General features: G+C 44.9%; 4 protein-coding genes and 2 pseudogenes across 6 annotated transcripts; 1 reads left to right on the top strand and 5 right to left on the bottom strand.

The window, feature by feature from the left end:
• Positions 1-19,356: 19,356 nt before the first annotated feature.
• On the bottom strand, positions 19,357-25,737 carry LOC147987567 (uncharacterized; annotated as a pseudogene).
• Positions 25,738-32,759: 7,022 nt separating this feature from the next.
• Positions 32,760-33,818, bottom strand: LOC125540285 (uncharacterized). Of its 2 annotated transcripts, none has more exons than XM_087545386.1 (3): positions 33,678-33,818; positions 33,392-33,577; positions 32,760-33,282 (listed from the first exon to the last, which is right to left on the bottom strand). In XM_087545386.1, the coding sequence occupies exons 2-3, from the start codon at positions 33,520-33,522 to the stop codon at positions 33,021-33,023; spliced, it is 393 nt and encodes a 130-aa protein (XP_087401512.1). In that variant the 5' UTR covers positions 33,523-33,577; positions 33,678-33,818; the 3' UTR covers positions 32,760-33,020. The 2 variants fall into 2 exon arrangements, with proteins under 2 accessions (XP_087401512.1, XP_087401511.1); XM_087545385.1 differs by having other exon boundaries at positions 33,392-33,587; positions 33,678-33,810.
• Positions 33,819-34,272: 454 nt separating this feature from the next.
• Positions 34,273-38,771, bottom strand: LOC147987566 (uncharacterized; annotated as a pseudogene). Its single transcript, XR_015617686.1, has 3 exons — positions 37,516-38,771; positions 35,074-35,186; positions 34,273-34,907 (listed from the first exon to the last, which is right to left on the bottom strand). The product of XR_015617686.1 is annotated as an uncharacterized LOC147987566 (transcript).
• A 3,637-nt stretch (positions 38,772-42,408) lies between these two features.
• LOC147987565 (uncharacterized) lies at positions 42,409-45,986 on the bottom strand. The gene is made up of 2 exons (XM_087542432.1): positions 45,253-45,986; positions 42,409-42,683 (listed from the first exon to the last, which is right to left on the bottom strand). The coding sequence occupies exons 1-2, from the start codon at positions 45,779-45,781 to the stop codon at positions 42,409-42,411; spliced, it is 804 nt and encodes a 267-aa protein (XP_087398558.1). The 5' UTR covers positions 45,782-45,986.
• Positions 45,987-48,321: 2,335 nt separating this feature from the next.
• On the top strand, positions 48,322-52,840 carry LOC125540284 (eukaryotic initiation factor 4A-III homolog B). The gene is made up of 8 exons (XM_048703884.2): positions 48,322-48,708; positions 50,523-50,763; positions 50,848-50,928; positions 51,380-51,487; positions 51,574-51,693; positions 51,861-52,028; positions 52,108-52,194; positions 52,402-52,840. The coding sequence occupies exons 1-8, from the start codon at positions 48,413-48,415 to the stop codon at positions 52,513-52,515; spliced, it is 1,215 nt and encodes a 404-aa protein (XP_048559841.2). The 5' UTR covers positions 48,322-48,412; the 3' UTR covers positions 52,516-52,840.
• Positions 52,841-55,141: 2,301 nt separating this feature from the next.
• On the bottom strand, positions 55,142-59,642 carry LOC125540282 (putative L-type lectin-domain containing receptor kinase S.5). The gene is made up of 2 exons (XM_048703883.2): positions 58,126-59,642; positions 55,142-56,158 (listed from the first exon to the last, which is right to left on the bottom strand). The coding sequence occupies exons 1-2, from the start codon at positions 59,522-59,524 to the stop codon at positions 55,263-55,265; spliced, it is 2,295 nt and encodes a 764-aa protein (XP_048559840.1). The 5' UTR covers positions 59,525-59,642; the 3' UTR covers positions 55,142-55,262.
• Between the last annotated feature and the right edge of the window lie 11,597 nt (positions 59,643-71,239).

The following is a 71,239-nucleotide window of genomic DNA, read 5'->3' as shown; positions in this document are numbered from 1 at the left end:
CTGTTTGGCTTAGATCTGACCAAATGAGGTTGAATTGCTACACCACCATGATTGTAATCCTCAAGGTTAAGCAATAAAAATCTCATTCTCTCGCAAAAAAAACCCATCATAGATTTAGTTGGCAATATATATATATATATATATATATATATATATATATATATATATATATATCCTTATGTTTATCTCTTGTGTCTGCACTCCTAAACGGGAGTCATCGTTCTTTCGTTTGTTTACTTAGCTCCCATGGATCGATAGCATCCATTAGCACCAGTTTTCTTCCAGCCCCTCCCGCATAAAAAAGAAAGAACCTCGATAAGGACCGAACGTTCGGTCTGGGCAGGTGCCAGGCTGAACCAAACGTTCGATCTGGGAGGGCGATCTACCGAACAAAATCGTTCGATGCGGAAACGCTCCAGCCCGAACCCCTCCTTCAGGAGAAACCTTTTTTCTTTTTTTGAGAATCCCTTCACGAGCAACCTTGTCGATAGGTCCAGGTTAAAGAAAGTGGGCCAGAAAAAAGGCCCAGCGCAAGCACACCGAGACCCCAGGGATTAAAAAGCTAGCAATTACACATAGACTAGCAAATCAAAAATAGACAAATGCCATGGCAAAATTTACACTACTCTTTCATGACAAAGATGCTATTATTCACATGGAAAAAATTAGTTTAATTTGCCATGGAAAAATTTACTCTATTTTTTTCATGGCAAAAAATACTTTTATTCTCATGGCAATTTTTAGTTTAATTTGCCATGGCAAAAATTACTCTATTTTTGCCATGGCAAAAATACTTTTTACTCACATGGAAAATTTTAGTTTAATTTGCCATGGCAAAAAATACTTTTATTGAAATGACAACTTTTAGTTTAATTTGCCATGGCAAAAACACTTTTATTCGCATGGCAAATTTTAGTTTAATTTGCCATGGCAAAATTTGCTCTATTTTTGCCATGGCGAAAACTACAGGACAAAAATACTTTTATTCACATGGGAAATTTTAGATTAATTTGCCATGGCAAAAATTACTCTATTTTGCCATGGCAAAAATACTTTTATTCACATGGCAAGTTTTAGTTTAATTTGCAATGGAAAAAATTTACTCTATTTTTGCCATTGTAAATTTTAGTTTAATTTGTCATGGCAAATTTTAGTTTGATTTGCCATGGAAAAATTTACTCTATTTTTGCCATGGCAAAAACATACTTTTATTCACATGGTAAAAAAAAATCTTTGGCAAAAACATACTTTTATTCACATGGTAAAAAAAATCTTTGCCATGGCAAAAAATACTTTTATTAACATGGCAAGTTTTAGTTTAATTTGCCATGGCAAAACAATACTTTTATTTCACATGGCAAATTTTAACTTGATTTGCCATGGCAAAGTTAACTCTATTTTTTGCCATGGCAAGAATAGTTTTATGCACATGGCAAATTTTAGTTTGATTTGCCATGACAAAATGTGCTCTATCTTTGCCAGGGTGAAACTATTTAATAAACACATATGGTCTCTATAAAAGAAGGGAGAAGTATATTTTTTGTCCCTCAACTTTTTCGGAAGTATAGCAATTGTCCATCGACTTTAAAACCGGCAAACCTTAGTCCCTTAACTTGTTAAACTGGATAAGTTTGGTCCCTTGTACCACTTTAAGTGGTTTTCATTCGACGTGGACACGGTTTTGACTAAAAACATGACACGTCGTCCGGGCTAGACTGCCACACCACGAACAGCGACTGCACTGTATGTCGTGTACATGCTCGGCCATGGTGGCCTGGCTCACGGGGTGCTGGCCTTCCCCATGCTCGCCATCCAGGTCATGCGGCCAGCACGGGCAGGGGAGCAGGCGCTATGGCGGTCGAGCTTTACGTACCAGCAAAGCTGGCTTTGGATGCTCACGTGAAATCTAATTAGATGATCGCCGGCAAGACACGCACGTATGTACATGATGTTGACCCCTTTCCGGCGAGAACATGCGACTAACACACGCACGAGGAGTTGCGGTTGAGCCGTGCTGGTGGTGCTCGACACGCGACGCCACAGTCTACAGACGGCAGCGAACGCGGCTTGGTCACGGTCATTGTCGCCGACGCGCCGCATCCACGAGTCCTGGTCGAAGGCGGCATCTGCGGGCGCGCTTGGAAAAGGAGCAGAAGGTCCCATGGTTCGCACTGACCAGCGGCGAGAAGGCAACGAGCATCGGCGAGAGCACGCACAGACTATCGCGTAGCACTTGACGCCGCCGATATCTGCGCGGGCGTGCTTTCGCGCAGTGTCGTACAGGTGCAGGACGTGCACGGCCGTGCTTGCTTGCTGGCAGCTCCACAAGGCTGAGCATCACCAGCACCATGTCACATGCAACTCCGACGCCTGGTCGTCGGGGACAAGGTGCCCCAGCGTCCTGTGGCCGCTGCACAGGGACGCCTCCCTCTTCCTACAGTACAAGACGATGAACACCGACCCAGCAATGGCAGGGCTGATCATGCTCCCCACTAAGCATGGCGCTGAACAAACCCGAACAACGTGTCAAGTTTTTAGTCAAAATCGTGTCCATATTAGACGTAAACCACCCTAAACGGTATGAGGGACCGAAGTTATCTGGTTTAAAAAGTTGAGGGACTAAAATTATCTGGTTTGAGAAATTGAGAAACTAAGTTTGACTGGTTTTGAAGTTGAAGGACAATTTCTATACTTTCGAAAGAGTTAAGGGATGGAAAAATATACTTCTCCCATAAAAGAATGCGAATGCCAAATTGTTTGGTTCAAGGAGCTGTTGTCATGCATACAAGCAGAAGAAAGATGAGCTGATTGAAAAGCTACTGACATACACTCTTTCCATGTTGTAGAACAAAGTTGTTTTCCAAATTGTGATTGCCGGAACAATACAAAAAGCACAAAAATCAAACAAGCTGCCAAGTTCTAGCTAACATTAATTTCAGAAAATTGCCACGTCGAATATACAAAAATTGTCATGGCATTTTTACAAAAGAATTTCCACAGTTTATTGAGAACATCTATAAATTGCCATGGAAATAGTACAAGCAGCTTTAGAAATATGGCAAAACATATTATGTTTTCTTGGCATGGAAATGGAAACATGATTTCGACATGGCAACATATTATGATGTTTTGCCATGGTAAGAAATAATTTAGATTTTGGATAGCAGCAAAAGTTGAGGCGACATGGCAACATATTTTGTGTTTACATGGCAAAAACATATTTGACTTGCCATCAACTATAATTTCTAAAAATTGCCATGGAAAATTGGTCAATTAGCATCACATCAAAGTAAAAAAGTTCCTGCAATCCATGAATGACTGGGAAAATGAATCATACAAAAAAATGCATCATATGGATTGAGCTAAACAAGGTGAATCATCATCAGTGCTGAGCTAGTGACATAAAAACTGAACCTGTCCTTCAACTGATAGGTCATGTGCAGCGGACGAGTTCCTGGGCGCCCGACCGGTCGAAGAAGACGAGGAGGATGGTCGCGTCACCCATGGGCAGCACCTGGTCGCCGTGCTAGGAGAAGACGTGGTCGTGGAGGGCGCCGCGACGCAGGATGGCGCCGTCGCCTCCGGGCGAACGCGCAGCGTACGAGTTCCCCGGTGTACGATAAGCCGGGGAAGACGAGGAGCAGGGTCCCGTCGCCCATGGACGCCGTGCTCAGAGAAGATATCGTGTCCCCAACAACACATCGGGTTCTTGCGCCGCCACTGCTGCACTCTACATCCGCCTCCAAGGTCTCGAAGATCTGCCCCTTCAATCGCTGCCCAGCCCATGGAGAGAGGACAGTCTCTCGATTCCAGGGCTCTGGGCTCTAGGGGTACCCATTACCACACGATTTCGCGCCTCCCTATACTGGTCGCCGTCGTCGTCGCTTGAGCGTCGACTAGTATGTCCACTATCCATTGTTTCCATTCTCATCCTCCTGTTGTCCGCTTTTGATGTGTTAGACCGATGATCTTTGATGTTTTACAGAAGCTACCGGAATGACAAGCTATGCCAACAGCCTCAGGCCGTCAGTATAGGCGAGAAACCGTCGGCAGCCGTCAGCATAGCCTCGTCGCCGTAGAATATGTCGGCGTATTCCAGAGGGGCCGTCGGCATAGTCATATATGCTGACGGTTTTTGTACGGCCGTCGGCAAAGAAGCATCTGCGAGCCCCACGTGGCCAGGGGTGGATCCATATGGGGTCAAGGGTGTACATCTGTACACCCAAATATTTTGGCAAGAGATTTTTATATATGATTTATACTAGATGCATGTATAAAAAGTGGTGTGGTTTGTGCAATAAACATCATCTCAGATTCATATAAACTGCTCTCAAACCTTCGGTCCAACAATCACGAATATCTTGATTTCCTTAATACCAATTACCATCGATGCTTTTTCACCGTCTCGTAAGTTGCATTAACACCCTATTACTGTCACCAACCCTACATGAACTATGGTTTTAATGACGCCTTGTTTTTGGCCATGACATATTTTATGATTGTGTAGAAAATAATCTTCATTTTTTTACTTTTTTCTATAGGGTACTGTCATTATTCTTTGGAAAAAAGTTCTTACTAGCTACATGAACCTTTTAGATATTGCACTGCAAAAAAAAACATTTTTTGAACAGCCAATTTTCAAATCCTGGATCCGCCACTGAACGTGGCAACCATATGCCGACGGTATAGCTCGGAACTATGCCAACGGCAAAGCCGTGCTACGTGAATGAATTTCTTGATTTCTTAAGGCCTTACAGAAGCACATGGATTTTGATATACAAACATAGTCAGCTAGGGTAACCCAATGTGTAGGAGGCTTTGGGCCAAACGCTACATGAGACAACTGATTTGAAGCAACATGATCTCTTGCTCGATTCTCTCTGCTCCGGCACAAAACACACACGTACAGAACAGTAGCCAGCTGATTTGATTCTCACCGTTGGCCGGAACATGTGTTGTACGTGTCGTCAGAAGAGGACACTACCAAGGAGGTGTTGGGGAGCACTCTCTCACCGGACTGGAGGTAGACTGGAGGTAGAAGAAGAAGAGAGACACACAGGTGTTGGTTTTGCGGCCACGAACGCCCCGGCCGCACGTACAGCCGCTTTCTTTCCAGAGCACAAACTATCCGTACAAACACACACTCGTGCCGCGGCTTTGTAGTCCACAGCAGCGCAGCGCCAACGTTCCCATGCGCACGTACGCACGAACGCATAGCTATCTCCGATGCATGCAATTGATCCGCCCGGCACGCGCACGACGCGGCCAGCTCCACCGGTTGCTGCTAACAGCCTGCTAACCACCTAGCTAGCTAACTCACACCACCACGCCACACACGCACGCCATGAGCACACACACGCACGCCCGCCTACGGCCGTGACCCAGTGTTAGGGCATCTCAAGGATTCATCTCCAATTTCATGGCGAATTCGAATTCAGGAGGGATGTTTGGGGGAAGAAGGAGAGGAGACCCTCCTTACAAGCTCGCACGCACACGCTACCTAGCCGTTTGCCAGCCGCCACTCGAATCTTATCATTTACAGATATAAGTACAACTCTTAACGGGCCCATTCTGGGCCGGCGAGCCGAGCCGGTGGGCGAGGCTGTCTTCTGGGCCGGCTTGAGGTTTGAACATGGTCTTGGCGCTCGTTCGGTTCGTTGACACCCAGCCCGCGGACTCGACCTGGCGCACCGACGCCGGTCGCACCGCCACGGATCCAACCTAGCGCAACCGACGCCGGTCGCCACTGTGCTCCGTCGCGGCTTATTCCCAACAGGAGGAACCCCTCACGGGCAGCGCTGAGCAGGCGGTCCTGGTGATGATGTCCCGTCCGGTTCATCTCGATCGAAGCTGACGTGAGGACCCTGCCCTCATGGACCATGCATGCTGACAGGAAGTCAGGAACAGACCAAGGGAAAGAGTTGTCGGCGGTGGTGGTCGTTGTCATGGGGAGAGAGATGTAGGATATTGTCTCCGGCTGGACAAGTGTCAGCGTGTTGTAGAAGAGCTCCTCCAATCTGTGGTGGTGGCAGTAGTCGATCTTGTTCAGGCGTGAGTGGAGATGTATCACAAGATGTTCGGCACGGCTAACTGCCTGGACACTATCCCAATGATGCAGCTGCTACTCATGTCCTGCTTCTGGTCGGTGAGATCGACCCGATCCCGACAAAAACGGATGGCCAAGTATGAGGGGTACCGACGCTGACACTTCCTCGCATCTTTTCGCGCGCTGCAGGTAGTGTAGGCGCGTCTGCAGCCACTCCGCATTCTTCTCATCCCAGCCGCTGACGGCTTAGAGAACTCCAGGTCGAGCATTGCATGTGTAAGTAAGAGCATTGCATTCATGTAAATCTTGCTTTCATGTATGTTTGTATTGCATTCATGTATGTTACTTCCTCACATTATGGGACCGAGGGAGTACAATTTTGTATGTGTAAGTAAGAGCATTGCATTCATGTAAATGTTGCTTTATTTGCTTCGGCTTTTTGCTCTGAAAACATGATTGTGCAGGTTTGAGATTTTTGTTGGTACAGGTTCTTGATCATGCTCTTTACCTGCAGGTTTGAAATTTTGTTGGTATAGGTTTGGGATGGTCAATGTAGTTTAGCAAGGAAATGGTGCAAGTGCTCTTCTGGTGGAAGATGAAGCTTTGTTGGGTTGGGGCAATTCTTATGTACTCTCTCCGTCCCAAAATAAGTGACTCAACTTTACACTAATTTTGGGACGGAGGGAGTAGATATTAAGGGAAAATAAATTCTAGAACAATATACCTTCGTAGACCATACAGTATAAGGATGGCAGTCACATAGTACATGGAGTATTTTATGGCTTACCATGTCCTGAGTACAGCCACGGTTTTCAGTTTCCGCAACTTGCAACAATGAGCCTTGGCGGTTTTGTGATGACTTGAGTTGGTGCGTGAATCCATAATGTATCTATACTTCATGCTTATGGTGAATCATTTCTATGGCATTGGATACGCCAGTGGAAGAGGTCACTAGGCACTAGCATGTTTCACTATTTTGATTACAAACTAAAGCTTGTTCATGTATGAAGAATGGGTGCATTGATCTCACTTTTATTATGGTGCGTACATCATGTAGATGCACACAAGTTCATATTGTAGTTCTATAACATAAGAGGTATTAGCCTTGTTTTTTTTCTAGCAGTTGCAGATATGTTATTGGAAATTCATGCCTTTACACAAGTATATTTGTACACTGCAACATTTAGCAAGACTGCATGCTATTTATATGACACCTTTTATATCCTTTTTTTATTGAAAATGAAGTGATTGATGGCAGAAAGAGAGAGAGAGAGCGGTTTGGTCACAAGTTAGGGAGCTGGATCTGTCACTAATTGAGATGGCAAACATGGATTGTAGTTGGTGGAGAAAGAAGATCTTGAGTGATTTATTGATAAAAAAATAGACTGTAAATATGCATGAGAAATCTATAGATATATGATAACTTAATTAAATCTTCATACTAATTATATATATTGCTTGTGCAGGATGATTATGGGTTGAGAAATATTGTTTTTATTATACTTGCTGAAGTACCGTGCAAACGAAGCTAAAGACAACATTCCTGACCTTGTACAGGAATATCTTAAGCGCATCAAGTAGACCTTAGCTTGTAACACACAATCATCTGGATCATTGCTCTCTATGTATACTTCATCGAGTTACATTGTAGGTGAAGTGGATTTCAATTATTTTTCAATTCTTGCGGGCTGTCTTTTCAATACATCCGAAATATGATATACATTATATGTCTAATCAGAAAAATCTATACATGTGAAATTTGATATGCATTGTACTCATAGATGTAGTCGGAAAAAATAAATTAAAAGCCCGTGACAACGCACAGGCGTTCTGCTAGTATTAATTAGTATCACTCTTCCAATATGCCTTTCGAGATCCAAGTACTTACATACCTTCCGGTGCGCTTCATGCAAGTTATATGCGCTCCGGGATAAGACTTCTACTCTATGGTTTTGAATAATTGTAGGTTGCTTCGTTGTTACTGATGGAAATGGCCTTAAGGAGTGTTGTGTTTAAAACCTTTGACCCATCCGCTTATTAAAATGGTCAATACATTTTGTAGCCTTTCTGGTTCAACAAGTGTCACTAAATAATTTATATGTCGGCCATGCAGAATGTTCACATATACTGTATTTGTTTGATTCTAAAAAAAATGTTTCAGAGCTGAAGAAGATGCACCAGTGGATAAATGATAAATTTCTCGTTTACAAATAATATGTATTGTTCCTACATTCTTGGCATGTGATTTGCTATGTCTTAGTTTATATCTTACAACGCAATAATTTTACAGTGCTAAGGCACTTATTTCCGAACAATAATTCCTGCAAGACACCTGATTGAAATGATGATGTCTTTTTCTTAGGTTTTCTTTTGAAACATTGCGGGAGTGTGAAGCAGGCACTCAGCGTGTGGAAGGTAATGGTACTATAAGGTGCTTTTGTCGACTTTAAGAGTACTAAAAGGTGCTTTTGTCGACTTTAACAATACTAAAAGGTGCTTTTGTTGACTTTACCTTCTTATTCTATGATTGTTCTTATTGTACAAACTATGTTTCATAAACAACCATTGGTGTCAGAAAAATTCAATACAATCTATCTATGTTAAGATAATTGGTTGCCTTATATTTAATTTTGCATTTCAGGCAGACCTCTGTTACTTCATCTTTTTAGGTGATGCATAAGGTTGTAAACTTGCTATTTAAGATCGGTCTTCAACCATTGTATATGCTGATGTTCTCTAAAACTCAGCATATAAAACCTACCAATGTCAACTATTATATCTGATAGAATATATAATTCATTAGTTGGCCACATCCTAGATCCTAAAAATTTGGCCTACAAGGTTGTTTTACTACTCTAAAAATCACCCACTATACTCACCTGTTTTAGTGAGCATATTATCTTAAGTTCTATTGAAGGCTCGTGTCATGAGAAAATAAGCAAGGTCTTCTTTTAGATTTGCCTCATTATCTTAACAAAGTTATTTCTAATATTTTAGATGAGGAAAGAAGTTCTTGATGGGTGTATCTTTGCATTATTTTTTATGTTCAAGTTAGAATTTTATTCTTCTCGGTTGAATCTTAGGTAATTTGCTCTCCTTGCATTCATGCAACAAATTTATAGTGATATGCTACGATCTACCAGTCAAAACGACATGCAACTATATCTATATTGTTTTCTTGACCACAAATTTTGAATGTATGATTAAGAGATTGTTGTTTTGTGTACCTACATGATAGGAATGTTTCTTGATTCAATATTTTATAAAATAAAATACAAAAAATGAAATGATAAGTTATCGTGGTATGTAAGAGTATCTTTGAAGGATATGGTGTTTGTACTAAAGTATAGTGCTTTAAGTTATAAAACTTCTTCTTGCATGATGAGGTTGTTAGCGATATCATGGCCATATCCACTTTATCAACATGTTTTACATGTGTCGCTTTTAGAGCGTTTCATGGAATAGTTATTTTAGTTGTTGTATAGGAATCGATTTCCTATCATCATCCTCATTGGCAACTTTTGATAGGATTTGTGGAACTACATGTCACTTATGAGACGTGTTGGGTCAATATCTACGCATGATTAGTACTTTCTTATTTGACTTTGGCAACCCTTCATAAACCTGTAGTAGGTATATCCTTGCTTTGCTATGTTATGCACCAATATTTTTTCGTTTATGCAATATCATTTCTAATTATGTATTAAGTTTTTTTACTAAGAATATAGAAGTACAAGCCACGATGTATTTTCACTAGAAAATAATTGTGATGTTGTGCTTTTGGCAGCATTACTAAAATGATCAATCGTCAAGGTAGGCTTAGTTATTTATGGATACAAATAGTATCCAAAAGGGTAAAGTATACATTGGTTTTGCAGATAATATAAAAAATACATTTATGTTAGTCCAGAAACATAAAATATATTAATATGTTTCACTTACTATACTAAACACCATCCCATTAGAATTTTATTAAGCATAGTGATACGTCCATTTTGCATCATGCTTTTATATTGATATTTATCGTATTATGAGCTGTTATTACACATTATGTCACAATACTTATGCATTTTCTCTCTTATTTTACAAGGTTTACACAAAAAGGGAGAATGCTGGTAGCTGGAATTCTGGGCTGGAAAAGGAGCAAATATTAGAGACCTATTCTGCACAACTCCAAAAGTCCTGAAACTCCACGGAAGTTATTTTTGGGAATTATAAAAAATACCAAGCGAAGAAAATACCAGAGGGGGCCCACACCCTGGCCACGAGGGTGGGGGCGTGCCCCTGCCTCATGGGGCCCATGGCAGGCCTCCGATGTCCATCTTCTGCTATATGAAGTTTTTTACCCTGGAAAAAATTATAAGCAAGCTTGCAGGATGAAACTCCGCCGCCACAAGGCGAAACCTTGGCGGAACCAATCTAGGGCTCTGGTGGAGCTGTTCTGCCGGGGAAACGTCCCTCCGGGAGGGGGAAATCATCACCATCGTTGTCGGTGTCAAAACCGGCGGATCTCGGGTAGTGGGTCCCGAACTGTGCATCTAGGCCGGATGGTAACAGGAGGCAGGGAACATGATGTTTTACCCAGGTTAGGGCCCTCTTGATGGAGGTAAAACCCTACGTCCTGCTTGATTAATATTGATGATATGGGTAGTACAAGAGTAGATCTACCACGAGATCAAGGAGGCTAAACCCTAGAAGCTAGCCTATGGTATGATTGTTGTATATGGAGTTGATTGCCTACGGACTACAACCCTCCGGTTTATATAGACACCGGATAGGGTTAGGGTTACATAGAGTCGGTTACAATGGTAGGAGATCTTGAATATCCGCATCGCCAAGCTTTCCTTCCACGCCAAGGAAAGTCCCATCCGGACACGGGACGAAGTCTTCAATCTTGTATCTTCATAGTCCAGGAGTCCGGCTGAAGGTATAGTCCGGCTACCCGAACAAAACTCCAGCTTATTGTCGCTGCCTATGCTCGTAATCAAAATGATATGATGGTTATTACGGTTACTGGCTATGGATGCAGGAATGGTTGTATTATTGTGCTTGGTACATAGTGCATGATCAGTTCCTGCTGATCCCTGTGCCATTCTTCGATCCTCTATTGGTCCTCTGTTCTCCTCTGCTTGGATTGAAGTCGAATTGGACGAACTGCTCCTCTGCTCTGTCAAAGACGGTGAAAACCTACTTGAGAACCTACTGTCATTGTGAACAACCAAACAAGAATGCAATCAAGAAAGTTCATTCACAAAGACAGAAAAGAGTAGTCATTTTGCTTAACTTCACCGTGCATAGTGCAGCAAGACTATTCAGTCCAGTTTCAAACCTGGTTAATGCTAGAGAAGCCAGAAAAGCATCCATGATTCAATACTCTGCCATCTGCCATGGCCAATGTATAATAGAAACAATATGTTATCAAAAACACAAGAAATTTCTTTCCCTTTTTCTTATGATATGATGGTGAGGTAAATCACTAGTAGAAAACTGCCAAAAATCCAAGAAAGTGTTTACCGGACAAACTAGTTTTACTAGACCGGTGTGTGCCCCAGCAATGCAGCTTGTTTGGGGCCTCCGGGTTTAGATGTTAGATTTTGGTGTGATGTCTGTTTGGTATTAGGCACGGACTATCGGAATCCCTTAATCAAGTGAATATGAGTAGCGCAGATGTTGCTAATGTTGGAAATATGCCCTAGAGGCAATAATAAAAGTATTATTATTATATTTCTTTGATCATGATAATTGTCTTTATTCATGCTATAACTGTATTATCCGGAAATCGTAATACACGTGTGAATACATAGACCATAATATGTCCCTAGTAAGCCTCTAGTTGACTAGCTCGTTGATCAACAGATAGTCATGGTTTCCTGGCTATGGACATTGGATGTCATTGATAACGGGATCACATCATTAGGAGAATGATGTGATGGACAAGACCTAATCCTAAGCATAGCCCAAGATCGTGTAGTTCGTTTGCTAGAGCTTTTCCAATGTCAAGTATCTTTTCCTTTGACCATGAGATCGTGTAACTCCCGGATACCGTAAGAGTGCTTTGGGTGTATCAAACGTCACAACGTAACTGGGTGACTATAAAGGTGCACTACAGGTATTTCCGAAAGTGTCTGTTGGGTTGACACGGATCGAGACTGGGATTTGTCACTCCGTATGACGGAGAGGTATCACTGGGCCCACTCGGTAATGCATCATCATAATGAGCTCAAAGTGACCAAGTGTCTGGTCACGGGATCATGCATTACGGTACGAGTAAAGTGACTTGCCGGTAACGAGACTGAACAAGGTATTGGGATACCAACGATCGAGTCTCGGGCAAGTAACATACCGATTGACAAAGGGAATTGTATACGGGGTTGATTAAATCCTCGACATCGTGGTTCATCCGATGAGATCATCGTGGAGCATGTGGGAGCCAACATGGGTATCCAGATCCCGCTGTTGGTTATTGACCGGAGAGTCGTCCCGGTCATGTCTGCATGTCTCCCGAACCCGTAGGGTCTACACACTTAAGGTTCGGTGACGCTAGGGTTATGAAGATATGTATATGCAGTAACCCGAATTTTGTTCGGAGTCCCGGATGAGATCCCGGACGTCACGAGGAGTTCCGGAATGGTCCGGAGGTAAAGAATTATATATAGGAAGTGCAGTATCGGCCATCGGGACAAGTTTCGGGGTTATCGGTATTGTACCGGGACCACCGGAAGGGTCCCGGGGGTCCACCGGGTGGGGCCACCTGTCCCGGGGGGCCACATGGGCTGTAGGGGGTGCGCCTTGGCCTGCATGGGCCAAGGGCACCAGCCCCAAAAGCCCATGCGCCTAGGTTTCCACAAAAGGGAAGAGTCCCAATGGTGGAAGGCACCTCTAGGTGCCTTGGGGGGGAGGGAAACCTCCCCTTGGCCGCCGCCCCTAGGAGATTGGATCTCCTAGGCTGGCGCACCCCCCCCTTTGGCCCTCCTATATATAGTTGAGGAGAGGGAGGACTTCAAACCTCAGCCTTTGGTGCTTCCCTCTCCCCTGTTACATCTCTCCCTCGTAGTACACGGCGAAGCCCTGCTACTGTGACGCCCTGCATCCACCACTACGCCGTCGTGCTGCTGGATCTTCATCAACCTCTCCCCCCCCCCTTGCTGGATCAAGAAAGGAGGAGACGTCATCCGTTCCGTACGTGTGTTGAACGTGGAGGCACCGTCCGTTCGGTGCTAGGATCTCCGGTGATTTGAATCACGTCGTGTTCGACTACATCATCCCCGTTCTTTGAACGCTTCCGCTCGCGATCTACAAAGGTATGTAGATGCATCCGATCACTCGTTGCTAGATGAACTCCTAGATGGATCTTGGTGAAACGAGTAGGAAAATTTTTGTTTTCTGCAACGTTCCCCAACAGCTAAGATGGTTGCTTCAGACTGCCTGATGTATTACTTTGCAAGGTCTTGCGAATAATTAATAAAATGGTTGCATGCATCGCCTAGATGCAGAGGCCGGGGATCATCCTCCTTTTCTAAAAGAAAATGAACGATTTGGTAATAGATGCGAACATTTTTTTAAAATACACTATTAACAAATTTCAATACACGATGATTTTTCTAAATACATGATGTTTTTAAACATGACTTTTTGATACACGAATAATCTTTTTAATACATTATGAATACTTTTTATACAAGATGAACCTTTTTTATTGCACTTCGAGAATTTGTTAAATAGATGCTGACCATTTTTCTATACACGATGAACATTTTTAATATACACAATGAAGATTTATTAATACTATAAATTGTTTTGAAACACGTGATGATTCTTTTAATACACGATGAACATTTAAAAAATACATGATGCACATTTTAGAACTCAAATGGATGTAGTCTATGATCTACTCTTGAGTACTACTACTGCGAAGTCTGGATTCCAATGTTGAGTGTCTTTTTTTGGGGAAAAAGGAGGTTAAAACCCCCGGCCTCTGCATCAATCGATGAATACGGCCATCTTTATTTATTATTCAACATAGGTCTAACAAGAACATACATCAAGCCAACCAAAACCATCACTCACACCTACAAAACTCGATAATGTGGATATCTCTCATCCAATGTTGAGTGCTGCTAGCTGCAGCCAATAATTTGCTCGAGTACAAGTGCTAAGTGTGAATTTCAATCTCGAGCAGCGTTAGTTGTAGTCATGTGCTCTCGGTATTATTTTTTCTCAAATTTAAGTGCCGAATGAACAAAGAAAGAGAGTGCTAAGTGATTTTAATTTGTGCAGTTTCAGAATAATATATAGGACTGTTGATTTTTAACCTTGGTTGCCATTGTTTCTATTTGTAATGGACTGAAGAATGACTCATGCTGTTTGTGCTGTCGGCTACCTAAAAAACTCAAGTCTCAATCGTTGTTTTACTTGGGCCAATGTCAAGCGTTGGATCTTAAATAGATGGTTAATATATGGGGGAATGTTACAACATGACTTGCAGTAGGCAAGTCACTGGATCTCAGTCCACTGTGCGGGTTCTGTCCATACAAAGTGGAGGTTTTTTTTTTCTTTTTGCAAAAATGTGCCCGCAACAAGTATTCTAGGCCCCGCTTCGATGGCCATTTTGGCTTTCTGCCTGTATTAAGATACAGTCTTACCGGGCCACCAACGAAATACCGTCGGAAAAAATAAGGATCTCTGGAGACGCTAATTTCTTAGAGCATCTCCAACAGACCATGTATATCAGCTGCCCTTATATCGCGGATAAGGGCCGATAAATTAGAGATTTGAGGGGCGAAATCTTCTACAGCCGAACAGAGCCCATATCTAAAACCATAAATTTTAAAAACAAGCATTCCTGGATGAAAATGAAGAACGCATACTACATTCATAGTTTGATCATAGGTACATTTCGATAGTTATATTGTGATTTCTACATTCATACTACATTGTGGTGCGGCCAAACCCTAAACTAGGCCAAAGTGAAGGTCACCGGAGCTCTTCGGGTGCGGCAGCGGCGACGACGACGCTCACTCATCGTCGTCGGAGGAGACAAGGTCGATGTACTTCTTGTCTTGCTCCTCCTGCTTGCGGCACCATGTTGCCTGCTTCGCGTCGAATTCACAATAAGTAGAGAGGCCAAAGAGGCTGCTCACTGGTGTGCTAGAGAGAGCCTTGTGAGTGCCTCGAATGTAACTTCTTTTGATGTTTTCCCTGTTTCATTGATTGTCTTGGTGCAATCGGATGTAAACCGTCAAATTAATGAATAAAGGCCTTTGAGGGTGGTTCTCAAAAACAAATTATTAGTATCCGGCCTGACCTCTACGATATCTAGTAGTTTCAAATAGCCCAAGCCCAAAATTTACAGCCCACAGGGCCACGTGATCTGCTGGTCTGCATATTACTTATCGATCGGTTGGACCAATACAGACACAATACACCGCTTTGTCATCGGTTTGCTCGACTCCATCCTCAATCGTCCCCGCCGCCGCCACGCAGCTAGGGCTTAATCGATCGGCAGACCTGTCGCACGAGCATCATTGACGACCTGACTGACGAAGGTGCAGATTCCGCACGTCTGATACGAGTTTACCAGAACTCCACAAGCTGATCTACTAATTGGCAAACATCTCCTCCTCTCGGCTCCTACATCAAAACTTGTGGATCTGTCTAATCTCAACCTAAGGTATGCTACATAGTATGATATATTAATTTTACATTTAGATTATACTCCCTCCGTTTTAAAATAGATGATTCAACTTTATACTAACTTTAATACAAAATCAATATAAAATTGGGTCATCTATTTTGAAACTGAGGAAGTACAAACTAATTGCTCGGTCGTTTTGCAAACTAAAACAGCTTGCAAAATGATCGTATATTATGGTCGGAGGGAGTACTAGTTAGAATCAATTACAAATAGTAAATTTGTTTTTGTAGTAACTAGAAAGTGTTAAGAAGAAGAGACCACCAATAATAAACAATTGAGTCCATTTGTCTAAGAGGCGTAACCCGCTATTTAAAACTATGAAATTTAGGAGTGAAATCATTACAGAGTTTACGTCTGATGGTTTGATGGGCCTGTTGTGCGTAGATATACATCTAAGCCAATAAAAAAACTGTAGCTATTTTAATGTAATTATAAAACAAATATTGTAATTGTTTATATGATATCGATGCTATATTTAAGAATTGATATACGGTGGTGCTGCATTTGGTGCACGTCCATTTTCCTCTTCGCCCTCTCTATGTTCAAATTCTGGCTCCGCCTCTGCGGGCCACCGTAAAATCTTTTACGCACGAGCGACTATACGGGCTCTGATCTAGCCCAAAAAACAAACCAGACCCGTATGGTCGCCGGATTTGTATAGTTCGCACGAGTATAAGGGGTCTGTTATGGTTGGATATCTCCGCCGGTCGTTTTGGTTTCCGGCTCAAAATAACTATTGGCCGGAAGTTACAGCCAAAAGTTAAATACGCGTATATTGAATTACAACCATACCAAACGCGGCCTAAACGACCAACCAACTATGTCTTTCTAGCTGGAGGGGAGAAACAATCCAGAGCCGTATTTTTCGCTGGTTTTGGCCTAAAGAACGGCCATCCAAGCTGCCTTAGTCCTTGGCATTGATTGATTAGTAGTTTCCCTTATTCCTCCATGTATCCCAACCTTTAACTACTTAAGAGGATCTGCAACCGAACTTACAAATCTGATATATCAAACGCCTGCGGATACAACCGGACATGCCCTCGGACAGTGATCGATCACATTTCAAATTAGCCACTCTACATCCGAGTCTCTCATATTTCAGCCCCTAGATCTATACAAAGCATGCAAAAAAAACGTACATACTACATATTAAGAACTACTCTAGCTAATCTTCATCGTCGGAGATGTCCACGACGTCGGTGGCGGGCGCGAGGTGAGTAAGGATGACAATGGGTAAGGTATGGGCAGGGTAGAGCAATACCATACCCATACCCGTATAGTCAGTGGGTACAAAATTCTACCCATACCCGTACCCATGAGTATGAAACTTTACCCGTACCCATACCCGATGGGTACCCGGCGGGTAGAACAAATAGTACACGAGTTGTTCACATTTTTACACTCATTGATAGCACATTTGATTAAAAAAAACAATTATCTCAGCTCAATAACAGGTACTCCCTCCGTTCCAAAATAGATGATCCAACTTTGTACTAACTTTAGTACAAAGTTGGGTCATCTATTTTGGAACGGAGGGAGTACATGAGTACAACATACTCAAAAGTCAATAGGAGTAGACAAGTCACATGACAAGTTAATGATTAATTAACAACAACTTAACATTAGTTCACAAGAGGGCAGGGTATGGGTATACCCCCGAGTACAAGGCTATACCCGTACCCTACCCATGCACTTAACGGGTAGGGTATGGATCCTACCCATGGGTATAAAAGTGTGTCCGTACCCTGCCCATGCGGGTACGGTACCCGCGGGTACCCGTACCCGTGGGTAAAATTGCCATCCTTAGAGGTGAGCGGATGCATCAAAGTCCAAACTAAATTGTGGCAAAAAAATCAATTACAATGTAAGTAGCGGCAAATTGTCAAAGTCCAAAGTAAGTTGTGGCAAAAAGAAAATCAAATTCCCCATATATAACATAGTAAAAATCAAAGGCGCATAAAATTCAACATAGACTAGATTAAAACAACCGAAATTTGACATAATCTACATATACTCAACCGAAGTTCAACATGGATTCTACATAATTTAAACTTCTGCTTAAACTCAACAAAAATTCTACTCCCTCCATCTTTGAACGAGTGTACTTCCAACTTTGTTGGAGGGTCAAACTATCTCAAAATTTAATCAAGTTTGTGTAAAAATATATAAATATTAGTGAAACCAAATAGATATATAATAAAAATATATTTTATTATGAATTTAATGCTACTAATTTGATGACATAAATGCTGGTGTATTATTGTATAAATATGTACAAACATAAATAAAAAAATTGATTTTCCAACAAAGTTGAAAGTGCACTCGTTTAAGAACGGAGGGAGTACATAAGCTAGACATAGATTCTACTTAGATTAAAGTTCAACATAGATTCTACATAAACTAATTCTTCTTATACAGTGCTATTCATTGTGCCTGCCTCATACCACCGATCTTGCGGTCCAGCCCTCTGCCGTCGTCAATAATGTTGGGGAAGATGCGGTGCCATTCTTGGACGTCAATCTCCTCCTCGTCGTCGGAGATGTTAACAACTGCCCCGTCCACCGCCTCGTCGGCCAACCGCTGCCGCTCTGCGTCCACCAACTTCGGGTACTGGGGGCGGAGTTCCACCATGTACTCCTTGTCGGCGGCCTCCACCATGAGGAACTCCTTGGCCGCCGGCCCTCCCTGGCTATCGCCGCACTTACCATTCCAGACGGCGGTGGCTCGAGATGGACACGTGCGGGGCAGTGGTCAAGACTCCCGCAGAGCCCCCTATTTGCGCCCGGTTTGCGGGAAAATGGACAACCGGACCGATCCACGAACCGATGGGGTACCGCGTTGGATGGCAAATAGATGGTTGCAGCAGTTCGAGGGTACGCGTTGGAGATGTCCTTAGTATAATTGTAAATCATCTCATATCACTTACACAAGCAAATTAAATGACAACACACAACCTAATATACTACTCCTTCCGTCTCAAAGTAAGTGTCGCTGATTTAGTATGAAATTGTATTAAATCAGGGACGCTTATTTTGGGATGGAAGGCGCATAAAGTGTAACAAAATCACATTAATATTGGAAATGGAACAGAGGAGCAGGCGTGGCTACGGTGAGCATGCCCGAGCATGAGTTCAGATGAGGATGAAGTCTATGAAGATGAATTTCATGTTACTGTCGTCGGTTACTTCTAAAGATCAAGTTCAGCCTAGCTCTCTTGTCTGTACGTTCAGTTTATTGCTCAGTTTATGAATAGAGCAGATAATAATTCAGAAAGAAAGAAGCACATCCACGATAGCCTGTTAGTAACTCGGCTCAACACCTAAAATTATGAGTGAACATCCATCATTTCGAAACAAACGGCTGACTGAGTTGATATCACAACAAAAACGACAATGCGCAAGCGACAGTTGCACAGGAAAGAGCAAGCAGAGACCAGCACGGCACAAGATCAAACAAGTAAGCTTTACAAAAAGGATGCATGGAGTCACTCTTGCTCGCTCCATCTAGCTACAATTCTACCACCACATACTCTGGCCCCTCGCCTCCCGACACGCCGCAGTCTCCACCTCGCCTACACGGCTCTGCAACCTCCGCAGGTCCAGCCCCAGCCCGAACCTCAGCGCCTCCTCCTTGCACCGCCGTGACCCGCCTCAGCATCGTCATCGTTCTCGACGACCAACAAGTGGTCTGGAGCTTGGGCGGCCGCTGCGACAAGAGGTCCTTGCACGCCTTCAGGGTCAGCTTCCCATAGTTCAGGCACCAGCACATCGATCTCCGCTCCATGTACAACATCAGCATGGGGTGTGCCTGCATTCCACAAAGACACCCTATTAATTCTATTTATTTATTTTTGAGAAAAAGACACGCCATTAAAATGGAGCTATTGCTAGATTTCATTTGTCTCACACCACTTAACGGTTGGCCCAAAAGGTGCATCAGGATTTGTAATGGGGGTATGGAAATCGTGTGCCGTATATTGCTTTCATGTGATTATTGCTAATAATCGTGTGCCTCCATGCATAAGGATATACCATTAAATGGAGCTATTGCTAATTTTCGGGTCTGACAAATTCACTTGATATTGTACACCACTAAGGCTCAGCTTATTCTCTTTTATGGTGTGCGACTATTAGTCTGTAGCTAGGTTATATATGAAGTGACCTTCACATGAGAATGGTTGTATGACCTTCGATAACGAACAAGGGGTCAGGACCTTGGGTGGACGCTGCCACAACGGGTCCTTCCATGCCTCCAGGGTCAGCTTCTCGTAGTTCAAGCGCCAGCACATCATCCTCCGCTCCCTGGGCGTCAGCATGGTGTGTGCCTGCATGCACAAGGATACACCATTAAATGGAGCTATTGCTAATTTTCGGTGGTCTTAACAATTTCACTTGATGTTGCACACCACTAAGGCTGAGCTTGCTCTCTTTATGGTGTGCAACTATTAGTCTGTAGCTAGGTTATATATGAAGTGACCTTCACATGAGAATGGTCGTCTGACCTTCCACAACGAATAAGGAGTTTGGAGCTTGCACAACGGGTCCTTGCACACCTCCAGGGTCAGCTTCTCGTACTTCAGGCACCAGCACATCACCTGCCACCCCATGGACGCCAGCATGGCATGTGCCTGCATGCACAAGGATGCACCATTGAATGAAGCTATTGTTATTTTCAGTTGTCTGAAGACAATCTCACTTGTTAATCTGTAGCTAGGTTATATGTGAAGTGAACTTCAGATGAGAATGGTTGTCTTGCCTTCGATGACAAACAAGGGGTTCAGAGCCCGGGCAGCTGCTGCGACCACAGGTCCTTGCAAGCCTCCAGGGTCAGCCTCTCGTACTTCAGGCTCCCCTGCTCCCTGGACATCAGCATGGCGTGTCCCTACATGCAGAAGGATACGCCATTAAATGGAGCTATTGCTAATTTTTGGTTGTCTGACACTTTCACTTACAGTTGCACACTACTAAAGCAGCAAAGCTGAGCCTACCCCCTTTACGATGCACAACTATTAGTCTGTAGCTAAGGTTATATATGGAGTGGACTTCAGATGAGAATGGTTGTCTGACCTTCGACGACGAACAAGCGGTTCAGAGCTTGGGCTGCTGCTGCGACAACAGGTCCTTGGACGCCTCCAGGGTCAGCTTCCTGTAGTTCAGGCGCCAGCACATCATCCCCCGCTCCCTGGGCGTCAGCATGGCGTGTGCCTGCATGCACGGATACACCATTAAATGGAGCTATTGCTAATTTTCGGTTATCTGACATTTTTACTAAATAAATGTTGCACACTACTAAGGCTGAAGTTATTCTCTTTTATGGTGCACAACTATTAGTCCGTAGCTAGGTTATATATGAAGTGACATTCAGATGAGAATGGTTGTCTGACCTTCAACGACGAACAAGGGGATCAAAGCTTGGGTGGCTGCTGCGACAACAGGTCCTTGCACGCCTCCAGGGTCAGCTTCTCGTACTTCAGGCTCCCCTGCTCCCTGGATATCAGCATGGTGTGTCCCTACATGCAGAAGGATACACCATTAAATGGAGTTGTTGCTAACTTTTGGTTGTCTGACACTTTCACTTACAGTTACACACTACTAAAGCAGTAAGGCTGAGCCTACCCCCTTTACGATGCACAACTATTAGTCTGTAGCTAAGGTTATATATGGAGTGGACTTCAGATGAGAATGGCTGTCTGACCTTCGACGACGAACAAGCGGTTCAGAGCTTGGGCTGCTGCTGCGACAACAGGTCCTTGGACGCCTCTAGGGTCAGCTTCCTGTAGTTCAGGCGCCAGCACATCATCCCCCGCTCCCTGGGCGTCAGCATGGCGTGCGCCTGCATGCATAAGGATACACCATTAAATGGAGCTATTGCTAATTTTCGGTTGTCTGACATTTTCACTTAATGTTGCACATTACTAAGGCTGAACTTACTCTCTTTGATGGTGCACCATTAATAGTCTGTAGGTAGGTAATATATGAGATGACCTTCAGATGAGAATGGTGAATTTTAACTGAAAAGCTTAGTAATGTGACTGAGATTTAGTGGTCGTTTGGATACTGAGGATTAGTGATGATATTGTAGAGAACGAGTTTTTAGCTGAGTTCTAGGAAAACCGGTTTCGCTATCCATTTTGTGAAAAACATGTTTACAGAGAACTTTGTTTGGGTTAGAAAATTAATAAACTAGGTCCGTAGAATTTTGTGTTTAGATAGCTTACTCTCTTTGACGGTGCACCATTAATAGTCTGTAGGTAGGTTATAGTGAAGTGACCTTCAGATGAGATGGTGAATTTTAAATTTTTAATTGAAAAGCTTTAGTGATGTCACTGAGATTTAAGAAAGTTGCAGCAGGCAACTTATGTAGAGAGAACCCCATGTCAAATCCAGCAATCGAGCACTCACAAAACTCAACCAAGTTCAGTAAAAAAAAATGTTGATGATACTAGTACAGTCAAGCTCAATCATGCTACAACCAGGGAAATTTCAATTTGTGCGTTTCCATGCTTCAAAGGAAGAAAATTAAAGGGAGCATATGCATAAAGGTGAGGACGATGATCAAAGGAGAAAAGAAAAAAAATAACATTTGCACATAAAAAGCAGCCATGGCAATCGGGCAGAAGAGTCATAGGTTCCATTGCAACAGTATGCATCAAAGACGGTATCTTGATTGTACAATGATTCAATACCAAAGAGGTGTCAATTTGACAGACTAATGACAGCAAGAACCACAAAAGTGCACCGACAACAGGGGAAAATGTAAAAGGTTACATCTGCATGCAGGCAAACAAAGTTGGGTTTTGACAGGCAGTGGTGAACTAAGCAATGAAATGGAGGGTGTGCACTACAATTATTATTTTAAACCTAATCCAAGTGCCATACAATATTTGGTAAAAGATAACATAAATGTCTGGATTATGCTCTGTTCGCAATACTCTCAGCAGCTCTCCAAAAGTCCAAAGGCCTAAGGAGATAAAAAGATGTGCAGAAAATTTATACCAAAATTTAGAATTGTAGCAAGTAGTTCTCTGAGACAAGTGCACTAATTCAGACAGCAAATTGCAGCAGGTTGTATGGATTGACTTGATGACTTTGGAAGAGCTTCATTTATGCAGGATAGGATGAAAAGAAATTGCCCAGTGACAAGGTTTTTAGATGTAATGGACCTATTCCCGGTGCTTTTCTACGGTTTTATGATGCATCTAAAAAGTTACTCCTAGTGTACAAGATGGCAAATAGAACAGACAAACATAACAATTAGCTTGATCAGCTTTGCCACAAGCACAAAAAGCCAATAACCACTTAACCTTGCAAATAATGATTACTGAGCACAATAAGAAACTACTTCCTTTGTCCCACAATACAAGATCGTTTCTCAAGCTAACATAGCTTGAAAAACGATCTTATATTATGGGACGAGGGAGTAGAAAGATCAGACAATCTATGTGATAGTAATAACTATGAAAGGAAGAAGGTAACTAGCATACAACAGAAAGTTTACCACTTGACACTGCCGGCGACGATAATAACGACGGTGGGAAGTTGCAATATGCTTCTGACGGGTCGGGATATGCACCACACACCCTCTCAAGCTGGAATGTGTCGACGTCCCGCGTGTAACAACCTCGCTCAACTGACGAGCTTCCAACATAATATAGGAGCAAGTGCCTACCCACCGCACCCTTGATCACGGACCCAGAATCCAGCAAGAATGGCTCATTCTCCATTTGCCACTGAGTGGAACTCCCACCATTGTTTCGCCAAACGGTATAAATTAGGCGAGATGTGTCCGGTTTAGGCACAAACATCAGAGTTATGCCTTGGCCTGCCTCGACGATGGCCACATCATCGCCCGAAAATCTGGCACAGGGTGGGTGGTCAACCCAGGCCCGGCCCATAGGCCGGGCAAACGGGGCGCCCGCCCTGGGCCCCCAGAAGGAAGGGGCCCCAGCCCAGGTTCTATTTCGTCTAATGTATATGAAGCCTAAAGAGGCCCGTTCAGCGTCTTTCGCTCCCGTGCTCCTCGACTCCTCTTCCCCAAATCCCAGACTCGCACAAACAGCGCAGCCATTCCCTTCACCGATTCCATGGTCGCCGCAGGCCATTAATGAAACTAAAGGCGCAAATCCGCTCCCCAAAGGGCTCTCCTTCTTCTCAAAGTTCTGCTCGTTCCCCGTCAACTAGACTTTGGAGACATGGAAACGGTATGCGTTCTTCTTTTCTTCTTCCCATAATCTCGTTCCTCCTCTATTAAATAGCTCTGCCCATCCGACGACTCCACATCTGCCTGCATAGGTCTTCTTCTGCGCTTTAAACTTCAGTGGATCTAAGTGGGAGAGAGTCCTCATGATCAGGAGATAAGGAGAACCGGAGAAAAGGGGATTATTCAGTTCATGACTGCAACCTGCGCCTCCGCTGATCTGGCCACTTACATACACATCAATCCATATCCAGGTGCTTTTGCTCCCTGTATTTATCATTTTATGCTGCTTTTTTTTGTTTAATGACATGTCCTCTAGAAAGTATTTATCCAGTAGTGACAAAAGGAAGAGAAAAAAGCAGATCCCTAAAAGGATCAATCGACAAGTTTTCAGAATTAGTAGTTCTTCTAGAGGTCCCCTGGAATTGGTCATAGTAAGTTCTTTTTCTCGAAACAGAGGCAAAAGTTTTGCCTCATCGATTAATTAAGAAGAAGAGAATTGGTCATAGTAAGTTTTGAAGAGCAACCAGCTGAGAATACAAATGCTGCTGGCCAGGATATGAACGAGGGTGATAATAATTCCAGTGAGCATGAAAACGTAGCTCATTCACCAAATTCCAAATCACCGAGTGTTGATGAACAACAATCATTCACTGTTGATATTTTTGGTACATGACACTGGAACAATCTGGATGATAAGGCTAGGGATATTTAGTTGAGAAGAGTCCTGTTATAAATATTGTAGTTCACTTGATTGATAAATAAATTGTGCTGTCAGTTTTAGAGTCCAGATTGAGATCATCAGGCTATGCTATATACTGAATATTTACTTTGCATTTTGGAATAGAAAATACGTGAGCTTTTGAGTAATAAACAAGGGCCCCTTCTTGTTGTTTTGCCCCTGGGCCCCGTATATTTGTGGGCCGGCCCTGGGTCAACCATGGAGAACTCCATTGTCCGGATGTCAAGCATGAGCAATTTTTCACTGGTACCTGAAACCCAGTAGAAGCAACCATGCGCGTAATGGCGCGACACGAACCAAAACTTCCACGTCGATAACAAAAAGGCAGGTAACGGCTCGCTCCGACTCAGGGTTTGCCATTGCCCTGTGCCGGAGGAGAAGACAGCGGCCATTGGCTTAGTTTGGAGCAGCGTCATCCAGATCACTCTGAATGACGTCCCCTCAGTAGTAGCAGCTGCCTCCTCGTCGTCGCCGGGAGGGGCGAGGAAGGATTCGCCGAAGCACGGCCCTTCAATCGCGAGTGCGACAACAATCGAAATGGCTAGGTCACCGGGGAGCGGGGGGAGCAGGAGATACTGCCGGTGCAGGGGGTCGCACACCACCATCTCCTTGAAGACGGATCCAAGCCCGTCACCGGCGTGCCGGCAGGGTCTGTCGAGGAGGACGCGGCCGTCGCGGACTTCCCGCATGGACCAGTCCAAGGCAGGTGCGGGGAGGAAGGCGAAGTCGAAGTCGGCGGCGCGGGCGACGGCGCTGGCTGCCGGCGCGGAGGGGTGAGGTGGTAAGGCGGGGCGGAAGCCTTTGTAGTTGACGAAGCCGAGGAGGGGCGGAGGGTGGAGCTTGCGGAAGCGCCGGAGGAAGGCGCGGTTGACGACGAGGCGGCGGATGGAGACGCAGGCGGCGGATGGAGACGCAGGCGGCGGAGGCGCGGATGAGGTCCTCTGGGGTGGGAAGGCGGAGGAGGATTTCCGCCAGGAGCTCGTCGGGGATAGCCGGCAGGGCCATCTCCCGGCCGCTCTCCGTCATCGGTGCTGGCGGCGGCGGCGGCGGCTGTGTGTGTGTGTGGCTGTGTGCTGCTTTGTAGGAGTCCGCACGACGCAGTGTGTACTGGAGTCTGGAGTACTGCGTAAGTGGGCCGACGGCCTAAATGGGCTGCAGAATACAACTTCGGCCTATATAAAAGTGGGATAAATTGTGCTGTGGGCTGAAAGTGTTTAGTGTTGCGGTCCAAAAACTCAAGCTGTCGTCTTCACGGATCCTAAAAAAAAAAGCTTTTTTTTAGAGTAAAGCAAAGCTTTATAGATTAACGGTGCCCCAGCCTGTCAGCAGAGACACAAACAGCCACTCGGGGCGGTACATCAGTGGTCCAGCTAGAGTTGGTATTTGGAGAACATAAATGGCCTATCAAACTGTGGTTCTCTAGTCAAAGAATGCATCATTGTAGACTGAATTGGCCTCACGTCTACAATGATGCATTCTTTGACTAGAGAACCACAGTTTGAGCTGTAGCTTAAGGTCTTCAATAACGACGGCGTACGGAGATGAGTTCACCTTCCGAGGATCCAGCGCCTCTACCAGCAACTGACAATCTGTTTCAAAAACGGCTCTGATGGCTCCAAGGCCTATTGCTACGTCGATCGCTGCTGCCATGGCGTTGACCTCCGCACCAAAGGCATCTGAAATATTTTCCCCTCTCCCTGCATGCACGGCTATAAGATCTCCAGCAGCATCTCGGACCACTACACCCCATCCTCCGTAGGATTCCCCCGGAAAGAAGGATCCATCTACGTTGATCTTCAGAACATCTTCCTCCGGCGGCTGCCATTTTGTTCTAGTTGGTTGCTTTCCTTTATTAGAGAAGTACTGAAGATACTCCATAACCCGGCTTTGTGCACGCCGCACAATTTCCGGGGCAGCCACAACCATCTCTCTCTCCCTCAGCTTATTCCTATTATTCCACCATAGCCACCAGACTGTAACAATCAGCAGCCGCTTCTGTTCGTCCAATAGCCAGAGGTAGTCCATCATTGCATGTACGCTGGTTATCTTCTCTAGTTCTTCCCTTTCAGCTTCGAGGTTCAAAGATCGCCAGATTTCCTTCACTTCTTTGCACTTGATGAACAGATGTCCCCCGTCCTTTACTGCTCGGCTGCAAAAGAAACACTTGTTGTTCTCCAACCTCATTCCTCTCTTCTACAGATTCGTGCATAGTGGCAGGGATTCATGCTTAAGGCGCCACCTGAACATCTGCAACTTCTTCGGGCATGGTAATTTCCATACTCTTTTCCACGTATCATCCCCGCCTCCCTCAAGCTGGCCAGCTCTGTCCGAGCTGCTGTTTGGAGCCCCGTCTCGTGCCTGCTTCTTGAGATGCGTTTGCACTCTATAAGCGCTCCTAACCGAATGGATCCCCTTGCTATCATAGTGCCATGCGATAAAATCCTCCACTCCATCCCGCAGCGGGATTTGTAAAATGCGTCGAGCATCCTCAGAGCAGAATGTGTCTGTAACCAGTTGCTCATCCCATCGTCCGGTGATTGGGCAGATGAGTTCATTAACATGTGTCAATAAGTTTGCTCCTTTCGGAGTGATAACTGTCCGAGACCATGCTCGGGGAATCCATGGGTCTGTCCAAATCTTGACTCCCGTGCCATCTCCAATCCTCCAGATATAGCCATGTTTGATCAGCTCCAGGCCCTGAAGTATACTTCTCCATGAGTATGAAATCCCCTCCTTTGGTTCTGCCTCAAGCACATGACCGTGGGGGTAATATCGAGTTTTTAGTACTCTCGCACACAGACTCCCTGGGTCCTGGAGCAGTCTCCATCCCTGTCTCGATAGCATGGCAATATTAAACGCGGGCATGTCTCTGAACCCTAGCCCACCTCGTGCCTTTGGCTGTGTCAGCTTGTCCCAACTTATCCAGTGCATCGAGTTAGTCTTATCTTGCTGGTTCCACCAGAACTTGCCAAGTAGGCTATCGATCTCTGAGCACAGCGATTTGGTGAGATCGAAGCAAGACATGGCATAGGTGGGAATGGCCTGTGCAACTCCTTTCACCAGCCCCTCCTTGCTTTCCTTGGCCAGCAGCTTCTCCTTCCAGCCATAAAGTTTCCCGCATATACTGCCCTTAATGTATGCAAAAGACTTCCTCCTGGATCTACCAACATGAACTGGGAGGCCTAGATATCTCTCATTCCAGTCCTCGCTATGAATCTCAAGGGCCTCCTTAACTGCATCTTTTTCTTCCTCCGGCGTATTGGGGCTGAACATGATAGCGGATTTCTCTAAGTTTATGCACTTCCCGGAGCAGCTTTCATATAGGGCCAGCACCTCATGTAGGGCTGTGGCTTCCTCCTGCCTTGCCTTAAGCAAAAGCATGGAATCATCCGCAAAGAGCAAATGTGACACCCGTGGGGCTGCTGGGCAGACCTTAACTCCATGGATGGTGCCATTTTCCTCCGCCTCATGCAACAGAGCGGAAAGCCCTTCCACACAAATAACAAAGAGATACGGCGAGAGAGGATCACCTTGCCGGAGTCCTCTCGAAGGAGTGAACTGTTCTGTGAGGGTTCCATTAACTTTAATCTGATATCAGACTGTTGAGACACACTTCATGATTATGTTCACCCATGCCCTGGTAAAGCCAAGTTTGATCATCATTGCTTTGAGAAAGTCCCACTCAACTCTGTCATACGCTTTGCTCATATCTGCTTTGACCGCCGCATACCCATCTTTTCCCTTCCTCTTGTTCATTAGGTAGTGTGAGATCTCATAAGCTATCAGAACATTGTCAGTTATAAGTCTCCCGGGCACAAACGCACTCTGGTTGTCGGATATGATCTCAGGGAGCACTATTTTTAACCGATTAGTAAGAACTTTGGAGATTAGCTTATAGAGAACATTGCACAAGCTGATTGGTCGGAGGTCCTTGATCCGTTGTGGGTTGCGCACCTTCAGAATAAGCACCACCGAAGTGTCGTTCCACCCTTCTGGGATGTCTCCGCCATTCAAGACCGCAAGAACCTCTTGCACCACTTGGTCACCCATGAAATCCCAATGGCGCTTGAAAACAATCGAGGGCATACCATCCGGCCCCGGGGCTTTAAGGTCCCCGATGTGGTCGAGCGCAGCCTTGATTTCTTCCGGGGTGAATTCGGCCTCCAGAACTGCATTCATGGCCTCCGTAACCCGGGGTTTCACTTTTGCAATGAGCTCGGGTATGCGATCGCCAAATTGGGAAGTGAAAAGTTCCTGAAAAAAAGAGCGCACATAAATGGTTAGTTCTCCTTCTTCCTTCACTACTTCCCCAGTCTCCTTCCTAAGCTCTTTGATCCTATTTGACTTCCTCCTTGTGGTTGCCACGGCTTTCAAGTACCCAGTGTTTCTGTTTCCATCACGCAGCCACCACATATGAGCCCGTTGTTTGAAGTGTATATGACGCTGCTCCTCCAGATAATGAACAACTTGGCGCAATTTAGCTTCCTCAGAAACCTTCTGTGCCGATACGGGTTCACGTCGGCATCTCTCCAAATCTCGCCGTGCTTTCTTTAAACGACCTTCTAGCTCACCTACAACCTCCCTATTCCACTTTGTAAGGCTTCCAGCAACTTTCTGTAATGTTTGTGCTACTCCACCTCCCTCCAGTTCCCTACTTTCCTCCCATGCCTCCTTAATAACATCTCTGCACCCTTCTTCCTTCAGCCATTTTGCCTCAAAGCGAAACCCCGCCTCCCCCTTGCGCCATCCTGGATCAGGCCCCTCCGTGTGCACGATGACTGGCCGGTGATCTGAGTGTTTCGGGTCACCGTTAAGAACTGCGTGCCCTGGGAATCTATCACACCACTGTTTGTTCGCCGTCGCTCGATCTAACCGTTCACAAATATAAGTTTGCACTTCCTTACTATGGTTTCTCCAAGTGAATATGTCTCCCTCAAAGCCTAGATCGCGCATTTGACACCGGTCCAGCACCTCCTTGAAAGCATCCATACAATTTTGTGGCCGTTCAGCTCCTCCTAATTTCTCTGTGCTTTTTAAGATCTCATTAAAGTCGCCCAGACAAAGCCATGGACGTCCCTCTTGATGTTGCTGGTTTAGCAAGCCCAAAGTGCGCCATGTCTCCTTCCTCCCTGCCTCGGACTCTCCATAGACTCCCGTTAGCCTCCACTTCACTCCTCCCTCCTGCACCACATCCACATCCACATGCCATATGACCGCAACTCTACTTCCACCCCCCGTCGCCAAAACAGCGCCACCCCCTACTCCTTCCTTCCGCCTTCCATGCCACCATATTAGTCAATCCCAGCAGCCATTTGAATCTATCAAGTTCTTTCTCCGTCAGCCTAGTTTCACACAGAAATAAAATGTCGGGATCCTCCATTCTTCCCAATTCGAGAAGAGAGCGAACTGTCGGGCCGTTCCCGAGCCCCCGGCAGTTCCAACTGATAATTTTCATTGTTCCCGGCGGGGCTGCTCCTGCAGCCCTGCCGATATGATTGTGTTGTGTTCAGCCCTTCCGTTAGCCTCCTCCGTCTTCGATATTGTTTCTTCCTCCACAGCACTCCCTTCCTTCCTGCCCAGCTCCACTCCTTCCTCAAAGCGTCCCTTTTTCCCCGGCTCAGACACTTCAATATCCATACGCTCGCACGACCTCTTGCCTGTCGTCTGCAAAGTTGTAGGAACCACACTGGCCGTGCTTGTCTCTGCCCTAGGCTTCCGCTTGAACTTTTTCCTAAAAGTCCCCTCCTTGGCTTTCTCCTGCTGCTTGTTGCTGGCCTCCTTCTCTTTGCCGTTCTCGTTCTGCACCCTTAAGCCTCCTTTCTCCCCCTTCCCATCACCTGCTTTGTGGATCAGCACATCTACCAGCTTATTCCCATCCTCCCTCCTGATCGCCAGGCTCTCTCTTTGGGCCGCATCAAGGTCTAGTTTCCTCTGTGCTGTACCGCCTGGGGCTGTGCCCTTTGTGCCCCCATCTGTAATCTCCTTCAGCGGACGGGTAACCTCCTTGCCGTCGTCCAACTCCTTTGAGCCCAGGCTTTTTGATGCCTGTGCTTCTTTCCGCCAAGAAGGCGCATCACTTCCTCCAGCTCCACCACCCCTACTCAGCCTGTATTTCCTTCTATCATCGCCGTCCGAGTATGCACTACCCCCTCTCCCTCCACTCCAGCTTCTGCTACCGCTCCCAGTACCGTCCCTCCCCGCCGGCCAGCGACCTCTTCCTCCCTCCTCAGCCCTCCTGCCAGTATCTTCAACTCTTAGCCATGGCCCAAACTGTGGTGCTTCCCCACTTGAGGGTTTAACCATGCAGTCATTTTCCACATGTCCAATGATTCCGCAAGTATAACAGAAGTCTGGCAGATGTTCATAAGCAAACTTGCACCACAATAGCTTTTTCTTCCGCTTGCTGTTGACATTGTCCTCCATTACCTCATCATCATCTCCTTGGCCTTTCTCTCTATCTAGCAAGAAACCACGCATCAGGGGCTCTTGTATATTCAGCTTGACTTTGATTCGTAAGTACTTTCCCACTGCCTTTCCATCCTGCCCAACATCCACCCCCAGCAGTTCATCAAAATCCTTCCCAATCAGCTCCCCCATTGTCCTGTTCATGGATCCAAGTGGCAGCCCAGAAACCCTGACCCAGATAGGTATCTGGTTGAAATCATACTCGTCCACTGGTTTATCCGGGTTGAAATCCTCCATGACCAATAGTTCCTTGTCAAACCACCATGGCCCATCCTCTAGCGCCCTCCTCCACCCTGCATATTGCCGGAAAGTGAACAGGAACACATTCTCCTCAATCTCCTTGCAGCCCACTCCCTTAATGGGACACCAGATCTTCCCCAATGTGTTACCGACAACGTGCGCATGCGCAAGCTTCTCCGAGAACAGTTTCCCTATCGCCTGTGGTTCCTCCTCCGCCCAGTCGCACCCCTTCTCCGGTTCCATCTTCGCCATCCTCGGCCCCTTCTTCTCCACCCCGGACAACTTGAGACCTCTCATCAAGCCCTCCACGTCCTCCATCTACCCTACTACTCCCCTCACTCCGCCTAACCTTCTAGGTACTAGTGTGTGTACGATCGTGAGTCCTAGAAACCCCACGAAAGGTTCAGTGGTGGAGCAGGATGATCCCGTGCGTCTTACTCCGGGGGGAAGGAAGATCGCACAAGACCTTGGTGGTGACAATGGTGGCGGCGTCCAGACGAGCGCTGGAAACCCTAGGCCGATCGGATCGCCTCCCGAGCGCCACAGCATAAATTACGGAACCGTCACCCAGGACGGACTCCTACAGGCGTGGCCTTGAAGCTGTTGTCTTCACAGAATGCAAATTCTGAACCCAAAAATATTTTGCAACTGTGCCCAAATGGAAGCACATCCGACGACGCACGAGCTTGATCTAGCTCGTCTCGTGGCGGAATCATGTGATGTATGCACATTTAGCGACACCAAAAATGTTGAATCAAACTAATTTTGCAACTAATTAGCCCCCCCCCCCCCCCCCCGGGAATTTCACCGGGTGGCCCTGGGTCTTTTTTTTTTCTTCAAATCAAATCAGGTAGAGAAAAGATCAACTTTTTGTGTGCCATTGCGACCTTTCTAGAATGTCCATATAAACAACCTCACATGTCTTTTGATTGGCGTTTATATGCGTCTAAGGAAATGGTGTCATTGAGAACTAGTCCCTGTCATGGTCCTTACTCTTAACTTCATTCGCCGTGTAACAATATAAGCTCATATGGATTTTTGTTTAAACTAGTCCCGTCATTCTCCTTACTCTTCTTTTCCCGCTATACTCTTAACTTCATTCGCCGTGTAACTATATGAGCTTATAAAGGTCATGTAGATTTTTCTTTAAGCTGGCCGCCGTCATCATCCTTACTCTTAGCCATAGTATCAAAAAACCATAGTGTTACAACATATAGGCATGAAATATCATCACAATATACAAGTACTAGACTATTCTGCAGTTGAGTATTTTTCTTGTGCGTTGAACTAACCAACCATTTGGAAGAGTACTTCAGTTTGGACAAATATGCGTGATGGTGTACACAATTCGGCTTAGCTAATCTATATCTTGTACATATAAAGATTTTAACAGATATGTCGTTTGTTTGCATCTCCTCGCTAGATATACACAACGCACAAAGACCTACAAAGATGCGACAAAACACAAAACTAATGAGCTACAAAGCTAACCAAAGTTTATATGTGTGTGTGTATGAGAAGGCTAATCAAAGTTGTTATAGGTATGTATGAGAACAACACTTTGTATCCAAAAGGAGCCTCTCATTCATTTTTGGTCGATGGCCCAGTCGTGGGGAGAAAGAGGATACAACCATCAATTACTCATGTTCTGCTTCCGGGTCGTCGTTGCGGTGGCGATTCTCCTGCTCCTGCTCCTGCTCCTGCTCCGTCACGGGCGGGGACAGCCGCAGCGAGGAGATGGGCAGGAGGTGTGGCAGCGGCAACGGTGCGGCAGAGGACGACGAGGCTTGAGAAGGCGAGCTCGTCGTCGTCGTCGTCTCGCCGTGGCAGCCGGCTCCGTCGATCTCATCCTCACCGAGCGCGACCTCGAGGTGCCGCTTCCTGGGCTCCATCTGGTTCCTGGCACATATATAATCAGTTAATCACACACGCACGACGAGATGAATGAAAGAAACAACGGAATTCTTGCAGAGAGTGAGATGCTTGCTACCCAACAGTAATAACGTACTTGAAGGCGAGGAAGACGAGGCACTGCGCCCTCATCTGCCTCAGCTGCGGCGCCGTCAAGGCCGCGACACCTGCAGGGCGGGCCGACGACCAAGGAAGCATCCCTGCTCGGCCGTGCGTGGTGTTGTTCATGTTGTGAGTTCTTCAGTATGCTTGCCTAGTTATCCTCCCCTCCTTGGATCTGCAACTGGAGAAGACTACAAGATCGATCGCTGAATGAATCGGCACGATTTGCCGGGACAGTGACATGAGAATGCAGCCAAAAGGAAAAGGCCAAACCAGCGAACCTGAATAGGCTTCTTCATTGCGTGCAGCATAAGGAGTTACATCAGCAGCAATGCAATGCAAATATATTGAGCGCCAAGTGCAGACAGGACAGGATATGGTTCATTACATAATCAACCAACAGATAAGCACCAAGTTAGTTGACAGCCTCCAACAAGCCATCAGACCATATATAGAAAATATAAATAAATACGAGAGATCCGCCGAATATTATAAAGCAACAGCAAATCTTCAGATTAATTTGCAAGAATTCAAGGTGCATAATCACCATCATAACAGGTGTCGAATGATAATTGGAACTTGATCCAGCCATCCAGGTTTGGTAGCATGAACCAACACCCCGGAGCATAAGTTATAGGAACAATTAAGTTTGATATATATGAAAAACACATGCTTCCTGGGCCATGTGTATCCCTTGCAATCTGCTCTGCTTTGCTTTCGGGACATGGCAGACTCTATCCTCGGTACCAACTCCTTCAACTCGTCCAGGTTTCCAGCAATTTCATCAGACTTTGCTGCAGCACCAGATCTGTTTCCCTCTAAATGGTGCAGCGACCATTCATTTGAAAGCCAGGATTCAGAAATGAGAAAAATGTATGAAAGGGATTCATTTGTGATCATTCATTTTCTGCAGCGGTCAACTTTGTTGGTGCTGGTCCACATGCTAGATCAAACAGGATGCCATGCATTTAGCCCCTGACTGCTACAACATCACACGCGTGGACCGAAAAAAGTGGATCAACAAGAATCCAGTGGAATTTGAAAGTAGCGTGTTCATGCTTGGATGCAAAAATTCTCCAGATCCCTAGAAGGTAACTCAAAGAAATCAGATCGATATGCAGCAGGCAAATAGTATAAACCTTACAAAAAGGATCGAGTCACTCCATGTCTCCATCTAGCTAGCTGCTAGCACACCCTAGGCAAGCCCCTCCCACCCAAGGTCTTGGCCGCAGCAGTCCTGGACAGCAGCTTGATCTGGCCCCTCATCCGCCCCCAGGCCCTCATCCACCACGGATCAAGCCTCAGCCTCCTTCTCCCCGTCCATCGCGACCCGCCTCCATGGGTTCTGGAGCCCGAGCGGCCGCTGAGACGACGGCGCTTGCACGGCAGTTCCCTGGCGAGGTCCGTCGGTTCTTGACCGGTAGGTCCTTCCACGCCTCCAGGGTCAGATTGTCGTGGTTCTGGTGCCGGCACAGCGTCGTCCACTCCTTGGTAGTTGGTGTGGCGTGGGACTGCATGCACAAGATTACACTGTTACATTGAAGACTAGGTGACTTTGGGATGAGAATGATTGGATGTGTTGATTGAAAAGCTTTGTAATGTGATTGAGATTTACGAAAAATGCAGGCAACTTATGAATAGACAACCCAAGGTCAAATTCAGCAATTAAGTACTCACAAAATTCAGCAAAGTTCTGCAAGCAACTTCTTTGTTAATGATAGTTGTAAAGTTAAGCTTGGTCATGCAGCAACCAGGGCAACTGTGTAGTGCTCTATAGTATGTGTGTTGCCCTGCTTCAAAGGAAGGGCATGGATGAGACGGAAGCACATACATAAAGGAGAGGAAGGTGATTAAAGAAAATAAATAGCATTGGCACATACTCCCTCCGTTCCTAAATATAAGTCTTTTTAGAGATTTCAATATGAACTACATAAGGATGTATATAGACGTAGTTTAGAGTGTAGATTCACTCATTTTGCTCCGTATGTAGTCCATATTAAAATCTCTACAAAGACTTATATTTAGGAACGGAGGCAGTAGAAAGCACCAATAGCGATCTGCCAGAGGCTCCTAGGTTGTAGGTTACAATTGCACCAGTAGACTAAACAAAGGCTTAGTTGTAAAATAATTGGAGTTCAGTACCAAAAAGGAGTCGATTTGATAGACTAATGAAACATGAATCACAAAAGTGCACTGCAAACAGGGAGAAAAGTAAAAGGTTGTGTCTACATGTAGCCAAACAAAGCTGGAATTTTGACAGGCATGGCAGAAGAAAGTAATGCTGTAAATCACTATAGGTGAATCTGTTTTCGTGGGTGGAAATTTAGTAACTTACTATAGGAGATAGATGTCATGTGAAGGAGAACAGGACATAGATATAGGTGTGAACCGGAAACAATTTGGTATTCAAAAGAAACAAAATGGTGTGCAGAAAAAAAATGCCAAAATTCAGATCCATAGCGAGTAATTCTCTGAGATAAGTGCATTAATTCAGACAGCAAAGTTCCGCAGATTGGATGGGTTGACTTGATGGTCGCAGGTTGGATGGATTCACTTGATGGCTTTGGAAAGGGCTTCACTTATGCAGGACAGGATGACAGGATTGTAGCGGGGATAGAGCAGAAAAGTGCAGTGTGGCCAAGTGAAGGGGTTTTCAGATGTAATGGACCAAAAGCGCACAATGAATATCACAACAAGGGTTAAAGGCATGGCAGAAGATATTGTTCCATATGTACTGTACATAACACAAAGTACTACACAATCCATTCATCTGTCCATAATTACCATCCCATGATAGTACTAACAACCTCTATTTAGTTTCTCTGGAAAAGCCTTCATTAAAAATATATGATTGAAAGAAGTAATATTAATAGTTTTTTCATGAAAAACATTTATAATTTACGCTAATATAATCATATAAGAATCCACTATTATAGTCACTTTGGTAAAAGTAAGAGAGGATTCAGTCTAAAACAGGTTTTGTTGGTCAGTATATAGTGCTCATCTGGTAGTTTGAACTGTAGCTGTTGGATCATCTCCAAGCACTCCAGGTGAAGAGAGGTGACGCGAAGCAATAAGTGGAAGTCAGGGATGAGTTCACTTAATGACTCGAGCCCTTAGATCTCCAGTGGATGGCCAGATGTTCATGATACCGTTTCGGGGCCTGACATATGTTTTAGGAAGATACGACGAAAGGATAAGACAGGGATTAAGCAAACGACTATTGTGGCCTATTGACAAGGTTCCCAAATCTGATGGACGAAAAGCTAGTGCACGATGCTCAATGCAAAAAAAGGTTAACGACATGGCAAAAAAAATTCTCAACTCCAACCACGACGCAAACTACAACATAATCAATATGCCCATCATTAGCATCCCATGAAAGTAATATCAATCTCTATTCAGTCAGTGTCTGCAAATTTGCATTTTGAGGTGCAATAAAGATTATCATGACCAAACAAATGCAAATAATATCATTTGATTCATCATGCAAAATATCTTGTAATACTATATTTCATTTAAAGCTTTAGCATCATATGGAGTATTTATTAAAACAATGAATTAACTTTCACATCGGAGACCAAATAAGAAATTTTTGCCTCTTACTATCTTAAGATAATTTTTATATGAAATTGATATAGATAAATTTATAGGTGTAACGATGACCAAATAATTAAGATTTCGAGATAGCATCGGTCCTGCTTGACTGGAATAAAAGTTTCTAAGATAAAACAACACAAAGATGAACATAAAAACTTCTATTCAAGGTAGCAATGTCCTATTTAAACTTCTGTCCGTTCTCCATTATCTTGGACATAAAAACTGAAACAATTGTTGTGATCCAGTGTTTTTTACGATTTTTCAATACCCCTAAAATGCTACTTATTGTGTGTTAGATCCTCCCGTTCACCTGTCTAATTACCTTAGGATGGAAAATAGAGAAGGCAAACAAATCAGATTTGACCAGCTTTGCCACAAGCACAAACAAAGCAACAACCAGTAAACTATGTAACTAATAATTACTGATCACACCAAGGAACTAGCATGTATCAGACAGGCTATGTGATAGTTATAACTATAAATGAAAGGAGGTAACTATCATGCAGCATAAAAGTTTACCACTTGACACTGTCGGTGACGATAATAACGATGGTGGGAAGTTGCAATATGCTTCTGACTGGTGGGGACATGAATCACACACCCTCTCAAGCTGGAGTGTGTTGACATCCCGCGTGTAACAACCTGTCTTGACCGATGAGATCATGCCATAATGTAGGAGCAAGTGCCTCCCCACTGCACCTATCATAAAGGACCCAGAATCCAGCGAAAATGCCTCATTCTCCATCTGCCACTGGGTGGAACTCCAACCATTGTTTCGCCAAACAGTATAAACACGCCGAGATGTGTCAGGTTTAGGAACAGACATCACAGTCACGCCTTGGCCTGCCTCCACGATGGCTATATCACCCCTCAAAACTCTGACACATGGTGGGTGGTCAGGCATGGAGAACTCCATCCTCCGGATGTCAAGCACGAGCAACTTTTCACTCAAACCTGAAATCCAGTAGAAGCAGCCATGCGCGTAATGGCGACACGGACAAAAGCGTCCATGTAGACAAGACAAAGCCAGGTAAGCTGCAAGTCAGGGATGTAATGGCTCGCCATTGCCCTGTGGAGGAAGAGAAGGCAAGTACCGCCCGTTTAGTTTGGAGCAGCACCAGCCAGAAAACTCTGAATGAAGTTTCCTCCTCCATAGCTTCTGCCTCCTCCTCGTCGCCGGAAGGGGCGAGGAAGCATTCGGCGAAGCAATCCCTTTCTATCAGGATTTGGCACACAGCCGGAGCGGCTAGGTCATCGGGGATTGGGGGGAGCAGGAGGTACCGCCGGTGCAGGGGGTCGCACACCACCATCTCCTTGAAGAGGGGTCCGAGCTCGTCGTGACGGCAGGGTCTGTCGAGGAGGACGCGGCCGTCGCGGACTTCCCGCACGGTCCAGCCCCAGTAGGGGGCGGGGAGGAAGGTGAAGTCGAAGTCGGCGGCGCTGGCGACGGCGCTGGCCGCCCGCGCGGAGGGGTGAGGCGGTACGGCGGGGTGGAATCCTTTGTAGTCGAGGAAGCCGAGGAGGGGCGCGGGGTGGAGCTTGCGGAAGCGCCGGAGGAAGGCGCGGTCGGCGACGAGGCGGCGGAAGGAGACGCAGGCGGCGGAGGCGCGGATGAGGTCCTCTGGGGTGGGAAGGCGGAGGAGGATTTCTACCAGGAGCTCGTCGGGGATAGCCGGCAAGGCCATCTTCCGGCGTCGGTGCGGGCTGCGGGCGGCGGCGGCGGCAGTGGTAGTTCGCACTAGGCTGTGTGTGTGCGCTGCTGCGGAGTGCGAAATGAGCCGACGACATAAAAATGGGCTACGTTGGGCTGAAAGTGCTGTGCGTCAAAACGATGCCTAGCCTACAAGCGATTTTCTCAAACTAATCGGTTGCAGTAAAAAATTATTTTAACATCTAAGAAAAAGGAATTTACCAAAACCAAAATCTAAGAAATAGGAATTTAAGAACACTAGAATTTTTTAAATAGAATGAATTATAAAAATATGTTCACAAATTATTAAACAATGTTCAATAATTTTGGGGAATCTCATGTCATTCAAATGTTCTCTAGTTTAGAAATAGTTTGCAAAAAACACTAAAAGTATCATGTTTTCAAAAGTTGTCCTCAAATTTGAAAAACATTCCAGAATTTTAAATATATTCATGCATTTTTATAAAATAATCTTTATTTTTAAAAGATGTAAGCTAGTTTTCCAAATAAAGAAAAATAAATAAATAGGGAAATGAATAAATAGAGAGAAAAACATGAGGAAAAGCGGTGGAAGAAAAGAAACAAAAAGAAAAGCACTCAACACAAATAACAAAAAAATACAATAAAAACCACAACCAAACAGTTGGAAAAATCAATTGGGAGAAATCGCTCTTGTTCCTTGCCTCCTATTGGGGATGACCAAGCTATTTTTGCACTATGCAGATCACCGACAATTTAAAACATCAAGTAGGAAACTGAGACGACCAAAAACATGTATGAGGAGAAAGAAGACAAGTGTAATGCTCGCTTGGGCTAGCTGGCAGGTCAGCCTAGTTGGCCTCAGTCCATTTAGAGAATAGAAGGGAAAAAACAGAGCAAAAGCAAAACAGATAAAAAAATACAGAGAATATTTAAAATGTTATTACATAAAATAAAAATGTTAGCGAATTTTAGAAAAAAACTTTACAAAATAATAAAATGTCAATTTAAAAAATCAAGAATTTTTTAGAACAATATTGAATTAAAAACGTTGGTGACTTTCAAAGAATCTTCAAGAATTTTCAAATTGTTTGCAAAATTTTAAAAATTTATGAATTTAGAGAATGTTCTTGAACTTTAAAAAGTACTTGAATTTATAAAACTTTCAACCTTTTAAAAATCTAAACATTTTTTAAGAATGTTCACTAATTTTAAAAATATTCACGAATTTTAAAAACATCTCTGCTCGGCCTTGCTCGATGCTGTTGAGTGTTGATGGGTTGAGTTCAGTATCTGCTTGCCTGATTGCCTTGCCTTCCTATCGTCCTTGGATCTGCAACCGTAATGTATTATTCATCGCAAGACACACACACACTAGGAGAAGACTAGAAGATCGAGCGCTGAACCAGCACAATTTACCGGGACAGTGACATACTGACATGAGAATGCAGCCAGAAGCGCACGACAAAAAGACACTGTATAATAGAGTAATAATAATCCTAATAATTATCATTGCATCCAGCATAAGCACTTACATCAGCAGCAATGCAATGCAGATCTATCGCACGCCAAGTGCTGACAGGACATGATATGGTTGATTACATGAACCAGCAGAAAAACACCAAGTTAATTATCGGCCTCCAACAAGCCATCAGACCATATATAGAAAAAATAAATAAATAGTACTACAAGAGATCGCTAGAATTATAAATAAAGCGACATCAAGTCATCAGATTGACCTAAACAATGTTCAATAATTTTGGAAAATCTTCATGTCATAAAAATGTTCTCAAGTTTAGAAATAGTTTGCAAAAAACTAAAAAGTATCATTTTTCAAAAGTTGCCCTAAAATTTAAAAAACATTCCTGAATTTTAAATATATTCATGTATTTTTAGAAAATATTCTTGATTTTTAAAAGATGTAAGCTAGTTTTCCAAATAAAGAAAGAAGAATGTAAATAGGGAAACGAATAAATAAACATGAGGAAAATCGGTGGAAGAAAAGAAACAGAAAGAAAAACACTCAAAACAAATAACAAAAAATACAATAAAACCCACTACCAAACAGTTGGAAAAATCAATTGGGAGAAATCGCTCTTGTTCCTTGCCTCCTACTGGGCATGACCAAGCTATTTTTGCACTATGCAAATCACCGAGAATTTAAAGCATCAAGTAGGAAATTGAGACGTCTTGCCCACATGCTAGCCTAGTTGGCCTTGGTCCATCGAGAGAAGAGAAGGAAAAAAACAGAGCAAAAGCGAAACGGACAAAAAACACAGAGAATATTTAAAATGTTATTATGTAAAATAAAAATGTTAGCAATTTTTTTAAAAAAATACTTTGCAAAATAATAAAATGAAAATTTAAAAAACCAAGAATTTTTGAGGAATTGTTGAATTAAAAACGTTGGTGAGTTTCAAAGATCCTTCAAGAATTTTCAAATTGTTTGCAATTTTTTAAAAATTTATGAATTTAGAATTTTTTCTTGAACTTTAAAAATTACTTGAATTTATAAAATTTTCAACATTTTTAAAAATGCTAAACATTTTTTAAGAATGTTCACAAATTTTAAAAACATCTCTACTCGGCCTGGCTCGATGCTGTTGAGTTCAGTATCTGCTTGCCTGATTGCTTTGCCTTCCTATCCTCCATTCCTCCTTGGATCTGCAACCGTAATGTATTATTCATCACACGACACGCACACACTAGGACAAGACAACAAGATCGATCGCTGAACCAGCAGGATTTGCCGCGACAGTGACATCAGAATGCAGCCAGAAGCGCACGACAAAAGACAATGTATAATAGAGTAATAATAATCATTGCATCCAGCATAAGCACTTCCCTTACATAAGCAGCAGTGCAATGCAGATCTATTGCACGCCAGGTGCTGCCAGGATATGGTTGATTACATGAACCAACAGATAAACACAAAGCTAATTGGCAGCCTCCAACAAGCCAGCAGACCATAGAAAATATAAATGCAGGAGATTGATCGAATACTCATCTAAAGCAACAGCAGGTCGTCAGATTGACCTGCTGCACATTAAACAGAAAACCTACCGAGAAATACAATCCAAGTCCTCACAGGTCAAGATTCAGAAATTAGAAATACTCATCTCAAGTCGCATTTCACCCAGAATGCCCATCTCTACACCTACTGAAGCCAAGATTCAGAAATTAGAAATTGTACTGTATGAAATAGGGATCATTCACTTTGTTGGTGCTGACTGATCCACATGCTGGCTAGATCGACCAGGATGCCAGGTATTTAGCCCTTGCCTGCTACGACAACACACAGGGACCGAAGAAGTGGATCAACGAGGATCAAGTGCAAGTAGTGCGTTGATGATTGGATGGGGAAAAAAAATCTCTAGATCCCCAGAAGGTAAATCAAAGAAATCAGATCAATGCCATTTGCAGCTCTAGAAGACTGTGGCTTGATTTCTTAACTAGAAATCAGTTCCCTAGAAGGTAACTCGAAGAAATCAGATAGACCAATACCGAGAAGCGATTGAAAACGATGTTCACAGCACGATCCTAACAGCGACATAGCCGTGCAGCAGTCGATCTACACTGGCTCTAGAAGACCGTGGCTTGATGCCGTTTGCGTGTTGACAACGGTACCATTTTGTCTGTTTCGAACCAAAAAGGATCAACACGCAGCAGACCAATAGTATAAACCTTACAAAAAGAATCGAGTCATTCCATGTCCCCATCAGCTAGCTGCTAGCACATCCTGGTCAAGGCAAGCCCCTGCCGCCCAAGGACTTGGTCGCAGCCGTCCTGGACAACACCTTGATTTGGCCCCGCATCCGCCCCCAGGCCCTCGTCCACCACGGGTCAAGCCTCAGCCTCCTTCTCCCCGTCCACCGCGACCCGCCTCCGCGGGTTCTGGAGCCCAAGCGGCCGCAGCGGCGATGGCGCTTGCACGGCGGTCCCCCGGCGAGGTCAACTTCTCGTGGTTCTGGTGCCGGCACAGTGTCGTCCACTCCTCGATGGTCAGCGTGGTGTGGAACTGCATGCACAAGATTACACTGTTACATTGAAGACCAAGTGCCTTTGGGATGAGAATGGTTGGATATTCATTGAAAAGCTTTGTAATGCGATAAAAAAATTCAGGCAACTTATGAACAGATAACCCAAGATCAAATCCAGCAATTAAGTACTGACAAAATTCAGCAAAGTTCTGCAAACAAATTTTTTTTTTTGTTAGTGAAACTTGTAAAGTTAAGGTCGGTCATGCAGCAACCAGCGCAACCGTGTCGTGCTCTATAGTATGTGTGTTGCCCTGCTTCAAAGGAAGGGCATGGATGAGAAGGAAGCACAAGACATAAAGGAGACAAAGGTGGTTAAAGAAAAAAATAGCATTTGCACATAGAAAGCACCAACAGCGATCTGCCAGAGGCTCCTAGGTTGTTGGTTCAACTGCACCACTAGACTAATTAAACAAAGGCTCAGCTGTAAAATGATTGGAGTTCAGTACCAAAGAGGAATCATTCAATAGACTAATGACAACATGAATCACAAAAGTGCACTGCAAACAGGGAGAAACGTAAAAGGTTGCGTTTGCATGCAGGCAAACAAAGTTCGAGTTTTGACAGCCATGGCAGAAGAAAGTACTGCTGTAAATCACTATAGGTGAATTTGTTTTCATGGCTGAATATTTAGTAACTTTCTATAGGTGAAAATAGAGCGCCCCAACTTGCAGAGGTGCAACTCAAGATAGATATCATGCGGAGGAAAAAAAAATATAGACATAGGCGTGAACTGAAAACAATTTGGTATTCTAAAGAAACAAAAAAAATGTTGCGCAGAAAAGAATGCCAAAATTCAGATCCGTAGCGAGTAATTCTCTGAGATAAGTGCATTACTCAGCAAAGTTCCGTAGATTGGATGGATCAACTTGATGGCCACAGGTTGGATGGATTGACTTGATGGCTTTGGAAAGGGCTTCACTTATGGAGGATAGGATGCAAGTATTGTGGCGGGGATACAGCAGAAAAGTGCAGCGTGGCCGAGTGGAGGGGTTTTCAGATGTGATGGACCAAAAGAATACAATGCAGATCACAACAAGGGTTAAAGGCATGGCACTGATATTGCTCCATCTGTACATCAGTACATGACACAAAGCATTACACAATCCATCTGTCCATAATTACACCCTTGATAGTACTAGCAACATCTATTAAGTTTCTCTGGAAAAGCCTTCATTAAAAATATAAGACTGAAAGAAGTAGTATTGATAGATTTGTCATGAAAAATATTTATAATTTTTGCTAACATAATCATATAAGAAGAATCAACGATTATAATCACTTTGGTAAAAGAAAAAGAGGATTCAGTCTAAACCAGTTTTTGTTGGTCAGTAAATAGTGCTCATCGGGTAATTTAAACTGCAGCCATTGGATTGTCTCCAAGCCCTCCAGATGAAGAGAGATAACTCGAAGAAGTAAGTGAAAGTCGGTGATGAGTTATTTAATGACTCGATCCCTTAAATCTCCAGTGGATGGCCAGATGTGCATGATACCTTTTCGGGGCCTAACATATGTTTTAGGAAGACATGGCAAAAGGATAAGGCAGGGACTAAACAGATGACTATATATTGTGGCCTACTGACAAGGTTCCAAATCTGATGGACCAAAAGCTAGTGCACAATGCTCGGTGCAAAAAAGGGTTAATGGCACGGCACAAAAATTGCCCAATTCCAGCCACTATGCAAACTACAACACAATCAATATGCGCATCATTAGCATCCCATAAAATTACTAGCAATCTCTATTAAGTGAGGTGCAACAAGGATTATCGTTATCAGACAAATGCAAATAATATCATTTGGTTCGTCATTCAAAAAATCTTGTGATTCTACATTTCATTTAAACTTTCAGTATCATATACTCCCTCCGTAAACTAATATAAGAGCGTTTAGAACACTACTTTAGTAATCTAAACGCTCTTATATTAGTTTACAGAGGGAGTATTTATTAAGAATGTATAAATTTTCACATCGGATACCAAAAAGACTTTTTTGCCTCTTACTCCCTCTTAAATCAGCGACACTTATTTTGGGACGGAGGGAGTATATCTTAAGATATTTTTTTATATAAAATCGATAAAGAATTTACAAATGTAACGGTGACCACATAAGACTTCCAGATGGCATAAGTCCAGCTTGACTAGAATAAATGTCTCTAAGACAGAACACTACAAAGATGAAGTGCCAGCAATGTCCTGATTTAAACCTGTATTCAATCTCCATTATCTTCACCATAAAAACTGAATCAATTGTTGTGGCTTGTGATCCAGTGTTTTTTACGATTTCACAATACCCCTAAAATGTTACTTATAGAGTGTTTCATCCTCCCTTTCACTTTTCTAATTACCTTAATATGGCACATAGATAGAAAAGACAAACAAATTAGCTTGATCAGCTTTGCCACAAGCACAGAAAAATAAGCAGCAACCACTAAACTATGTAACAGATACTTACTGATCACATTAATGAGCTAGCAAGTATCAGAAAAGCTATGTGGTAGTTATTATAACTATAAAAGAAAGGAGGTAACTAGCATGCACAGAAGGTTTACCACTTGACACTGTCAGTGATGATAATAACGATGGTGGGAAGCTGCAATATACTTCTGACGGATTGGGACATGAATCACACACCCTCTCAAGATGGAATGTGTCGACGTCCTGCGTGTAACAACCTGGCTTGACCGACACGCTTCCGACATGATACACGAGCAAGTGCTTCCCCACTGCACCTATGGTCGAGGACTCAGAATCCAGCGAGAATGTCTCATTATCCATCTGCCACTGGATGGAATTCCCACCATTGCTTCGCCAAACCGTATAAATTAGGCGAGATGTGTCCGGTTTAGGCACAAACATGAGAGTCCTGCCTTGGCTTGCCTCCACGACGGCCACATCATCGCCCGAAAATCGGACACACGGTGGGTGGTCAACCATGGAGAAGTCCATCTTACGTATGTCAAGCACGAGCAATTTTTCAATGGTGCCTGAAATCCAGTAGAAGCAGCCATGTGCGTAATGGCGCGACACAAACCAAAACTTCCATGTCACTCTGAATTCAGGGATGTAATGGCTCGCCATTGCCCTGTGGTGGAAGAGAAGACAGCTGCGACCGGTTTATTTTCGAGCACCACCAGCCAGATCACTCTGAATGACGTCTCCTCCGTAGCGTCTGCCTCGGAAGGGACGAGGAAGCACTGGGCGACGCACGACCTTTGTATCAGGAGTTGGATCGCAACCGGAGGGGCTAGGTCACCGGGGATAGGAGGGAGCAGGAGGTACTGCCGGTGCAGGGGGTCGCACACCACCATCTCGTTGAAGAGGGGTTCGAGCTAGACGTGACGGCCGGGTCTCTCGAGGAGGACGCGGCCGTCGCGGACTTCCCGCACGGTCCAGTCCCAGTAGGGGGCGGGGAGGAACTCGAAGTCGAAGTCCGCGGCGCTGTCGACCGCGCTGGCCACCGGCGCGGAGGGGTGAGGAGGTTCGGCGGGGTGGAAGCCGCTGTAGTCGAGGAAGCCGAGGAGGGGCGGAGGGTGGAGCTTGCGGAAGCGCCGGAGGAAGCCGAGGAGGGGCTGTAGAATGGGCAATCTGCGTGTCGGCTGGAAAATGTGTTGGACTGGCTATGGGCCGACAAATTTATCATATTTCGTTGAGATAGATGGACCTGTCACTCGAAAAACATTAATTAAGATGGGCCTGTGTGCGCGTAGTGGCATGACCAATAGTTTATAGGAAAGGCCCCTCAAAAAAAAGTTATAGGAAAGAATTCTCAAAAAAAAAAGTTATAGGAAATTGTCTCAACTCTCTCTCTCTCTCTCAAAAAAGGAAATTGTCTCAAAAATCCTAAAAAAGAAAGGAATTGTCTAAAAAAAAGTTAGAGGAAACCCTTTATTTCAACCGACTGATTCTGGCTGGCACAAACCTTCTCACGAGTCGTCTGATCGAGTTTAATCGTGCAATGCTGGTGTCTCCCACATGCCCGCCTGGACAACAGCACGGGCCCAGCTTCGAACCCATCACGCTCAACTACCTGGCGTCTCGAGGACATCGTAGCAAGGGTGTCGGATCCAGGCGCTACTCAGGCAGTAGCTGATGAAGAGAGGCCACGCGGCGGCGAGCCACGACGACGACGGGAGATGGAGGTGCGCACGACGATGATTGAGAGAATCGACAATAACGCTCCGTCGACGCAGGTATTCCACATGCCTCGCCCCAAAACGAGCTGAAAATGCTAGATCTCGGTACAAAATCAGGGGTTCGACTTGTGGGGCAGAGGGGGGGGGGGGGGTCAACGGCGCAACGTTTATGGGCCAGAGGGGCGATTGGGGGTTGGGGATGGGGGTTGCCGCTGCAACGTAGAGATCACGCGTGTGTGGTGGCTTTCCTTTGTTTTCTGAGTAGTGAATCCGCAGCTAGCGCAACAAATCCCAAGTGAGATCAAATCCAGTGTGAGAGCCGAGAGGGGGTGACATGGGGCTTCACAGTAGCATGAATGTTGTTCTCCAGACGGGTAGTTGTGCTTCATTTGCAGCAAGACTTGAATGTGCCTTTTTTTCAAGTCATGGGCTTAATTTCACCTAACTCGGAGTGGTGTTTCAATGTAGCACGGACCTGCTGTTTTTTTTTCATCTTTCTAGGATTCCTTTTGTCAAAATGAGGTTGCTGGTTACATGCATGGTGTGCTGTATATTAGGAGTATTTCATTAGTAGCCTTGTTTCACCAGCAGTGTTACATTTTGTATGAGAAATGTATGATAACTCCCGGATGTCCCTACACCCTCTGTAATAGAGAAACAAATAAAGTTACGAACAAGCTCGCTAGATTAGCTAGATTTTCTTCTACTGCTCATTGGTTTGAGGAGCTTATGAATGAAATTGTACATTCCCTCATGAACGATGTATGTATTATATCAGTTGAATAAAGTTCATATGTTTTTCAAAACAAAAAATTACCATGTTCATTTCGATGTAAGATTTATTGCCAGTTTTTTTTGAGAAATTGATTTATTGCTAGCTCATAGAGCGGAAATGAAGCTCGACAACGACCCATGCATAGCTGGCCAAACGGGTCATGCTAACTGGGCTGGCCCATAACACGCAGGAACGGCACGGTCTAGGCACGGCATGGCCCGAGCTAAATGGGCCAGGCCCGGCATACGGCACGCCATGGGCCATGCCTGGGCCTAAAGGCTGGGCACGCGGGCCGGCACGACATGACCCGTTTATTTATTTTTTCTAGAAATTGTTTATATATAAAAAACCTAAATTACAGCCCGATAGGCCTAAAATACATCCCAACAGGCTAAAAAAACAGGTGACCCGGCGTGCTAAGCGTGCCACGGACCGGCCCGTTTAATAATCAGGCCGTGCCTGGGCCAAGGAGCGACGCATGTGGGCCGGCACGGCATGGCCGGGCTATTAAACGTGTCACGGCGGGCCATGCTGGGCCAGGCACGATTAGCACGGGCCGGCCCGTTTGGCCAGGTCTGGGCCCATGGCCGGACCGCATACGGCCCGTGACGCCATTTTCACACAAACCACCCCGGAGTCCGACGAAACTCTTCCCTCCATTCAAACCGACCTCGCATCGCAGTCCAGGCTATAAAACCGAGAAAGCCGGAGCCGCCAGGTACCCAGGCGCAAAAGAGCCATCCTCCTCCTCCTCCTCCGCCGCTCCCCACGTCTCACCCCCAACAGGCTAGGGTTTCTCCAATGGCGGCGGCGGCGGCGGGCTCCTCCAGGCGCGGGCCGATGGACGACGACAAGCTCACCTTCGAGACCTCGGCGGGGGTGGAGGTCGTGGGAAGCTTCGACGCGATGGGCATCCGCGAGGACCTGCTCCGTGGCATCTACGGCTACGGCTTCGAGAAGCCCTCCGCCATCCAGCAGCGCGCCGTCGTCCCCATCATCGCCGGCCGCGACGTCATCGCCCGGGCCCAGTCCGGCACCGGCAAGACCTCCATGGTCTCCCTCTCCGTCTGCCAGGTCGTCGACACCAACATCCACGAGTAAGCCCATGCCCACCCCCCTCCCTCTGGTACCCTCGCTCTCGCTAGATCCTCAAACTTTCGTCTTGGATTGCCGTCGCCCGATGCCACAACCTGTCTCGTTAGCCTAGATCCGTTCCAGTCGTGTTCTCGATGTTGTGGCGGCATGTGTGATTTTGCAATAGATTTGTGGGTGGAATCTGTTAAAGCATCCGCACGCTAATAAACTGTTGAAATTATATCCACAAACATATTTCTGGAGTAGTTTCTTTATAACTGTTACTAATTACTAAATCATACTAGTATCTTTGTATTTTTAGTTCTGTTAAACTGTAAAATTCAGATCTCCCGGTACTGTTCTTACACTTTGCTTTACACTTGGATAGTATTGTTATTAACTAGTGTCAAAAAGCGTCTTACATCATGGGACGGAGGGAGTAGTGTACTTGTTAGAATGTATTTTGCTAAGATCAAAGCTCACAGTAATGTTCTTACACCCTGGTTTACACTTGGTTATCACAGTAATGTGGAGCAGTTTATTTTGTATTTTTTGTTATGCTAAATTTTAATTTTCAAAGACCACCAGCACTGTTATTACTGGTCTGTTATTACAACCTAGCTTTATTTTCAAAGCTGCACTTCTTACACTGTGGTTCACTTGGATTTTATTGTTATCACAACCTAGCTTTATTGTATTTTTAGTTCTTTGTAACTGTAATTTTCAAACATTCCATTACCGTTCTTAGACTGTGGTTTACACTTTGGTGTTACTTGTTGCAACTTAGCTTGCATGTATTTTTAATCATTCCTAACTGTAAATTTCATACAACTTAGTGCTCCATCTACACTTGGTTTATAAGATTTTTACTGCTTTCTTTTGTTCTATCTGTCCCTCTTAAACCATGTAAGCTTTGAATGCCAAATTTATGTTGTACCTGCAGTTTGGGTAACTGCTATTTCAGTTGATTTTACTGTAGTTTCAATAAAACTGACTGCTCCATTTGTAATTTTTTTTTTGCCTTCTTCCTCACTGTAAGACTCGCTGCAGTTAGATTGTGTATTTGTTCTTCCTAGGTTAAAAATGCAAATGCTCCTGTATTTGGGTCAATTTCAGGCTGTATGAATCAACTTAGTCAATCTGTTGAAACCACATCATCTCCCCCCTTGCAACTTCGTTTTTTTTTGTTTGTCACTGTAGAACTGCTGAAAATTCCTACATTTTCATCATTTGTTTGTAGTAATTTGATGGAAAAGTGCATCAGAGCTTGCTACTGTTAGACAACATAGTGTCCTGTGTATATGCCTTCAAACATATGTTTGTAGGAATTTCTTTTTCTTTAGAACTGTAATTGCTTGTTTATTACTCTGTAACTTTTACATTTCCTACCATCAGTGATTCTTTGAACATGAAAGAAGATGCAGAGGAATTGTTTGTTTTTCAGGAAAGTTGAAGGGTGGCTAACTCCAGGTGGATGTTTTCTTTCAGGTAACTCTCCTAACTTGTGTTGTTTTGTCCTGATGCAATAGCTTCAATTTGTTTGTCTCCTCCGCAATCAATTCCTTTGATTTGCTTTTCTGATGTCGCTACTTTTCTTAAGGATGTGCATATCTCTTGGCATAGCTTTGGGCTTTCCTTGTTATATGGGCGAACATTGTGGTTCCCCATCTGTGCTAGCGCCACCACATATTTATTTTCTTATGCATTTACCAGTGTGTTACTGTGCGATTCACCATTGTTTACCTCTGTGGGGCACTAGCTTTGATAATGTATAATATAGCACTTGCTCAGAAAGTGAAAGCTCAACTTAATATTGGGTACAACTTTGATTCTGCAGGGTGCAAGCATTGATACTGTCACCAACTAGGGAACTTGCCACGCAAACAGAGAGGGTGATGCAAGCTGTTGGGAACTACATGAGTGTCTCTGTGCATGCCTGTGTCGGTGGCAAAAGTATCGGCGAGGATATTAGGAAGCTTGAGGCTGGAGTGCATGTTGTTTCAGGAACCCCGGGCAGAGTATGTGATATGATCAAGAGAAGGACCTTGCGCACAAGAGCCATCAAGCTCCTAGTCCTGGTTAGTTTGCCGTTGCCATACTGCATTTGTTTTTTGTTTTTGTTTTCTCCAAGTTCTACAAGTAGTAACATTCTTTCATATTAGGATGAAGCCGATGAGATGTTGACCAGAGGTTTTAAGGATCAGATCTATGATGTCTACAGATACCTCCCCCCAGAACTTCAGGTCGGTCATTGAAATTAAACCTTTCTCAAACTACTCTTTTGTGTAGTTTATCAGTCGTCTTGTCATCGTGCTGATGCTTTTTACTACAGATTTCAAGTTGTCACCTGCTCATATGTTTATCTCTTTCACCTTTCTGACTTATCAGTCTGTCTTGCACCTTTTACTATAATCATCTGCCAGTAGCTAGCCATGAATGGTTTGTTTTTAACTATAGGGACAGATTTGTGTGCTCCTCAGTTTATTGTTCCTTTCTGTTATTCTTTGTTTTTTTTCAGCATGTTATTGGTTGAGCATTTGTAACATTCTCTAAGCGGGGAACTGTTAATGGGAAAAGCGGGCATTTTAGAGTTAAAACTTAACATGAGCACTAAGCCTCATGGCTAGAAATAAAGACATCTCCCTGGCAGAGATCTCATACTTTTCTAATTGTGTATTTTCGAACCATCTGCAGGTTGTCTTGATCTCTGCAACTCTGCCCCATGACATCTTGGAGATAACTAGCAAGTTCATGACTGATCCAGTCAGGATCCTTGTAAAGCGTGATGAGTTGACCCTAGAGGTAAATGTCACCACTTGTTTTGCTTTAGTGCATTTTGTCCTACTTAGCACTTACATTTTCTTACATTTTTCATGTCATGTTTGTAGGGCATCAAACAATTCTTTGTTGCTGTTGAGAAGGAGGAATGGAAGTTTGATACGCTGTGCGATCTTTATGATACACTGACCATCACCCAGGCTGTCATTTTCTGCAATACCAAGAGAAAGGTAATGTATAGCTCAGTTGATTGCTGTTGGTTGCACTATTAAACTGCAGCGATGTGCTTCTTTGACTCAAAAGTGTATGAAATATTGTCCAGATTTGTTAACCATGTCCAGTTGACATAATTGATGGTTCACAGCTTGCTAAACGATAGTTGTTCCCTTTTGGCCAGGTGGATTGGCTTACTGAAAGGATGCGCACCAACAACTTTACCGTATCAGCTATGCATGGTGACATGCCTCAAAAGGAAAGGGATGCGATTATGAGTGAGTTCAGGAGTGGCACGACCCGTGTTCTGATCACAACAGATGTTTGGGCTCGAGGGCTGGATGTTCAGCAGGCAAGTCTTGGTACCCTTAAGCATGCTGTTGCATGATTCTTATTTTGGTTACTGACTGAATGTATTTGCCTTTGTTCAGGTCTCTCTTGTCATTAATTATGATCTCCCGAATAATCGTGAGCTTTACATCCATCGCATCGGTCGCTCTGGGCGTTTTGGGCGCAAGGTAAAGTTACACACCCACCCCTCCTGCGAAACTCAAGTCACCCCTCTTATGGGACTGCCTAGGATTGTTTTTGTTTAAACTCTATGAAAAGTCAATATGTAGCATGTGACTCACTCATCTGAAACAAATGTTTGCTCTCTGCATCCCAAATATTTGCACAATTAATACTCTTGTTGCTTGACCTATATGAAAAAAAATTATGTGCAGGGTGTGGCGATCAACTTTGTGCGCAAGGACGACATCCGCATCCTGAGGGACAATGAGCAGTACTACAGCACGCAGATCGACGAGATGCCGATGAATGTCGCCGATCTGATCTGAGCTCTGGACCGGAGCGGTCTCTCCCTCTCTGTCTCTGCGTGTGGGATTTGGTTGATGTTTGGTCATGACGACAGTATTGCGGTTTCCTTTGTTGCTTTTCGGCGGGTATGAACAAACATGAAGTGTTCATATTCTTTCTTGGAGAACCAGCTCTGGCCAACGTGGCAGGCACTCTGCTCACTGAACTTGTTATTTTAATTAGTTTTTGGAATAATGCTTAGTTCAATCTATATTATGTTTTGGTGTTGATGTTACAATGCCACGACCCTATAACTTGATTGGGTTGCCACTTGCAAGTTATGCATTTTTTTTCTTTTGTTGTGTATATTTTCAAGAAATGCAAGTTGCAACGGGCCAGGCAGTTAATTACGAGAAAAGAAAATATATGTAGGTCATGTCGTGATGAGCCCCGACCATTTAGCTTGCGTTTCATCAGAAAATATATTCACGGTGCACTTATCCATTGTAAGGAGAAACAGATCCAGAATACTCAAGCGGCAAGCTTGACATCCACAAACTATAGGATAAGTGGCAGACAAAATTGAGCACCCCCTATACAAGTTGGTACTCTATTGGAAGGAAAAGCCAGAAAGCAAAGAGGTTTGGTTTATCTATGGTGGAAGGTTACATTTTCCAGTCGGAACGAAGGAGCTCTAAAATTTGTTGTATGTGTATAGGGAGGGGAAATTAGTGATGCACTTTAGATGTTGAAGTTCTCATCTGTGATAAACGACGAGATGAAAACAAAGCACCACAAAACATCTCTTTCTTTGAAACAATTTTCATTTGTGATGATTTGTTTCAGGATTTATGTAGAAGTTTGGGCGGCAGGTCAACTAGATCGTGGCTTACATGGCTAGCCCGACCGCAAAGTATTCTAAGTTAGGTAGAAAACTTACATATATGTTAATGTTTAGAACTTCAGTTTATTTTCTGCCTGTTTCTCAGTGTGCTGAGTTTACTCCTGTTTGCGTCTGAAAAAAGAGTTTAATTATGTTTAACCATTTTTTTGCTAGGAGTAATTTTGATTTTTATTCCTTTCTAGCCAACGTCTGAGGCCACATAACAAGAAGCATAATTGTTCCACTACATATATCATGTTGATTTGATTCGGGGATTATGACTCTTTGCTGGGGAACTGCACGGCACTATGTTTTGAGTACATAGTATTAGGATTGAAGTCTGCATGATCCTACATATTGTTAATGATAAGCTGGCCTGAAGTACATGTTCCTTCTTCTTTTTTCCTTCGTACAGATCGGTATATTTTAGCTTGATATACTATTACGTTACGAATCTAGAATTGTTCCATTTTTTCCTTCTGAATCTAGGTCCAAGGAGGTACAAGGGCTGTTTTTTTTCTCCCTTTTGGTTGTGCCCTTGTTACTGTTTCTAAATACTAGTGTGTTAAGAGCAGTTATTTATTTACATTGCTGGTAATAAAGCTGAGCATTACCATGCTTCAGGGTTGCTTCCAGAGATGACTAAAGATGTTGTATGTACATTGCTATGCATGTCAGCAAACCTGTTACCCATCACATTGATGGTTTATACTTTATACCCATGTTCTGCCTCTCCTTTTAATTTATACGTATTTAAGGCCCTGTTCGGCAATCCACCGGCTCCCAGAATCTGCGGAGTGGCTGTTTGCTCACTCCAAGTTTTTGAAACTCCTGCTCCCGGAGCGGAGCTATGGAGCGGAGTGACACCGAACGGCCCTAACACTCAATTTTTTCATTAGTAGTTTTGCACGTTTAAGGAAATAACTCGGTGGAGATGGATGACGATGGTGATGGTGTTGATGATGATCCCCATCATGATAGAAGTGTCGGTGATGTCGATGGCTTCGAATACCCCCTTCCAGAGGGAAAGGGTCCTAAAGAATATGCCTTCCTTCACTAGTCGTTATTTTGCTCCTATTCTACAATTTTCCGTTAATTCCCCTCCTCAGGTAAATATGCAATGAGAGGAAAGGGCATTAGAATTGGGCTATAATGTGCAAAATATCGATAATAAAGAGGAATTTATAGCAAGAAATAGTGATGCAAAATCATCCCCCCCCAAGCTTGGACATCACTTGTCCCTAAATGAGTGCCGAGCTTGGTAAACATGACCATAAGTTTAGGAAACTGACCTTTGTTCTTCTTTTAGTTATTAAGTTAACAACTCACAACAATTTATACTATTATAATTAAAAAAACTACGATATTCTAGAAACATTTACACCATAAACTCACATAGCCTGGGCACGCCTTGCGTCGAGAAACACAGCCAGCAGCAGATTGCGGCCTTGCCAAGGCAGGGAAATGGCAGCCCATAAATGTTTTCAGCTGCACCGGCATGACTGCATCGCTACATGATTAGTGCGCACCACTGCAAATCGACTGAAATAGTTTTCTGGTCAGTTGACTGGCGCAAATTTTATTTTCAGTCTACTAGCTAATGGGAAATGTAAGTAGGGTTAAAAATTTCACCAAAAATTCAGTGAAATTTCCGAAATTTCGCATATTTCTGTGTTGTCCAAAATATTTCTAACCCCAAAATTTCGATACAGCTTCCAGCTGATTTCAAAATAAATTTAAATTATGTTAAAATTCATTAAAATTAAGTAACATTTGAAATCTCAAAATCCTAAACAATTTCCGAAACATGTGAAATTTATTTCAGTGAGGTCCAAAATTAGTTTGTTTCCGAAATAGAAAACCAGTAACAATGGAAGCATAGATGCCAATCGTCTACAGATTGGATTACACATAACTCTCTATCTCCCACGCGTCTTTGTGCTGACCAACATTCCGAGCCCTGCGCTTGGTGATCTCTGACGACATGAAGCTCGGCATGGTCTCCTCCTCCTCCCAGTATCGAGAATCATCACCGCTCGTCCCCGCAAACCCATCATCCACGTCGTCGTCCAGTAACGCCCCCTCCGGCGGCCACACAAACGCGGGCTTCACCGGCGGCACGTCCGGCAGCGGCGCCGTCTTGGCGACAACCTGCAGCACGTTGGCCAGGGTCGGCCGGTCCGATGGGTTCGGGTTGCTGCAGGACAGACCGAGGAGCAGCAGCCGGGCGGCATCGTCGGCGTCGAACCCCGCGTCCGACGAGCGGAGCTCGGCGTCAACGGCTTCCAGCAGCCTCCCCTCTTGATGGAGCCACCAAACCCAATCGACCAGCAGCGGGAACTCGTCGTCCGCTTTGCCGAGGGACCTCCTGCCGGTGACGACCTCGAGGACCAGCACCCCGAACGCGTAGACGTCGGTCTGCCGGGTGGCCTTGTGGCTGACGGGGTACTCCGGCGCGATGAAGCCCCAGGTGCCCGCGACGCCGATGTCGGTGAAGGAGTTCTTGTCTAAGCCGACGACCCGCGCGAGGCCGAAGTCGCCGAGGCGGCCGCGGAAGGCCGAGTCGAGCATGATGTTGCTGGCCTTGATGTCGCGGTGGAGCACCGTGCGCTCGTACTCGTGGTGGACATAGTGCAAACCAGCGGCGACGTCCTTCACAATGTCGTAGCGTCTCCCCCAGGGCAGAACTGGCTGTTGGTGGCCACGGTGCTGCTGCTTTTCGTGGAACAGGTGCTTGTCTACGCTGCCATTGGGCATGTACTCGTAGATCAGTAGCAGCTCTCCATTCTCGTAAGACCAACCTGAAATTTGCTACGTCATAACTCATATACAGTACTCTTATATACAAGATTTTAAAAACGGTAATGCTAAAATCTGATTCAGATTTTTAAGCATGACAAATCAAACGTTTTTAATGGCAATTTTATGTTGGTGCGAGGATGGAGAATTTAGTTTGCAAGCATGTCAATTTTCTGGCAAAACAATGAACTGAAAGGGATTTGTCATGCTTGCCATCCTCGACAAATATAAATTGTCATAGAAAATGTTCAATTTGCCACGATAAAAAAATCTAACGTCAGATTTATAGTTGAGTACTTCAAAAAAATACTACAAGTATGGCCACAGATGTGAAGTTAGGGGTTTTGTGGCAAAAAAAAAGTGGAGCAAGTAGTGGCACTAATATATGAAGTTAAGGGATAAAATATGACAATTTTTGTAAATAGAGTAACATGAAAATATTACGAACAAGAAATCTGGTTATGTTATTTTCATCATATATACCACAGTTCAAATTAGATAAAATTATACTATCTTTGTTCCATTTCACTTGACGTTTTTAACCTTGTCAAATATTCAGGTTGCTAATCTTGACCACTAATTTTTACGTCAGTGCATCAAGGCACGTATAGTATAGTTGTACAAATATAATATTAACAAAATATAAAAAAGTAGTATGAAATTTCAAAGTAGATGATGGCCAAAACTATACATAATAATACTTGTTGACATTGGATCCTAACTAAAAGAAATTGTTTTGATTTATAAGATCAATTAATAAATTATTAATTGGAAGGGAACGATAATTTCATGACATCGTTTCACAATTTCTGTGTATATATGCATCAAATGTAATGCTCAGCGAAGTTTGCTAGAGCCAGTGCCAAAGTGTAAAACATCATATATTTAGAAAGGAGGAAGTAACTTCTATGTATCAATCAAATTAAATAGATTTAAACCTGCTCGCAATTGAAGTTCAAATGGAATCTAAATTTGCAACCAAAAATAGATCGACGCTAAGTTTGCCGTGAAAAGGCATAGTGCATAGTCTATTTAACGCATTACTTTTTTTTTTGCTGAAATCTATGTTCACGTACATAGTCAGTTTACAACGAAAAAGGTTCCAAGACAAGCAGTTCGCCACCAGATTAAAAAACAGGAATTAAAAAAAATCATATACAGAGTGATCTTGGGCAGCTGGGCTTCCGTCTGCTGCCGTCATCAACCAAGCCACCAAGGAATAGAGATTGTTAAGGCCTTATTTGGTTTACAGGAATTTTGTAGGAATTCTATAAGATAGAATTTCTGTAAGAAATTTCTTCTTTAGAGACCTTTATTTTACAGGAATAATATCTTGTTAGTCTCTCCGATGCAGACCAGAGCAGTTCAAGTCGCTTGTTGGTCTTACCGTGCAAATTCTTGATGAAATTAAAGATTGGAGCGTGCCGCTGTAGGTGTGGAGGATTAGATCGTTTTGTGCTCTTTGTGTGATGCGAGTGTATCCACATTTGATGTTCGCATCGAATGTTGGACTCTTATAATCTATTTTCTCCCTTCTATAAAGATACGGTACGTCTTTGTCATACTCTCGGGAAAAAAAACTCTCTCCGATGCATATTAATTGTTGCTGATTTAGTAGAAAACTGTATTAAACCAGCGACAGTTGGAGGAGGGAGTACTATACATGGGAATGGTTCCTATCCTTCATATTTGAAAAGAAGCTCGGACTCAATGGGAAAACACTTACCATACACACTATGAACTAGTAAACGACTTCTCTTTCTTATACATATTTATATGATTTGAGATACATGTCATCTTACTTGCTATAGCTTTTCTATTCGACCATATTTCTATCTTATGAAGCAAAGGAGGAGGAGGAGGACTAAGTTTGTAAAGACGGTTCAAAGTTCCAAAGACATACTAGTCAGAGTCAACATTGGTAGTGTCTAATAAGATGTAGACATGCATGGACCAAGTAATGACATACCAAGAAGAGGGACAATGTTCTTGTGACGGAGCCGGTGGATGATGTCGACCTCGGCGAGGAAGTCCTCGTAGCCACGGTCATCTTTCCGGGTGAACTTCTTCACAGCCACATCGACTCGCCCTTCGCCGCGCTTCCCTGACCGTAGCGTTCCCTTGTACACGGCGCCGAAACCGCCTCTCCCCAACATCATCATCTCATGGAAGTTGTGGGTCGCCTTCCTGATGGTGGCGTGCTTGAACTCCCTGGGCACCCCGGGGAGCTGTCTCAGCACCTCTGAGAGCTTGAGCCTCGTCCTGAGAGCCTTGTACCTCGACGAGAAGTAGCAGGCCGCCACGAAAACGATGGCCATGATAACGGCTATAGGAAGCACCACCGTCAGCAGTATGGCCAAGAATTCTCTTCGCAGTTCACGACCATGGTTGGGTTCAGGGAGCATGGGTGGTTCCGGGAGTATGATGGGTTCCGGCGGGAGCTTCTCCATGGTGATGTTCCAGCTATAGACCACCGCCTGACAAGTGGGCAAGAATCTGCTCTTTGAGGCGAATAAACCGAAGTAACCCGAAGCGCCTTGGGGCGACCTAACGACGTCGGTGACGTTGAGCGGCATGTGAAGCGTGGGTTCCTCAGGTTTGGGCTTGCCGCCCTCGACCACATACACCGATAGGTTGTGAGCGGCGGCGTTGTAATCGACCCAGACGGTGTAGATCGCCATGGACGTCGTGTTCAGCTCCGGCTCGATGGAAACGTACATGCTGGTGGTACCTTGAGAATAGTAGTACTCTGCTTGACTGACCTCGACGGCGACGCGGCGGCCGTCGGGGAATGTGGTCCTAGACCTGGCCAAGGATGCGTATGTGGCTCTGTGGAAGCCATCCAAAATGGGAGGCAGTATCCCGAACATAAGGCCGCCGTCGCCTTCGCGTGATGTGTTGGCGCTCATGGTGAATGTGGCGTTGAAGGACGCCTCAAGCTTTGGCTCGTCGTACCTCCACGGCCATTGCCACTTAAAGTTGATGTCGGATGGTTCACCGACCGGCTGCCACAGAATGACTTCCACCGGGAGGATGGCACATCCGGCCCGCCTCTTGGGGTCAGGTGGGTAATAGACGGGCGGCTGGTAGACGTCGTCGGTGGTGAGGTGGAGGGCGCCGTCTATGACGCCTGCGTCCCAGGAGCTCTGCAGAACTCCAATAATGGGCAGGTCGAGCTGGAAAATGCAGACGTCGCCGCCCTTCACATCGGAGTAAGAGTGGTGGGCGGGCCAACAATCCGAAAACGATGATGCGGTGCAGGGGCTCAAGACTGTCACCAATACAAGGATGCAGCGCAACAGACCTGGCAACGGCAGACTTACTGCAAGCTTCAGGTCCCGCCGGTGCCAGGGAAGAAGGACCATCATCGTCGCTCACTTCCACGTTTTCCTCTTCTAAACTGCTCTTCTCCTAGGTGTTTCTTCTCTCCTGGTCTGGTCTATCTATATGCATGATGGGAGTGAATTGAGTCCAGGAGCTTCAACTGTAGTAGCACGGCGTGGGAACGTATGTGGACCGCTGAGACTAGCGATAAAATGACACGTAGGTGTGTCATGTTAGTGGTCAAGAAAACGCGTCAACAAGTCAAGTCCAGGACTGATTCTATTTATCTTCCTAGAGCATCTACAGCCGGAGACCTCAAACCCTTCTCACACACCTGGACGGACGGCGCAGTCACTGTCTGGTAAACAAAAAGCTGACCCAGACTGGCGCCTTATATTGGGCTGATCGGCACCCTCATATCAAGCCCAAATATAGGGCGGATATGAGGAGGCCCGGACGTGACCAGGCGTGTTAGCGCGTTGTACCCGGCCCATGCTGGTCCACCGGACCCCATTTATATTCGTCCTCATTCGTTCCCCGAACAAACCCTAGCCACTCCACTGCACCCCCCCCTCACCCCCCTAAGCTCTCGTTCGGCGATCTCCGGCCTTCCCCGTCATGGCGGGCAACGGATCTGACCACAACCAGTCAGACCCGTCGACTAGGTGTGTCGTTCCGTGCGGGTTGAAGGAGGCAATAGCCATCCGCATTGCACTCCGCCGCTTACAGGAGGACTGCGCCCGACCGACAGCGAGATTTATTTGGTGCAAGTCCATTGTGTCAGCACATTGGACGCTCAGATCCTCTGAGGCTGGATCATCACGGTCCTCTCAGGAGCCTTCCAATCTCCTTTTTCCCATCACCGGTCTATCGGAGAATGAGTGCTACCGGGACTAGTGTGCCCACGGTGGGAAGGAGAGGATGAGGATGGTCGAGGCCTGCCTCGCTAGTCGCTACCGACATGGCGGAGGTGGCGGCGCGCGGTGCCCAGAGGAGGAAGCCATCCACGCTAGCATCTTAAAGCGGCAGCGAAGGAACACGCGCGCCATCACCCTAAAGCAGAAACGGGTTGTCGTGCCATAGCCGGACTGCCCCCCCCCCCCCCCCCCAAGGAAGAGAATGAGTAGAGTGATGGGTCAGACAGCTCTGGCGAAGAGCAGATCCAGCTTGATCCATACTGCTTTCGACCGCTAATTCCGCGAGATGGACGGCAAGGATGCCGGGAAGGGCAAGGACAACCTTGGATGATCTTCTCCATAGCTAGTATGTAGGGAAAACATGGCAAATATTGGTAGTCCAATGGCATGTCCTGAGCCACACGGTGTGGGTTGCATCGTTTACGTAGTTGCATGACTTTGTATGAATTTAAGATATGCTAATTGAGATGTCCGATTGTGAGAGGGGAAAACTGAGGATTGACCGGTCACTGTCCGTGGACGCGTCTAGACACGTCCACGGGCTTTTACGAAGGGTCATCGGCCGAATTTTATTAGAAAGAAAGAGAGTACAACAGCGATCCACAGTCTAGGCAATCTAGAGCTGTTAATCGGCAGAGTCAAAGCTCCGAACAGAGAAGAAACAACCTAAAATGAAACCCAACAAGGGCCCAACATCAGTACACATCGCCTACACAACCGGCAGCTCTCCAGACAGAAATATCTTCTCTTGTCAGCTCCATCACCCTGTCCACATTGCTGGCCACATGCTCAAAAATCCTCGCGTTTCTTTCTTTCCAAATTCTCCAGTGAATCAGAATAGTGATGGTGTCAAAATTTCTTCGAGCTGACTTGGGAATTTCCTTTCGAGTATTGATCCACCAAGATTCAGAGCTGTCACAGTGATCATCAAGGATCGAGAACTGAGCCCGCGTCCAGTCTCTGAACCTGGACCAAACCTGCTGTGTGAATCGGCAAAATAAGAACAGATGATTGCAGTCTTCGGCCACCGAGAGACACAGCGGGCATACATCATTTGAGGGCCAGCCCCTTTTTTGCAGGTTATCCGCAGTCAAACATCTCTTATGAATGACCAGCCACATGAAAAATTTGCATCTAGGTGGAGTTTTGGATTTACAGATTGGTTTATGGCAAGCAAAGCGCATATTTGCAGCGAAGGCCACATGAAAAATTTGCATCTAGGTGGAGCTTTTGATTTCTAGATTGGTTTATGGCAAGCAAAGCGCATATTTGCAGCGAAGAACATACCGTAAGCACTGCTGACCGAGAAATTCAGGTCACCCGTCAGCCTCCAAACCAAACTATCCGGAGCCTCCGTAGTTAGAACTGTGTCTTGAACGAGGTCCCAAACTTGTAGATATTGCGTCATGGCCTGTGCCGAGATGCCTCCTGAGATCACCCTAATCCAGCCCCTATTAGCAAGGGCCTCCTTCACCGAGCGACCAGAGTCTTTGACGAAGGAAAACAAAGCAGGGGCCAGCTCGTCAATGGACCGCCCACCTGGCAGCCATTTGTCCGTCAAAATTTGGCCCTCTGGCCATCGCCCAAACGTATTAGCGTCGCCGCTTTAACCATGGCAGAGACTCCCTTCCCCGTTTCCTCTGGCAGCATACACCAAGGCCTCTCCTCGGCCTCCCATCTCAAGCACGGCCAGTGACAACGGAGGGCGAATCCAAACCATTTGAGATTCAAGATCCCCAAGCCACCACATTCTTTGGGCATGCAAACTCGTGACCATGGCAGGAGACAGTGCCCCCCATTAATATCCAAATCCCCCTTCCATAAGAAGCCCCGGCATCTCCTTTTAATAATCTTCAACGCCCACGCCGGCAACTGCATAACCGAGAGGAAATGGATTGGAAACGCCATGAGAACCGATTGAGTGAGCGTCAGGCGCCCCGCCGGTGCCATCAACCTTGGTTTCCACCCCTTCATCTTGCTGGAATATTTGTCGATGAGGGGCCAAACATCCTGTCTCTTTAAGAGGTAAACAGAGAGGGGCAGTCCAAGGTACTACAGCGGGGATAGTTTGGATTGGCAGCCGAAGAACTGAGCCACAGCCGCCGAGGAGGACTCATCGCATCTGATGCAAGTAACCGTGCTCTTTTGCAGGTTGATGCGAAGCCCGGAAGCCTCTCCGAAAAGTTTCAGAATGGCAGCAATCACCTCCATATCACTAGGGCAGTTTCTGAAAAAGAGAACCGCGTCGTCTGCAAAAGAGGAGGCCCTCGGCACATTGGTATTGAGACCCAAGCTCGATAACAGGTTGTTCTGTGCAGCCCAACTGATCATGGCTTGTAGGACGTCCATGAATAAGATGAAAAGAGCTGGGGATAGCAAGTCACCTTGCCTCACCCCCACTGCCCAGAGAGAAAGGCTCACTAGTCTCACCATTAACCCGCACTAAGGAGGAAGCAGTGCGTAGAAGGCCGCAGATCCAAGAACACCAACGGTTCCCAAAACCTCTCCTCTTTAAAATCTGAATAATGAATTCCCAAGACAGGGTGTCAAATGCCTTAGAGATATCAATTTTCATCAACACCGACGAGACTTTCTTCCTGTGCAAACACTCTGGCTGTATTGTGCACAAACTTAAAATTCTCATGTATGCTCCTACGGCTGATGAACGCACTCTGCACTTGAGAGACGAGGGCCGGCAGTAGGGGAGCGAGCCGAACAGCCAACACTTTGGCAAAGATTTTCACTGCACCATGAATCAAATTTATCGGTCTGAAATCAGCCACCTCCAGGGAACACTCTTTCTTGTGCAGCAAAGTGATGATGGAAGAGTTCAATAAGCCAAAGGACAAAAACTTATTCCTGTGCAACTCGAGCATTACCGCCATAAAATCGTGCGAAATTATGTCCCAGCAGACCTTGTAGAAAAGTCCTGAAAAACCGCCGGGCTTTTAAGGGGTCGAATTTGCCGAGTCCGGTTATAGATGCTTTTACATGAACGAATAAAAGAAAGTAGATATTGTAAGTGAGAAGTGTTGCCGGCCCTTGTTCTGACGCATCAGCATTTGGTGCTTTTGCACGAAGCGGAACCCGGCCGGAGCAAAGAATTTTTATTTACAAGTGCGACTTGTAATCTGAGGATGCTTCTCCTACTACCTCTGTAACATAATATAAAATGTTTTTTTACACGGTCATAATGTCAAAAGGCTGTCTTATATTATGATATAAAGGGACTACAATTTTTTAGAACGTACGTTTGGCTCTCGGTCTCCACGGAGATTTTTCTAAAATTCAAACTTTTTGGTTTCAAAAAAATATGAACAAATTTGTGCAAGTAAACAAGAATCTTATGTGTAGGTGTGTAAAATTTCATGATGAAATACGTTAAAATGTGACCTGTACAAAAAAGACAAATTCATGGCTTGAGAGGATGAACAGTATTATGTGTTAAAAAGCCTCAGATATTCGTCTTTTTTACACAGCCCTCATTTCAACATATTTTGCCCTGAAAATTTACACACATGTGTGTTATGCCTTCATGTATATCTGTATTTAAAAAAATTGAAATGTACAAATATGAACTTTGAAAATTGAATTTAGAGGCCTCCATGGAGGCCGAGTTCCAAAGGCAATTTCCAGTACATGTTTTTCATCTTCTTTCATTTCTTCTGTATGTATTGGCTGTTCCAGACTTTGAGTGCTGGAGCAAGGATGCTACTACATGATTGTTTCTTATTCTATGATATTAATTTCCATGCTCGTGACTGTGTGAACAGCAGATGAAAACTACAAATAACAACCATATAATAAGATTGTACCAGCAGTGTTCCTAGTAAAATATCTCTAAAATCAAAAGTTTTAAATAGCGCGCTATGCCTCTTAGCGGCGGCTCGGCCAAAAGCTATGAAATGCAGCTATAGCGTGCTAAGCCCCATTTAGCGTTTCAACATAAATCAATACAAAAATGGAAACAAACATACAATCAGGCAACAATTTAACATATACTGCTGAATTTCTTTATTGTTTAGGCAGATTAAGTCAACTGAATTTGTATAAACAGTGGGCCTGCTTCTAAAGAGGACTAGCATCAGCCAATTGCAAAGGAGGTGTGATTTCTCATGCCTAACGATTCAGACCTGATTGCAGACCGGACTCAGGATCATGTGCTGATTAATTTAAGGCCTCACAATGGTTGGTGTTTTTTTTCATTCAAGCAAAAGCGCCAAGATGATAATCAGAACTGTTACAGTTGTACTGGCAGAGTTAGAGCATCTCCAGCCGTTCGACCCCCCAAGGGCACGAAAAAGTGCCGCTTGAGGGCGAGCCGGCGTTTTTTTCGGCGTGAGGGCGAGCACGTTCCCAGCCGCCGCCCCCAGGTCGCCCCCAGACGCCCCCACAATTTGTCCAAATTTCAACAAACACAGTCAAATTTGAATAAACACGGCCAAATTTTGGCGAAATTTAGGCGTTTTTTACACGAATAAAAGGGACGAAAAAAAACCTAAACTACGGCCGATGTTTCTCCTCCTTGACACGGCCGCTGCTCGACCCCTCGCCCCGGCGCACTGCTTCACTCAAGCGGCGGGTTGTTGCCGCCCTCGACGTGCGCGAGGACGCCGCTGAGCGTGCGGCCAGGGACGCCCCACCACAGGCGGCGGCCCTCGCTGTTGTTGCGGCCGCGCGGCATCGGCGCGTTGTTGGTGGAGACGAGCCGCTCCTCCTGCCGGCGTTCGAAGTACGCCGCCCACGCCGCGTGGTTGTCGGCGGCGTACTCCGAGAGCGCCCGCTCGATCTCGGCGTGGAAATAGGGCGTCTCAGGGACGGCCAGAGGGGGGACAGGGACCCCGCCGGCGCTGAGCCTCCACCGCGATGGAGTGCGTACGTCGGGGGTGCGGGGTAGTTGGCCTCGTGGAGGAGGTAGGCCTCCCACGCATGCAGCGAGCGGCGGCCGAAACCGTTGGCCGCCGCCTCGTCGCCGGGGTACCTCGCGCTCATGGTTGCGGGGGGGGGGGGGGGGGGGGGGGGAGGGGCTCGAACAGCGAAGAGAGGGGAGGAAGTGCGGCGGCGAGGAGGGGGAGGACTGCCGATGGATGGGTGCCTCACCGACGCGGCCAGGGGCGCCTTTTATAGCGGCTCGGGGGCGGCCGCATGCGAACGCGTGGCGGAAGGCGGGGCGGCGTCGCCGCACTTCGCCGCCCGTGAATCAATGGCAGGCTGACCAGCGGCAACCTTGGTATTGATTCCCCGTGAGAAAACCGAGACGATGAGGACGACCAGCCTTCGTCTCGCTGACGCGCCGGTCCCGCCACTTTTTCGCGCCAAAACGTTCGCGCCGGCGCCTTCGGACGCCCCCAGCGCGCCGGGTTCGGGTTGGGTGCGCTGGCGCCAATTTTGGCCCAATCCGGCAAAAAACAGGCTCGTGGGACGCGACTGGACCGATTTTTCGGTACCGGCGCTAAAAAAGGCCTTGGGGGGGGGGGCCTGTTGGGGGCGTGGCCGGAGATGCTCTTATCCTAGTTGTTTTACGAAAGAACTACAGTAGTTGTTCTTGTTATAGAGCATTTTTATTCTGGCGAATCATTAGAATCAGGAGCATTCACCATTGTTCTGTAGCAATATCATTTGAGCATACAAGCAACCATTTATTCCTATATGGATCTAGCGAGCATTCACAAGAAGAGATGAACAGAGGGTAGAGGAGCTTGCCTCCCGACGAGATGTGCTAGGTCATGGTCGCCTGGTGGATGCCTTCGTCGCCGGCGGCAGTGTGGACTGGCGGCCCGGAGAAAGTTGCTAGGAGGGAGCAGCCGCAACGAACTGGCCGGGAGCTGCCTCGCCGTGGCCGGAAGGAAGTGGCCAGGGAGGTCAGTCGCAGGTCGAGGCCAGTGCCATGGCTGCTCGTTGGCCGGCCGCCGCCAGCGTTCTGCCTTGAGAGGTGGGGATAGGGTTGGCTCGAGAGGAGCAGTCCTCAGCCGGCCCGTGCTGTTTTCTTTTTGAACAGAAATTTTTGGGCCCGACGCGGGACGCTAACGCTATCTTTTTTCTTTTAAGAAAATGGACGCCAACGCTATTTGGTAGTCCAAAATTACCCCTAGCGCGCTATCACTTCTGCCTCGGTACAACCCTCCTAAACATTAGCCATCGGCCATTGATCCATCAAATCAAGGCCACTTTGCCGGCTCCGTTACAAATTGCGACACCGTATTTCTAATTTGGGTCAGTCACTTCTTTTTGCCGCGTCGAACAGAGCTAAACTAAAAAAGAAGAAAAGAAATGACGCATATATGCAGGTTCAACTCGAATAGATGCGCAAATAACGGTGAATTGGTTCACATATCCAGCTTGTACATGGTGAAATATGAGATATGTGACATGAATGCTGGTACCATTATATAGTCGAATGATACGATTTTCTTTGAGAATATGTTTTCTACGGGAGATATGTCTAGCTCGTCTAGTCAGAGATCATCCACACCTTATGAACCCTCTTGTCCATTGATGAGATCCTTGAGGATAATAACAATAAAGCTCCAAGAAAGAGCAACGGGAAAATGACTGCAAAAGCATTTTGGTGGAGATTTCATTGTGTACCTCGTAGATAATACTCCCGCTTTCATTTCAGAAGTTTATGCATCTCCTGATGTTGACTATGAAAAGGAAGGTATATGTAGTGAGATGGATTTCATCATAACTAATGGGACATGGGAGATTACTGACCGTCTTTATGGATGTAAACCTGTAAGATATAAATGTGTGTTCAAGAAAAAGCTTAAGTTCAATGTCATTATTGAAAAATACAAGGCATGGCTTGTAGACAAGGGTTATACCCCAAAAAGACGAAGATTTCCTTCATACTTACTCACTGGTGGCTAGATTGACCACACGGTGTCCAGGGGCTCTGGGCTTTCTCTATGGGCATAGTGAAGGTAGAGAGATGATGGAATGGAAGACTTCCATGTTGTCATTGACCACACGGTGTCCAGAGGCTCTGGGCAGTCATCGATTCAAGGGTTCAACAACGATCAATGCAGCTTCAGGGCGTTGGTCCTTAGGGTGCGTGCACGAAGACTTTCATGTTGTCATCGACAAGGTCGAGAAGGCTCCGATAGGGGAGTGGTGACAACGGCGCGTCGGCGGGTCGTTATTCAAGTGGTAGTGGTCGTTTGGTGTTCTAGAGGTTTCGATGTAATTTTTTGTGTGTTTGAGGTGCTTTATACTTGTGATGAACTTTTATAATATACATGAATCTTTTTCAAAAAAAAAAATCAGAACATCCATTGCAAAAAATTAACAGTCCAAACAGTTGATGCAAAATTACTTCCACTAATAGTATGATGAACATTTGTAAGAGCATCACTATTTTAGATCCAGGCCTCAGCTCTACTATCTAAAAGAACAAGGATAAAGTTCTCAGCCGATAGAAAAAAGAGGATTATGAGCCCATTGCCACTTCCAACAATTAACCCATTTGAAATACAGCAGCAGCGTGTCTCCTATTTGGCGCGTAGGTGGCGCACTAGCACAAAACGTGTAAGCCCCCCTCCCCAGGGTACATTTGGACCGACCCAACTAATTTTTTGCGTTTTGGGGAAGGTTCCCTCCCAGAAGGTAATTTCTTTTGGTTTGTCTCCGCTTTTTAATTTTTCATTCTTTCCTTTGTTTTTCCCTTTCTTTGTTCTTTAATTATTATTTTATTTTTTATTTTCATGTTTGTTTTTCCTTTATTTTCGTTAACTTTTTTACTTTTTATTTTTCATTTTGGTTACATCTTTCATATTTTCTAATATTTTTTGAATTCATGAACATTTTCAGAATTTCCCAACATTTTTTATTAAAATACTTAGTATTTATAAAATTAAGTACTCATGATATTTTGAAAAAAATCGTGATTTATTTTAAATCATGAATTTTTTTGAATCCGTGGATATTTTTTTCTGCAAATTTGCGTACAATTGATGAAATATGAACATTTTTTTTGAAACTCGAGAAACATTTTTATGAATCAGGGAGCATTTTCTAAGACGACAAACATTTTTGGAAATTAACAAAGATTGTTTGAAATGCATGAACATTTTTTAAATTCATGAAAATTTATTGAATCAGCGAACATTTTTTTAATCAATGAATTCTTTTGAATCTTGCAAACATATTTCTAATTCACGGACATTTATAGAAATTCACGAACATTTTTTGAATACATGAATTTGTTCTGAGAAATATGAACATTGTTTAATTCCCCAATCAATTTTTCAAAATTATGAACATTTTTTTAATCTGCGAATATTTTATGATCTCCCAAACTTATTTCAAATCCTAAAAAAATTAATTCATGAACATTTATAGTTTCTCAAACTTTTTTTCCAAAATCAAATTTAAAAACATGGAACTTTTTTAAATCCTGAATTATTTATGTAAGACGAAAAAAGAAAAAAAACAGGGGGTGCGTTCGGCGTCTTCCCAACGCGTACAATGTTAAATAGGAGGTCGCAACCTAGCAGCAACACATTACCCCTCAAAAAAGAAAAGGAAAAAGGCAGCGCACACAACCACCATCGCCACCATCACCGCCACCGGAGAGCGGCCAGAAAATGGCCTTGCAGGCGATCACTGAGAGGCTCCTGATGGAAATCCATTGCCTCCCCACCGCAACCAATCTCATCCACGCCTCCATCGCCTCGTCGTCGACCGGTCCTTCCCCTGGCGCTTTCGCAAGCTCCATCCCCGCCCCTCCTCAGCTTCCTTAACCAGAGCTTCACCGAAACCACTTCAACCCTGCCATCTTGCTTCACACCTGCGCGCCGGTAGCAAGTGATGCCCTTTGGGATCCGATTGGATAACGAAGGTATTCCCGCCCTTTCCCCAAGGAGTGGCCATGAGTTCTCAGGACCCACGAGTGGATGGCTATTACAACAGAGGCTCTACCAAGTCTTTGCAAGTGAATAATTCTAGTTTTTATAACCGAACCTTAACAGCCTTAGGGTGTAAACACTTATAATTAAAATAGGCCTGAGTATGAGAACTTGTTTCTTACAACCAAATTTGTCATTTGGCTCATCATGATCTTAATTTGTGCTCTGGAGGACACCCATTAAGATGTGATTGCAATGAGACGAAACGGGGGATGTGTCCATATTACGGCTTGACCGATTCGCGACCCGCGTCAAGAGTCAGTTGTCCAACCGCAACCCTTACTGTCCCGCGTCAAGGATTGGCTTTCCACTACTGCACTAAACTTGTATGTCACTGATGTTCAGAATAGCATTCCGCATCATCCGCGCTCCTAACCTCCTCCTTGATTGAATTCCGTGATCCTGGGCACCTGCAGGATCGGAGAATGAGAAAGAGACAAGAGACAACTATGATGCGATTCGTACACATACATGATTTTAATTCAAAGTCATTCCATCCATTCCTCATTCCATCCATTGCCTTACCGAATTATTTAAACATGGCACCCGGATCACAAGAGGAAACCATTGGAGAAGACATATAGATTAATGATTTATTGACAATGTGTCTTATAAATGGTTGCCAGATGCAGTACACGATTACAATTATGGCTAGCTTGGAGGTGGATTGTTGCGGTGATGGTGGTTGCTATGGAGATGAAATGGAAAATGATGGCGGCTAATGCTAGAGAATGACTTCTGTTGCAACGATGTAGGTTTTCGATGATGCTGCCCTTCGAATCAGGTGTTGGCCCCTTTATAAAAGTTGGGTTCAACGCCATGGAGCCCCTGGCACATACTACGAGCGCATGCGCTCGTACCAGACGCCGACTTCCCTTCTAGTTGACTTGTGCCTCCAATTTAATTCGTTCTTCCTCCATTTTTGCTTCTTTCCTTGTAAATGATGATTTTTATACATGTATGACCACTTTTCCCACGGAAACAAAATGAAGAGTGGATTTTGCAATGTCTCGCATTTATTAGTCATTAATGGTAATATCAGAGTGTATTTCTATGATTTTCTAAGATAAAATGGTTTAAACAACGGGGCGATGAGCGTAAAAAATTACACTCATCAACTAGCATAGTCGCCAACACCTGTGGAATTCTCCTTCACCTTTCTCCCCACCCTGCTCCATACAAGAGACAACTATGATGAGGTGTGATGCTCCATCAACTTCGCCTTTCTCCCCACCCTGCTCCATCAACTAGCGTCGTCGCCAGTGCCCATAGAATTCTTCTTCGCCTTTCTCCTTCGCTTTCGCTCCGGCTAGTAGTTTAAATTAGTATTTTTTTTAATCCTCGCAGGTGCGATGCTCAGGCGAATGGCCACACTTCTTCTTTGAGTTTTTGTCCTTCAGTCTCCAATCCTCCTCAAATTCGTCCATCTTGAATGTAGTTGACGAAGCTCCGGTGTAGATTCATGCCGTCTCCGTGGGCGGCGAGGATAGGGGCGTCCATTTTGCCTATTTCTATTTGCCATTTGAAGGTAATTAGACAAGTGAAAGAACTGATCTTACAATCTACTCCCTCCGTCCCATAATGTAAAACGTTTTTTTAACATGAGTATAATGTCAAAAAGCGTCTTACATTTTGGGACGGAGAGAGTATCTACGAATGGAATTTCAGTGCCATCATGGAGTTGCGATAGTCACACAACCATATTCTCACCTGATGGTCACTCCACATATAACCTAGCTGCAGACTAATAGTTGCACACCGTAAAAGAGAGTATTCTGCTCCTCCTTAGTAGTGTGCAAGTGCAACATCCAGTGAAAAATGTCAGGCGATCGAAAATCAGCAGTAGCTTGTGTCCATTTAATGGTGTATCCTTGTGCAATGCAGGCACACCCCATGCTGACATCCGGGGAGCGGGGGACACTGCGCCGGTGCCTCG

Source organism: Triticum urartu, chromosome 2A (assembly GCF_056163025.1).
Source record: "Triticum urartu cultivar PI428250 chromosome 2A, HENAU_Tu73, whole genome shotgun sequence".
Classification (NCBI taxonomy): domain Eukaryota; kingdom Viridiplantae; phylum Streptophyta; class Magnoliopsida; order Poales; family Poaceae; genus Triticum; species Triticum urartu.
Note: the sequence above shows the minus strand (reverse complement) of the source record. Positions and strands in the feature narration are given on the sequence as shown.

Excerpts from the sequence above, each read along its gene's own strand:
- LOC125540285 (XM_087545386.1), bottom strand. The coding sequence starts at position 33,522 with ATGAACAACACCACGCACGGCCGAGCAGGGATGCTTCCTTGGTCGTCG. Across the intron at positions 33,283-33,391 it reads CTCGTCTTCCTCGCCTTCAA|GAACCAGATGGAGCCCAGGA; the intron begins GTACGTTATTAC and ends TATATGTGCCAG.
- LOC147987565 (XM_087542432.1), bottom strand. The coding sequence starts at position 45,781 with ATGGCGAGCCATTACATCCCTGAATTCAGAGTGACATGGAAGTTTTGG. Across the intron at positions 42,684-45,252 it reads ATCACTGACAGTGTCAAGTG|TTCCACACCACGCTGACCAT; the intron begins GTAAACCTTCTG and ends TTGTGCATGCAG.
- LOC125540284 (XM_048703884.2), top strand. The coding sequence starts at position 48,413 with ATGGCGGCGGCGGCGGCGGGCTCCTCCAGGCGCGGGCCGATGGACGAC. Across the intron at positions 48,709-50,522 it reads GTCGACACCAACATCCACGA|GGTGCAAGCATTGATACTGT; the intron begins GTAAGCCCATGC and ends TTGATTCTGCAG. Across the intron at positions 52,195-52,401 it reads CTGGGCGTTTTGGGCGCAAG|GGTGTGGCGATCAACTTTGT; the intron begins GTAAAGTTACAC and ends AATTATGTGCAG.
- LOC125540282 (XM_048703883.2), bottom strand. The coding sequence starts at position 59,524 with ATGATGGTCCTTCTTCCCTGGCACCGGCGGGACCTGAAGCTTGCAGTA. Across the intron at positions 56,159-58,125 it reads GAACATTGTCCCTCTTCTTG|GTTGGTCTTACGAGAATGGA; the intron begins GTATGTCATTAC and ends AGCAAATTTCAG.